The following is a 72,089-nucleotide window of genomic DNA, read 5'->3' as shown; positions in this document are numbered from 1 at the left end:
ACGATAGAAAAACAAACATTTATCCGGGGACACAGTAATATTATATTCTTTAAACATTTTCAAGACCTTCTCTACTGATTTCATATGCTCTTGAATGGAACGGGAAGATATAAGAACATCATCAAAAAAGTTTAACTCCTTCATCTACCATATCTCCTAATACCCTTTCCACTGCTCTCGACAAAATATTACTTCCAGTCTTGATTCCAACTGGTAAACGGGTATACTGATAACACCCCTTAGACGTTACAATAGTGGTAATGTCTCGGGACTCTTTATCTGTCTCGGGATTTTCGTATATACGCGCTTATCTGCTAACCCAGTAAGACATTCTTCAAAATTAGAAGACGGAAAAACATCATTAACTATAGGTTTATTGGCTTTAATATAATTTCCCACAATACGATAAGCATAATTTTTTCCTCACTAGGAAACAGCTACTAGCAAAGTTGGAATGATCGACCTCTTACAAAATACTCTGATCTAAGAGCTCTTGAATTTGTTCATTGAAAATCTTTTATTCTTCGGAATTCGAAATGGGGTATCTTTAAATGGTTTAATTTCCTTTAAGTATAATCTACCAATAAAATTTTTAATACATCCAACCCTATCCGTTATTACATCTTTGTATTTATCCTTAATATAATCAATGAAAGTAAGTATCTCTGGTTCACAGAATCTCCAAGATTCCCGATTTTCTTGGGGTTTTTCCAACTGTGTGCATTTTAAGTTTTTCACCTGTATTATTGTCTGATCAAAGATACTACCAGATATATGCACTTTATCTGTAATAAACATTTTATTGCTCTGAATCACTTTATGAAAGTTTTGCGCCTGATCCACATCAATATCTGATGCCTCAGATCCACTACTACCATGCATCGATGATACTCTATCTGGTTTGTTAACTGGATCCTCTTTAGGTTCGAAGTCCACCTTCCTTTCAACTGAGTCCACTTCCTCGGATTTCACTAATACTTTAGTTTTTGACCTCTTTCTATTACAGCCTCTCTTCCTATTTTTCTTAGCACCTTTCTTCATATCAAGATTTTCAATACTTCCATTGTTACTAACTGACAACTTCACATTGTTGTCTGAAAGTGAATGTGGTACCTGTTCAATCTTCCGTTCTCCAGAAGTTAATCCGAAAACCGAATGTTGATCCAAACTTTCCCTTGAAGGATATTTCCTTTTTTCCCAAATTTATTCTCTATTTCAGAGTTTACACTACTTTGCCCGGAATCTTCCAAGTTATTTATGGATATTTCACTCGCACCAGTCAACTTTTAAAAAACATGGTCCACCAATGGAGTACAATCAACTTCTAAGGGCAATACGTTGTCCTGAGTTTTCTTCTGAAGCTTAAAACTGACACTTCAATCGCACCATCTTCATTGTTCTAAAATTTATCTAGTTTATTATCTTTCAACAGGACCCCAAGGGAATCTTCAACTTTAAGTTCACCAGAAATTTCAGAATCAATAACGGCTCTAAGTTGATTCAGTTTCAGTTTGGATAGTACTAGGCGCATGAATTTCTAAAATGCTGGATTCAAGATCCAGATAATCTAAATCACACTGCACACTAACATCAGTCTTCCGCAAATTAAATCCATCCTCACAAATGAATATCGAAACCATAAAGTTCGTATTCAAAGTACCATCCGCTTTATTTGAAATGATAATTATTCGACATTTCAGATCTCGATCCAAGCTTATCACCAGATTTAAATCCTTTTAGATGCCCATCAGGTTGAATCATTTTCTTATAATTCACTTTTACACGTTTCAAACCACCACGGAGAATCAAACAGTTTTTCGAATAATCGATAACCGAATCCGTTGCTCTTAAGAAAGGAGTTCCAAGGAGACACATACATGCCAATAGTTCGACAATTTTAAAGAAAACCTTTTCAAATGACCAGACAGATTTAAATTTAAAACTCTCGATTCGTCGTAAAGTTTAATCCGGATGGAGCATTTACCACCTTTTCCTGAGTAATGTTAATAAACTTCTCTAAACCACAACGCTGCACTAAATCCAATCGAACAATATTAAAACTCGACCCACCATCCACACAAATATCGCTCAAGTAATTATGAACCTTACCAATAACAAAAGATGCAACGATATTATCCATCTCACTAGGAATGGTATTTTGTGAATTTTTATATTCACCCAAATAATAGACCTTGTATTCCGGACCTTGATTTTTCCGTGAACCTGAGATTCACCATTCAATTGATTCTTTACATATTTAGGGTTATAACTAACAAAGCTTTTCTTCAAAGAATTATTTGAATTATGCATTTGCATTTGAGAATTTTTGTTCCCTGACTATAATTTGACATGTCCAAACTAGCCTTTTTTCGAGAAATACCCATTTCCTTATTGTATTCCAATTGATTCGTAAAATTCAATTCATGCCTATCAGCGATATCCGACAACTCCGATCTAGTAGCGGGAATGTAATGATTTAACATTTTATACCTATGATTAGGATTCATACCACTAACAATAATATGAACAATATCCGACTCCCTATCCATAAATTTCAGAACATTCATGGCAACAATTACAGATCGTACATACTGATTAATGGGTTCAGACAAACGCTGACGTCGATAATTTCTTTATGATATTAACGAGTGTAAGACAACTGGTGTTATAAAATTTTGAACAAGCCTCGTTTTCAACTCACTCCACTGAATATGATGATTTATTGCAAATAATATTTCTTTTAATAATGAACCTTCACACTTCCCTATAAGGACAGAAAGAATCGTAGTTATTGAATAACTGGTATCCATCAAAGTTTCTTCAATTTTTGCTAAAATTTCAAAACAAGAAAACTATTACTACCATCCGTTATTTTAATTACCTTAAATTTCGATTCTAAAAATTCATTTGTTCTTTTAAACGTATACTTCATAAGAAGATTATGTTCAACATTTGACGGTTCATTAATAATTGCTAAAGCAGGCAATCCTGTTCCAACATTACACCCTTGAGTATCATCAGGAGGAGAAACATACCGTGGATGAAATATATTCTTAGGAGTTGAATTTCTAATTTCTGAAAATCTTTTTTAATAATCCCGAAGATTTAAATACCTTGAAGGTATCTCGTTTCTTTCTCGACCAGGATATCCAACATTTGGAGAATTGACATGATTGCTTACTCTTGAATCATTTATAGGCTCATTAAAAGTAACCTGCCTCTGGTCTCTAAAGGAATCCTTCACATTCCCAATATTTGCTAATCTGCTAAAATTGTAATCATCCATCGGTGACCGTAAACTACCCCCACACTCCAAACTACTATTTCTTAAAGAGAGCTGCCTAATCTGAAAACTGCCCTGAGTTGGCGGAGTTAGAGACATACATGTATTCACTTCACCAAAGTCAGATCTACTATTTATTTCCAAGTTTCCAGTTCTATCTAACGTTACAAATTCAATATATTGTTCAGGTATGTCTATGCTTACATATTCCATCGGATTACTCATACTTAATAATACAAAATAACAAATATACCAAAATAACATAACAATATAAATACAATACAAAACAATATAATAACAATCACTAACTACTGACACTACTGCGACCCAGATTGTTACCAAATAAAAAAACGACCCTGACTTACTATAAATCCTTACTTCACCTTATCCAAGTATTCAATATGCCATTAAATTTAACAATTAACATTTAATTTAAAAAATTGAATCCAAAATTATTCAGAAAAGAATATCTAATTTGAAAAGTACAACATTATCAAACTTTACTATTAAAAAAATACAACGGAAAAATAGTATCAAAAATCGGACTTGTGGTTGAACCAATTTGTAACGCCCCCATCCGCAGCGTATTGCAGTAATAAAAAAATAAAGAAATATCCAACAAAAGCCGCAGAAGGAGCTTACACCAGACACGTCAATTATGCGCTGCTGATTTCAGTTTTTCGAAAATCCAGAGAAATTTACACATAAATTTAGTTCAATATTTTTAATAAATAACACATGCTTTCAATTCAAAACTTTATTTCAATAATATTACAAATAACGAAGTTCTCTGCTCCACAAAATTCAGTACTAGATACCATCAGTCGATCATAACAATTCCAAGATTGAAATTAGTTAAAGATTTGGTCAATCCTCAGGCGAACATTAAGAAAATATTTTAAATTTTATTCCTAATAGGCAGTTGTAGTTTAACTTTCAAAGGCCAATCAAGGACCTTACCACTACACCAGTAATATTATAACTTTTTGTAAAATTTTTGTATATTTTAAGTCGAACATCAAATGCGATTTATACATGAACTCTTATAGCAAAATTCGATAAATTCCTTTGCTTTCTGACAAATAAGAGGTCTTACCTCTCAAAAAAATTCGAATAAACTAGCCAATAAGAAAGGCAAAAATTAATTTTATGAGAAAATTTAAATCCGTTACATAATATTATAAGTCAAAAAATAATCAATAATCCAAGAGTAAAAATTATCTTTCATAAAGCAAACTTATCAAACTTAAACAGCACAAACAAGGCCAAACAGTTCAAACAACTCTAACTTTTTTACTTTTTAGAAAAATTAATTTCATCAGACGCCCGGAATATTTATCTCGGAATTAACCTTATATAGAAATAAGAATAATAAACCGGAAAGTTTCAGGAACATTAGACCTGTAAGGAAACAAGTAACCAATTATATTGCTAAGGCTTTGGGTACAATCCCGCTGCCTTTTTCTCTCCACTGGATTTTCAAATATCAATCGCGTTAATTCTTGCAATTTAATTCTAATCGATTGTGGAAACAAAATCACAACCCACATTGACACTTATGAACAAGGACAATTCACGCTACAGTCAAAAATAAAATTCAACTCACCTTTAGTCTTTTTTATGTTTTACCTCGAGTTTCTCGACATTCCTGGCCGTAATTTCCTCCAGACTCAATATGAAGAAAATGAGAATAAACCAAGGTCTAGTGAGCTTGTTTCTTCCAAACTTACCGATCCCAATTCTCTCACTAACAAAAGTGAAAAATATTCGGACGTGAATCTTCAATTTCCCACATGCAAAAATTTAAAAGATCTTTTAATTACTGCCGTTTTATACATATAAGTTAACAAAAACAAGTGACTTTCTCCTATTCTCTTCAAAATTTAATAACCAAAAGGAAGGAAGGAATCAAAGCTCCCCTTCCGTCTTTTAACAAGACTTCACTTAACTCTGAATTCACACAAACTTGAAAAATCACGTATACGGAACAAAGCACTAAACTTATTTTCAGAAGCAACATAATTCTCACTACAGTTGATTATTCTCATTTCACTTTCCTGAGACACTAATTATGCCAACAAAAGGAAACCAACTCAAACATGATAGCAATCAAAAGACGCAAATCCAAACGGCCTCTATTCAAGCGCGCCCACTTAAATCCAGCCACACAATATCGATGTATCCAATACCAAGATTCAACAACAAGTCAGCTTGCCAAAGCAAGCTGCTCGCAGTCGTCGAACACCGAACATACGCAACGGCCTACCAGCGCAAACGCAAACGACCTTGTTGAGCTTGACAGAAAGCAAAGGAAATCTTCTCACATTCGATATCGCTATTTAATCTTTCTTTCTCTCGTTCAATTCTTTTTTTAAATATTTTTTTACAAGTTTTATCTTTCCTTCTTAATGACAAATAGATACATAATAGCTAATACATCTAAATACACAATACTTATTATTTTTCCTGTAACGAGTCCGTCACAGTTGATAGAAAATGCAATAGGTCATTCAAATCTATTCCTTCGTATATCTGAAAAGTACAAAAGGTATACAATTCTGTTATTTAAAAAAGCATTTCTTTGCTTTTTTCTGTTTGGTACAGAAGTAAGTAGGACTACCAAATTTGTTCATTATCCACTTTTTGGTGGCTTGGTAAAAAAATTAATTTTCTACCTAATTTTACTGCTTCGTTTATTTGAATAACACAAAAAGGTATAAAAATGCTGAGGCAGTTAAATGGACCATCACTTTTTTTCTGCTTGGTACAAAATTGAATAGGTCAATTGAATTTATTCCTTTGTTTGACTCAATAGAACAATAGCATAAGATTCTCAGTTAACATGGCATTTCTTCCCTCATTTAAATAATACATTTTTTCTGGTTGGTAAAAATAAATAATAGCTTACCCAAATTTTAAGATAATAATCCTCAATTTTTAAAATGGTAGAAAAGGCTACAGTGCTCTTAGCTAGTTAAATTTAAATTTAAAAACGTTGCACTACAAATAATTAAAGAGGCTTAATTTTTAAAATTGCTGTCCTTTGTTTCCTAAATATGGCGCAAGATGTATAAATATAATGAAAAATTCCAAACTAGCTATATTTGCACCATAAAATTGAACTTGTTCTGTTGGCACAAAAATATATAAATCAGAACAAATTTCTAAACAACTTCCAACTATGGGATGTTAGGGAACATAAGTCGCATTTCGGTACGTAGTCACTACTTTTTATAGCCTTTTATAGCTTTTTATAGCCACTACTTTTTATAGCCAAATACAGGAGGTCATCACTTTTCAAGACCTTTACACAAAATATAAAAACAGATTCATTATCTGTATTGTATCATTTACAAGAATATATTTTGTAGGATTTTAAAAAGAGGAAACATAGTCTTTCAAGTTGGTTATACGATTTTTGTATGGTATATAGGGGTCGTAGTCTTTCTTGTGTAACTTGTACTATAATAAAAATGAAAAAAAATTAAAGCCGCTGATGTGACTTCACTCGCCTTTTCTGCTATGTTAAAAAGGATTAGATAAAGATGCCATTCTCTTGTAAGTCATTTTCTTGCTTTCTTCACATAAACTATTTGGCGTTCTTATAGCAACATCTGAAAAGGGAATTTCAATACAGTTGTATTATCTGTCAGGAAAGTAAATGTACACCTATTTTTCGAGTCTGGCATTCCTGCTCTCCATCCGTGGAGAGTATGAGAATTAAATGAATCAAATGTTTACTGAGGGGCAAAAAGAAAAGTTTAATCTGAATAAGACTTGCAGACGGACACAAGCTGTGAATACGAATAGTGCATAGTGTAAATAAAGGACGACACCAAAAGAGAAAGCCAGAAACAGCTGTTAAACTTAGAAAAAAAAGTAAAAATTGTTGAAGTGGGAACATAAAACACAAATACAACAAATACGCCGACAAACTAAACCATATCTAAGCCATAATCTTGGTGTAGTGGTTAAGGTGCTGGCTTACAAATGCAAAGGTCGCCAGTTCGAATCTTCGGTGAAGACTTTTTTAAATTTTTTTGTTAATAATACATGCAGCTCATGAGAGATGATAAAAGAGGTCGTATTTAGTCTTTCGTAGCAATTATTATTGGTAATGTTTAGTACTGATAATATTTTTTGTCTTTGCGTATTGCTTTTATTCTTTTCTTCATTTCAAAAGAGAAGAATATCCGAACAAATGCCACCAAAATTCCTCATATTTTGAATGTAAACGCCATTTGCAATTAGTAAAGAATAAAAATTGAACGTTCCGATGTAGCTGCAAAAAGTAAAAAGAAAAACATGGAAGTGGAGTGTTCGAATCCATACTCATGGTAATTAAAAATACAATTTCTACATACCTTACACCTCCCGACCACGTTTCTACGTTAGCAAGTAGGAGGTTTGTGTTTAGGTTAGGCTGGTCAATACGTTTTGCAAAGGGGCCCGGTTTAGCTCTGACGCACCACAGGTGCGAGAAGAGAGCAAAACACTTTCTCTCTCCCTCTGTGTGTATATTTATCTATCTATCTATCTATATATATATATATAACGGTATTTGTGAATGCCATAACCACCCTAATTTTCAGCGGATTGAGACGAAAGTTGGCACAAACATTAATTCTTGAAATATCTTAAGGAGTTCGTTAACCAGAATAATCAGATGAAAATGTTCAAAATGGCGGCCCTTCAAACTCTCCAAAATTTCCAAGGGAACCAAATTTCGACCATAAATAGGTATTTAGAAAGTTTGAATAACTTTTCCTCTTTTACTGAAATATTTGTGTGCAGAGACTTATTGAAATATTGGACCCGATTAATCGCATAAAGAAGGTTCACGCCCTTTCGCTACGGTCAGGCTTTTTTTTTTTTTGCAGGAGGGGGTTATTTTCGTATCGGAACAAGATGATTGTTATTGATGATATGAAATTACACATTGAAAGTGAAGCAACTTGTGAAACGTGTTATTTGAAAGAATAATATAATAAATGTGCTTTCCCCTAACACAGAGAACTGTAAATCACGTATTTGGAGTTCGGGGGTGTGAATGGCGAGGAATGTTATTTGATTTGCTTTTTAGTAACACATTGCATTGCAAATAAAGGTAGACAACATTAGTGGTAAGTAAAATAATAATAATAATAATAATAATAATAATAATAATAATAATAATAATAATAATAATAATAATAATAATAATAATAATAATAATAATAATAATAATAATAATAATAATAGGTGTTGTTTGTGGCAAGGCAATATCTTCCTCAATTCTTCTTCAAACGTAATAATTGTAACGCAATATCTCCCTTACAAACAAAATATTAGCAATTTATATCGAGAGAACGGGAAATTGTAGAGTGATGGGAGGGACGTTGGACAGTATGCACTCATAGTAATCAGAAAAATAAGCGATTTCAATGCAAAATGAACGAATAGTCATTGTCATGGGTAGTCATGGAGCCACAGCAGAGCCCTCTTTAGGCAAAATGTCGATAACTTATATCGAGAGAACAGGAGGTGATAGAGAGATGGGACCAACGTTGGACACCGTGGACCCATAAGGCGCATCGAAAAAAATTTGGAAGAGGGTTGGCGCCAGCCAGCCTTACTTATCTCCACATAATAATATAAAATTATATTGTCGAAATACACACACGAGTTAGCTAGTAATATTTCATATTATTATTATTATTATTATTATTATTATTATTATTATTATTATTATTATTATTATTATTATTATTATTATTATTATCGACAGCGTCTTTTCATTACGTGTGCATGTTTGACATGAAGCCAAAGAGAAGATCCATCATTCGTAGAAAGAATAAGAGTAGTCAGTTACTTTAACTGTGAACGACAGCGGAAAATACGAAAAGAGTGATTACCTGTAGCCAGGGGCCGATCCAGAGGAGGGCGATCGGGGCGAACGCCCCCCAGAAGAGGGAACTTTTTTCATTTTATATATATAAATAAAACCCATCTCAAAGTTTGGAGCCCTTAAAAGTAAAAGTATGACAACCCACCCCACCCCCCCAGAAGACGGTCCTGGATCCGTCTCTGCCTGTAGCGAAAATAAACAATACTTTCTCTCAAATGGATAAAAAATCAAGCCGAGATAGATTAGAGCTCGCATGGATGGCGCGAAAAGTCAGAGCTTTGTCCATTTTTTTTCTTTAACTGACTCACCGAACGTGTATCAGTAACTTACTTATTGCTAATTTTACTTGCTTCACTCGTTTAACTTGCTTTTTCTAATAACTTATAACGACAGGGACAGGAACACAGAAACATAAGGAACAGTTAAAAATCATAGATGCTCTCCCGCCGGGAATCGAACCCGGGACACCATACACCAAGCGCACTTGCTAGTCACTAGACCAGCGGGAAGGGCACTGCTTACTTTCTGTGTCGTTAGGGATAACGACCACTGCATTGTCAGCTATCACTTCTGTGGGTTGTATACTATGATCACATGTTTCTTCTTTGCTGGAAGAGTTAAACCTACATTCTATGTAATACATGGGGTATTTAGACCTACATGCTCTTCATATAATGTAATAAAAGGGTCATGCTGGGAATAAGAAAAGAACATTCCTTGGACAAAACGGAAACTACTGGCATCAGAAATATTTATCTACGAGGCATGCGCAGTAGTATATTTCAGAATAGTTACTGTTTAGTTCAGTAAACGAAGATAGGGGTATAAAAAAGCAAATATGTTGCGTCAACGAGATCGGCCAGAGTTGACAGAGGCGGAAGCAGATGTGTAGTAATACAACTTGGTTAAATTGATAATTGGTTTATTCTGTAGTAGATCGTATCACAACTTTACGGGAGAGCAGAGAAAGACTTACTAACGCTGTCATATAGTAAGCTTTAATAACACGATCATACAGACACAAATGGATGTAACTGTGAGTACTACAACTTGGATTTAACGAAAGCCGTTTAGATATTCAGTGGTTTGCAGGGTTGTATAAAACACAAAAAGTTAAGACACAATACAATTCTTCATACCTCAGCTTCCAGTAACTAGATACATGCAATTTCTGGATAGATACTGAAACTGCTGTCGGATTTTAATACATGACGTATTGCAGGATACAAAATGCTTTGCATTACTTGTTTGTTTGTAGACAGCTACTAGCTTAGTGTTCTGAAAGGTTGTGTATAAACTAGGGATAGTCAATTCCGGAATTATTACTTTTCGGACTCCCGAAAGTAAAACCGGACAAATTCCGGAATTCGGAAAATTCCGATTTTGGAATAATTCCGGAATTCGGAAAAATCCGGAATCTAGAAATTTCTGATTTCGTTTACATTCCGGAATTCGAAACAATCCGATTTTTTTTCGAAATCCGGAGTTTTTCTCAATTCCGGAATTTTCTAAATTCCGAATTGTTTCCGAGTTTCGAAATTTTTCTGAATTCCGGAGTTTAACTGAATTCCATAATTTTCCGAAATCCGGAAAGTGAAAGTTCCGCTTCCGAAAAATGAATTTATTTTGGTTAATATGAATCGTGGTGGAAATAAGTCTTTGACCAGGTAATGGCGACTTCTTTGAAAGGCGAAATTATTATTATCTTGTAGAAGATTAAAAGCTAGGAGCTAATTATCGCTCAGGTCATACCATTACAAGCAGAAACGTGATATCTGGAAAGAATATTTCGGTTTGGTTTAATGTTGCTCTCGATAAGAGGAGTTTCTCATCTCTTTTCTAAAACAAATAAAATAACATGAGAATTAACATTTTACATTCGAGACGGGTCAAGGCTAACTCAAAATTTTTGTCTCTCTTTGGAGATGAGAATCGAGACGAGACGAAAAGTATGGTAAACATTTCCCGTCTTGCCTCGATTCTCGAAATAGTGTATGTCCATTCTTTAAGTAACAGTTGCTCTGTAGACTGAATCTTATAGGCTATTTCGTTACATTATATTTCAGAGCTCATTGAATTATGCTCTGTGTAAGTATTTTGTAGCAAAGCTTTTATATTTACCTCTGCATATCCTAAAAATTACTTTATTATATGCCTTACTGTTGCGGGATATTCAGTTATATTTATTACAGTTATTTTCCTTAAAACATACAGTAGAATACTTTCTACATGAAACTTCAATGGAACGTTGTATTTTAAAATGTTGGTAGTTGCAGAGGTGTGTCTTGAAGCAGTAGCGTAGCCAGGATGTGTTTGGGGGGGGAAGTGCTGTTATAGGCACATATAGAATAATTACAAACAAAAAATATGTAAACATAATATATATATAAAAATTACAAACATCAAAGTACCAAAGTACATTGTCGGACATCTTTGGGATGGCCCAGCCCCTCTGGGACCCCCTTCCCTACGCCACTGTCTTGAAGGTACGGAACCCTTTTTCCGAAATCTCTACTTTTAAGTAAGTTTTGCCAAATTTCAACGGCAAGCTTAAAACTTTATTATTATTATTATTATTATTATTATTATTATTATTATTATTATTATTATTATTATTATTATTATTATTATTATTATTATTATTATTATTATTATTATTATTATTATTATATCAACCCGTGTATAATCTTTAAAAGATATACGGTTTGTATCTGAATAGTAAAAGCTAATTGACTGTCGATCTCGGTCGTCGAGAAGTCTTCAGGAGGGAAGGACATCGGTCACGTTCTGGGTTTGAGTTCCGAAGGGGCAAGTTTTCGGGCTCGAGCCAAAAATTGTTAAAAGTTATAGGCTTCAGCCAAACATGTTCAAAACAGCTGGGACCGGGTTTAGGCTTATCAACGGCTCGAGCGGCTCGGCTTACAGCTCATTCACTATCGAACCGAACCAAGAAGTGATCCGAGCCAACAGCTCAACCAACCGACCCGATTTGAGCCATCGGCTTAGTTGAGCTGAATCGAAACGTGCCGATGGACTAATTTCAACTTAGCTGGCTTGAGCCGGTTCACATGAGCCGAGTAGGGGACCCATCCCAACGGAGAAAGCTCTCAGCCATCGGCTCAATTGAGCTGAGTCGATGGCTCGTTCCAACTGAGCCGGCTCGGGTCATCGACTCATCCCAACCGAGCCGACTCGAGCTGTTCGCTCAGCTGATACGAGCCGAGCCGGTTGATATCGCTACCCGAGTTGGTCTTCTGCTTGGGCTCAAAAATTCGACAGTGAAGGTCTCAGCCTTGATTTTAAGAACAACAGTATATACTTATATTGGTGATTACGACATTTGAGTAGCGTACGCGCCTTTGGCGCGGAAGACCCGGGTTCGATTCCCGGCGGGAGCTCATGTGGTTCGGATTCCACGTTAATCAGTAGGTCCACGTTTCACATAGCCTCGCTGCTGAAAGGGACGCTAAACTGAAATTCAACTCAACTCAACGACATTTGAGGCTGTCTCATAATAATAATAAAAAAACTTGTCTTTTCGTTACCTAGACGAGACGAGATACACAAAAATTGACCCACGAGATGCACTAAAATTACGAGACGAGACGCACCCCTGTCGTGAGCAACACTAAAAAGTATTCCACATTAGTGCTTACATTTCTCATGGCTTTCGCTTTCCAGTCTAATCAGGACATTATTACAATGTGCATTCGCACAAGCACCTTGACCACTGAACCGCGATCGCTACGCGGTAAAAGATTCGTCTTTAGTATGGTTACATTAGGTTTCTTTGTCTCCGCTTGCAAACTTGTATGTTATATTTCTTCGATTCAAAATGTCTTTCGTATTTCTTTTATGATGTCGGAAAAGTTTACATTAATAACTTGAGTTGTTCTTAAACCGTTGGTTCACAAGTTTGTTTTTTCTCCACATGAAACTACAAATATGACAGATTGAATTCTCATACTCTCTATTTCTTTCAAAGCAGTGGCCATTACCTGGTCAAAGACTTATTTCCACCACGATTCATATTAACCAAAATAAATTCATTTTTCGGAAGCGGAACTTTCACTTTCCGGATTTCGGAAAATTATGGAATTCAGTTAAACTCCATAATTCAGAAGAATTCCGGAACTCGGGAAGAATTCGGAATTTAGAAAATTCCGGAATTGAGAAAAACTCCGGATTTCGAAAAAATCCGGATTGTTTCGAATTCCGGAATGTAAACGAAATCAGAAATTTCTAAATTCCGGATTTTTCCGAATTCCGGAATTATTCCAAAATCGGAATTTTCCGAATTCCGGAATTTGTCCGGTTTTACTTTCGGGAGTCCGAAAAGTAATAATTCCGGAATTGACTATCCCTAGTTTATACACAACCTTTCAGAACACTAAACTAGTAGCTGTCTACAAACAAACAAGTAATGCAAAGCATTTTGTATCCTGCAATACGTCATGTATTAAAATCCGACAGCAGTTTCAGTATCTATCCAGAAATTGCATGTATCTAGTTACTGGAAGCTGAGGTATGAAGAATTGTATTGTGTCTTAACTTTTTGTGTTTTATGCAACCCTGCAAACCACTGAATATCTAAAGGCTTTCGTTAAATCCAAGTTGTAGTACTCACAGTTACATCCATTTGTGTCTGTATGATCGTGTTACTAAAGCTTACTATATGACAGCGTTAGTAAGTCTTTCTCTGCTCTCCCGTAAAGTTGTGATACGATCTACTACAGAATAAACCAATTATCAATTTAACCAAGTTGTTGTATTACTACACATCTGCTTCCGCCTCTGTCAACTCTGGCCGATCTCATTGACGCGACATATTTGCTTTTTTATACCCCTATCTTTGTTTACTGAACTAAACAGTAACTATTCTGAAATATACTACTGCGCATGCCTCGTAGATAAATATTTCTGATGGCAATAGTTTCCGTTTTGTCCAAGGAATGTTCTTTTTCTTATTCCCAGCATGACCCTTTTATTACATTATATGAAGAGCATGTAGGTCTAAATACCCCATGTATTACATAGAATGTAGGTTTAACTCTTCCAGCAAAGAAGAAACATGTGATCATAGTATACAACCCACAGAAGTGATAGCTGGCAATGCAGTGGTCGTTATCCCTAACGACACAGAAAGTAAGCAGTGCCCTTCCCGCTGGTCTAGTGACTAGCAAGTGCGCTTTTGGTGTATGGTGTCCCGGGTTCGATTCCCGGCGGGAGAGCATCTATGATTTTTTACTGTTCCTTATGTTTCTGTGTTCGTGTCCCTTTCGTTATAAGTTATTAGAAAAAGCAAGTTCGAGTTCGAGTGCGGGTTCTAATCTATCTCGGCTTGATTTTTTATCCATTTGAGAGAAAGTATTGTTTATTTTCGCTACAGGCAGAGACGGATCCAGGACCGACTTCTGGGGGGGGGCGGTGGGTTGTCATACTGTTACTTTTAAGGGCTCCAAAATTTGAGATCGGTTTTATTTATATATATATAAAATGAAAAAAGTTCCCTTTTCTGGGGGCAATCGCCCCGATCCCCCCCCCCCTGGATCGGCCCCTGGCTACAGGTAATCACTCTTTTCGTATTTTTCGCTGTCGTTCACAGTTAAAGTAACTGACTACTCTTATTCTTTCTACCAATGATGGATCTTCTCTTTGGCTTCATGTCAAACATGCACACGTAATGAAAAGACGCTGTCAATAATAATAATAAAAATAATAATAATAATAATAATAATAATAATAATAATAATAATAATAAAAATAATAATAATAATAATAATAATAATAATAATAATAATTATAATAATAATAATATGAAATATTACTAGCTAACTCGTGTGTGTATTTCGACAATATAATTTTATATTATTATGTGGAGATAAGTAAGGCTGGCTGGCGCCAACCCTCTTCCAAATTTTTTTCGATGCGCCTTATGGGTCCACGGTGTCCAACGTTCCCATCTCACTACCACCTCCTGTTCTCTTGATATAAGTTATCGACATTTTGCCTAAAGAGGGCTCTGCCGTGGCTCCATGACTACCCATGACAATGACTATTCGTTCATTTTGCATTGAAATCGCTTATTTTTCTGATTACTATGAGTGCATACTGTCCAACGTTCCTCCCATCACTCTACAATTTCCCGTTCTCTCGATATATATTGCTAATATTTTGTTTGTAAGGGAGATATGGCGTTACAATTATTACGTTTGAAGAAGAATTGAGGAAGATATTGCCTTGCCACAAACAACACCTATTATTATTATTATTATTATTATTATTATTATTATTATTATTATTATTATTATTATTATTATTATTATTATTATTATTATTATTATTATTATTATTGTTATTATTATTATTATTATTTTACTTACCACTAATGTTGTCTACCTTTATTTGCAATGCAATGTGTTACTAAAAAGCAAATCAAATAACATTCCTCGCCATTCACACCCCCGAACTCCAAATACGTGATTTACAGTTCTCTGTGCTAGGGGAAAGCACATTTATTATATTATTCTTTCAAATAACACGTTTCACAAGTTGCTTCACTTTCAATGTGTAATTTCATATCATCAATAACAATCATCTTGTTCCGATACGAAAATAACCCCCTCCTGCAAAAAAAAAAAAAAAAAAAAAAAAAAAAGCCTGACCGTAGCGAAAGGGCGTGAACCTTCTTTATGCGATTAATCGGGTCCAATATTTCAATAAGTCTCTGCACACAAATATTTCAGTAAAAGAGGAAAAGTTATTCAAACTTTCTAAATACCTATTTATGGTCGAAATTTGGTTCCCTTGGAAATTTTGGAGAGTTTGAAGGGCCGCCATTTTGAACATTTTCATCTGATTATTCTGGTTAACGAACTCCTCAAGATATTTCAACAATTAATGTTTGTGCCAAGTTTCGTCTCAATTCGCTGAAAATTAGGGTGTTTATAGCATTCACAAATACCGTTATATATATACAGATAGATAGATAAATAGATACACAGAGGGAGAGAGAAAGTGTTTTGCTCTCTTCTCGCACCTGTGGTGCGTCAGAGCTAAACCGGGCCCCTTTGCAAAACGTATTGACCAGCCTAACCTAAACACAAACCTCCTACTTGCTAACGTAGAAACGTGGTCGGGAGGTGCAAGGTATGTAGAAATTGTATTTTTAATTACCATGAGTATGGATTCGAACACTCCACTTCCATGTTTTTCTTTTTACTTTTTGCAGCTACATCGGAACGTTCAATTTTTATTCTTTACTAATTGCAAATGGCGTTTACATTCAAAATATGAGGAATTTTGGTGGCATTTGTTCGGATATTCTTCTCTTTTGAAATGAAGAAAAGAATAAAAGCAATACGCAAAGACAAAAAATATTATCAGTACTAAACATTACCAATAATAAAAAATGAAATCTTTGAGTTTTACGTCCCACGGTTATGCCGGTTAGGCTAAAGGAGACGGTGATTATGAGAAATGAATGAAATGGTGGAATGAAGAAAGTGGGAGGAAACGGGAGAACCCCGAGAAAACCCACGTACACGGTGTTTGTCCACCACAAAGTTCACTTGGCGGGGGCTGGGATCGAACCCGGGAGCCCAAGCACCAGAGGTGAACGATCTACCACTGAGCCACCGCGGCCCCTACCAGTAATAATTGCTACGAAAGACTAAATACGACCTCTTTTACCATCTCTCATGAGCTGCATGTATTATTAACAAAAAGTTTTAAAAAATCTTCACCGAAGATTCGAACTGGCGACCTTTGCATTTGTAAGCCAGCACCTTAACCACTACACCAAGATCATGGCATGGTGATTGTTTAGTTGTCGGCGTATTTGTTGTATTTGTGTTTTATGTTCCAACTTCAACAATTTTTACTCTTTTTTTCTAAGTTTAACAGCTGTTTCTGGCTTTCTCTTTTGGTGTCGTCCTTTATTTACACTATGCACTATTCGTATTCACAGCTTGTGTCCGTCTGCAATGTCTTATTCAGATTAAACTTTTCTTTTTGCCCCTTAGTAAACATTTGATTCATTTAATTCTCATACTCTCCACGGATGGAGAGCAGGAATGCCAGACTCGAAAAATAGGTGTACATTTACTTTCCTGACAGATAATACAGTTTTACGAGTTATGTATGGTTAAATATTTGAACTTTGACCTCGAGGTGACCGTTTTTTATCTCGTAGTGTTCAAAGCTCTATTGCTAAATGTGAAAACATTATTTTAATATCTTATTCCGTTCACTAGTTATACTCAGTTGATTCGACATTAAAATTGTACTCAATAAAAGGGAGTACCCCACATAAACTATAAGACGTAGGTGAAAATAAACATAATGTTCGTTATCAGAATGTTCAGAAACACCTAAATACCGAGATTTATTTAAATTGGCTAAAATTGTTATAAAAGGGCGTATCCCACATAAACTAATATAATATTTGTTATTAGCATGTTCGAAATATGTGTTGTAATAAAAAGGTTTCTGCTTCTGGGTTAAAAATCAGTGCTTGTAGCCTTTGGTAATAATAGTTGGAAAAAAGCTCCATTGTATTTTATAATCTCTGCAATGTAATTACGAGTTGAAAAAGGTACAATAAAGGAGAACGAGTACACCATAATGTGCTAAATAGGGGGTTTAAAAGTTAGTGTGTTGGAATATGTGTAACTCTTTACTCTCTGTTATTATATGCTATAATATTCTGTAACCCCTGGTATGTTAAATAGTGGTTTAGAAAGACAAAGAATGCACTACCATTAATCTCTGTTATGTAATTTTTGGTATCTTATATACTTTTCTTCAGCTCTGCTATGTTACATACAGGTGTTGCAAAAATAGGTGTTCGTAGTCTCTGCGTAATCTTTGGTATGTGAAGTAAGCTTTGAAAAACGTGTCCATAGTCTTCGGTATTGTGTGGTATGTTACATAGAGGTTGGTAAGAGGGACTCCTGCCATTGGTTCGTAGTCTTAAGTTTTCTCTGCTATGTTAAATAGGGGATGAAAAATAAGTCGTATTCTTTTATCAGCCCTGGTATTTACATGGGGGTTGCGAAACGTGGTCGTAAAAGAGAGCGGGTATATCCCCAAAAAAGGGGTCGTAAAAGAGAACGAGTTTTTAAGGTGTTCGATTTTCCCTAGCTGGGCGATACGAGTGGCATCACGTATCATGCGACACTGGATAATTGAGTCCTTGCTTTCAGGAGAACCTGAAAAAAGGCGATTTGTCAGCTACCTGGTGTCGGGTGCTGCACATCTACTGACACTCTTCATAATACTGGTTGAGGTTCCCAGTTTTCACATCCTTTCGCTAGCTCTTCTGTTTTAACTATTGACTATAACCAGAACGGTACAAGGAAAGAACACTCTCTGACACGTTACCTCTTTTGCAGTGCCACAGACAGAAGTTTTTCTTTATCAGTATGTAAAGTTTACTTTCGAATGAGCATCTCAACATGATATACACTACGTAATTCAGATTACAATATCAGTTAATGCATGGAGCGTTCAGAGCACAAAGAAATCAAGTTCAATTTCCAAACTTGTGATACAATTATACATAAAGTTTATTCAGAACGTTTAAATACATGGAAAAGTAATGGTGTATTTTATTATTTTATATATAAGTTATTTATATTATTGAGAATTATTTATAATATTTGGGTTGAGTTGAGTTGATTTTAGTTTAGCGTCCCTTTCAGCAGCGTGGGTATATGAGACGCGGACCTACTGATTAATGTGGAATCCAAACCACATGAGCTCCCACCGGGAATCGAACACGGGTTTCACTTTACCCGGGATGGAGACTTTAGGATTTCAAAATGAAGAAAAATGGATTTAATTTCCTTATGCACTGAACACACCATATTATATTTGTTATTTTCTTAAGCCATTTCATCTTTAAGCAGTACTTCAAATCATCCCAACTTTCGGTGGCGGTGGAAAATGCCGCTTAACTTAAAATTACGAATTATTTAGGGATTGTTTTCTTGCCTTAATATATGATCACGCACTGCATGAAGTGCAGAATATTCATGCAGTGCAAAAACGTCTAACTTTATATTTAAACATCAAATTCTTACTTTGCTTCCATTCGGCTAAGTATATAGATGTTTGCTAGATGTCGTCAACATTCACTTCACCAGTTTTAGCTAGTAATTTATGGTTCCGGTGATTAATTATTCACGTCATAACTACTAAAATAGTACATCTATAGTGTATCGAAAATTAACTTAGCTTCTTCCTTTTCTTTAAAATAGTAGTATTTTGTTGCTTAGTATTCCAAAGTTCTGCAATATGTATCAAACACAATGTTTACTTATACTGCACTTGATTTTAACGCTCTGTATAAACAGAAAGTGAATACAGGAAAAGAGTGTTTCAGTTTACTACATTTTTGAAGTGGTGGGTCATTTTCATTAATACGATCGCCATGGTCCGAGCCATTCTCTTCAAGTTAAATTCGAGATTTCAACATCATTTTTATCTGGTATATTTCACATTTATTTTTTCATTACTCATTTTCATTTTTAACTCGCCTATTTGAGGACTGAGTTCAAATTATTACTGATGAGTTCAAATCATCACGCGTACTAACACATACCTGATGCTTGCCTTGTAATAGGTTTGAGCTAACCCCAGGTAGAATTGATATTTTCATCACAACGACGCCTACTAACACATATCTGGTTTTCGTCTTGTACTAGACTTAAACTAATCCCAGATCGAACTATTGTCTGGATTTTCTCTACTCAGCACATTAATTCACTTATAGACAGGGATAAGTGGATCTAAAACGGTTGTGGGACGGTAGGTAGTGGCATGATTTCACGCCATTCCCCCTGCCTATTTTTGCCCATTGTATATTTTAAAGAAATGTAGGGACGCCTTACATATATTTTAGAGATGGGGGAACGGCGTCCTCCCGCGTTACCTTCAATTCTACCCTTGCTTATTGAGTCAATTCTGAGTATGACGTGTCTCTCCCCTCTTTAAAACGAGTACGCTATACCCCTTCTCAGCTCCTACGATGGCTGCGTCCAACCCAGTCATGTCGAAAAAGAAGTCAGAGATACCAACAGAAAAAAATCAGCAGATCTCATTACCGGCCTGACGACTTTCTTGTCCCAGTGAGGCCTTTCACCTCCGACGCTACTGCCTGGCCACTACCATCCGCTACTAACCCGCCAGCGACTGATGTCCCATCCCTTGCTCCACCGCAAGACGACAATGCCATGGAGTTTACCTTGGTTACTACACCAAAACGATGTCGCTCGTCCTTGGGGTCCATATTGCGTCAACAACTTTCATCTGACCTCCCTGATTTACCAATCAGCAACACATTTAAAACTTTCTCAACCCTAACAGCTGACGGCGCTCCTGCACTAGTGGCACCACCGAAATCAACCAAAGTATTAAACCACCACCTATTTACATTTACGGCACCCAAAACACTTACAACTTTACAAAAGTCTTTCCAAAACCCTCAGGGAACCGCCTCAGGATGGGCATAACAACGAACGTATCACGATTCAGGCATCCTCTAGGGATGAATTTGCAACCATAAAATTATACTGCATACAGACTAAAACTGAATATACTACTGGCATCGCAAAAAGTGGCCAACCTCTGTCGTTCACAAAGTAACCATCGATACGGACGTCGCTGATCTCTAGTCTGAATCAATCACCCTAATCTTTAAGCCACTCATGATTCATCAAATGTCTTATGGCACCACTAGTAGACATAAAGTTATAATTCCTCCTTTTCTCATCTCTCTCGAGAAAACTCCAGGAGATCTACAACATAACAGCATTGCTTCATTATAAAATCACATTTGATCCTTATCAGCCAACGAGTGTTCTGCAGTGTTACCGCAGCCTGCGTCTTGATCATTCACAAGACACATGCAAAGCTCAACCTAAGTGTGTCAAATGTGGGCAAAGTCATTTTATGAAAGCCTGTGCCTGTCTTCCGCTCCTACTAAGGTGCCCTCAAGAAATCTCCTCCTTCTGCCGTAGCTCTAGTCCTAATCTACCAATTTCACTAGCTGATATGGCTCCACCACCAAATCGGGATGTTCCTTCTACGCCCATCACAACAGGTCGCGCCTCTAATCCCTTCGATCTACAATGACTTCGATCTCCATTCACTTCTCACCTACATGAATACCTTCAAATTTGGTTGCATTATCTCTCATCTCAAGAAAGGATTTACTACACTTCGGGAAGCCACGGATCTTGCACCCAAGGCTGCTGTCATACAAACATTTGCTGACATATTTTTTATGTCTGTTTCTAAACAACCACTCATTCATCACACAATAACTATTGCAACCTACAATGGAGATGGTCTCTTCCGACCAGAAACATCTACTAATTCGTTTCCTAACTGAACATAGGTATAATGATTATACAGGAAACTCACTTTACTGCCCAAGTTACACATTAGAGTTCACCCAACTACCAACTATTTCGCCTCGATCGAGTTCAACGACGGAAAGGAAGATTATTGATTCCCCTGAAACGGAAAAAAATGAAATGAAACCTTTAAGTTTAACGTCCCACGTTTACCGGTTAGGCTAAAGGAGACGGTGATAATGAGAAACAAGTGTAATGGTGGAATGAAGAAAGTGGGACGATACGGGAGAACCCCGAGAAAAAACACGAGCACAGTGTTTGTCCACCACAAAGTCCACACGGTGCGAGCTGGGATTGAACCAGGGACCCCAAGCACCGGAGGTGAACGCTCTACCACTGAGCCACCGCCGCCCCCCCTGGAACGGAGTTTCACGTCTAAACAATTCATTTTACCGCCGTTACAAACACTGAAAGTTCTTGCTATTTAAGTCTTCACCCCCGGAATTCCTATCATATTGGTTACAAGCTACCATTCCCCAGCAACTGACTTAGATCCAATGATATCGATCCAAAGATCCTAATACGCAAATTATGATAGTCACTAGGAGACGAGTTTGTCACTCACATAAACAAAGTGTAGCTTGAAATACCTTTGTAGTCTCATATCTAGTAAATACCGACACTGATTCAAATATCCATAGTCGAAAATTATTTTGCACTATCTATAGAACATCAGTACTGTCAAATCTATTGTAAATTTTCTCTTAACATATTGTTTTGAAAATTATAATAACCCGCCGCTCTGCTTCTTGTGAAACTTTAAACTGTGTTGACAACACTGATCCTGTTATATTTTCTTTAAAGTCCCAAGATTATACTCTCAGGCAGGGGAAGACGGTGATGCTGATAATGAGCGTAATGGTGAAAGGAAGAAAATGGGTGAATATGTATATATTTTAAGGTTTTAAATTCACGGATGACGTAAGAGGTCAGTGGTTTAAGGTCAAAATGCAAATAACTTTCATCATATTAACAATATTCTAATTCTACACCATAGCAATAATACTTCTCGATAATTTCACGGCTTCTCTACAGACTCATTTCATTTGAGAGTCCTTATATTACAAATACTAAATAAGGGCATCAACGTCTAAACAGATCTAGTAGAAGTATTATAGTATGGTCTCTCTTCTAATCTGGGCTTTTATAATGTTAATGTCGATGCTTTTTGTGCTCATTTCTGTTCTCGCAATGACCTCGAGGTATTTATCGAATTTAAACATTGCTTGTATTGCACAAAATTGACTGCAGAATAGAACTTCAAAAAAACAAAAATCCCTGTTTTTCTAATTTAATTAAAAATACTCTAAAATTAACACAATACTACTAGTATAATACTATTTATGTACACGGATGTCTGAATAAAGTTTAAAATAAAGTATTTTACTTCCATTAGGTAAGAGTGTACATAACGTCTTGTTCCGTAAACTCTGCACCCCAATAACTCGGGAATGAAACATTTTATGTGCATAAATGTCAATTGTACACAGAGAAAGTGTTATCCTTTGATATACTGTATATTCACGAGTGTGAATTTAGCAGGACCAATTTTGAAAACTATAAATATTAGCATACCATACGTTTATACCGGTCTCAAATTCGATAAAGTCAAAAAATAAAGTAGTCCTGCTATGTTCACGTAAACTTAGCAGGACCAGAATACAAATTTCTACAAATCCGAAGACTTTTTCTGTACGAATCGTTTGTTCTCCGTTTGTACCGGATTGTATCGTAACAATTTTCGTTTGTACCTGTCTCAAATTCAAAAAAATCGAAAAGTAAAGAGGTCCTGCTAAGTTCCCGTGAAATAAGCAGGACCACTGATGAATATCTACAAATCTGAAGCTTTTTCTGCACGAATCGATTGTTCTGCTTTAGTACCGGATTGTATCGGATTGTTCGTTTGTACCGGTCTCAAATTCGAAAAATCAAAAAATAATGAGGTCCTGCTAAGTTAAAGATAAGAGATATTAGAGATAAGATTAGAGATTAGATATAAGATATATTCTAAAATTTCCACAACAATGCTTATAATTGTTGCATTACTGAACAATTATTGGCATTAAAACGTGCGATCTGAAAATTATCTCTGCCATACAAATGAGAGAACTGGAAGTTATTGTTTCTGTCCAGGATGGAAAGCAATAAAAGATTCGTTTTAATATATTCAAAACAGTACTTTTACAATTGATAAGGCAAATGCCGCTTTGTAAAATTTTCACATTAGTTTTATAATAGAAACCGAATTTTTATCTCAAGTTACACTGTCAACTTGTTCCCTGCACTTCTCACTGTCACAATAGTGAGCACTAAATGCATGCAATTGAGAATCAGTAGCACATATATTTTTGGTGCATATAGGACGATATCCCATACAGTTCCCTAAAGGACCTGCGTAAGTGTTTATTATCTTCCTACTTATATCGCGTATTAAATGTGAATTTATTTTTTCTATTTATTGTGTATAAATCCTTCAGTTTAGTTTATGAATATTGCTTGCACTTTAAGTAATACACCCTATTAAGCATATTCGATGTTAGAAAAAGTCTTACTTTTACAGTATAAATAAAGTTTGTTTTGTGTTCTGTATCCATTGACTTTTTGTTTAATTATTATTGGAATATTTATATTTTTAAAATTTGAGAAAATTAGTCAATAGTCCTGCTATCCTCAAGTGAACTTAGTACGACCACATTATTTTCCGATTTTCCCCAATTTGAAACCGCTACAAACGGAAATTCCTACGGTAGAATCCGGTACAAACGCAGTACAAACGATTCGTACAGAACAATCTTCAGATTTGTAAAAATTTATCAGTGGTCCTGCTCCGTTCATGTAAAATTAGCAGGGGCACTTTATTTTTCGATTTTTTCGAATTTGAGATCCGTACAAACAAAACTATTTACTGTACAATCCGGTACAAACGAAGTACAATCGATTCGTACAAAAAATTTTCAGATTTGTAGAATTATGTACTCTGGTCCTGCTACATTCACGAGAACCCTAGCAGGACCACTTTATTTTTCTATTTTTTCGAATTTGAGACCGGTACAAACGAAAATTTTTACGGTACAAACCGGTACAAACGTATGGTATGCAAATATTTATAATTTTCAAAAGTGGTCCTGCTAAATTCATACTCGTTGTATATTTCTGAGGAAGTGGAATACGCCACATAGGTAAGGACACACCTTATAAGGGTAAGAATGGCGTTAGGTGTAAAAACTAAAACGAGAATTTTTTCGTTGACCGTAGCACTTTTTCTGCAGTTGTAGATGTGGCACACCCTAAAATTTCGAAACGAATCGTTGTGTTTACATTGTATTGGTTGATAGATAAATAGAAGTTTAGTAAGTGAACTTTAAAACCTGGTTTTCAGAGAATTGATTAACTCCTAGAGTAACACTGTGAGCAACAAGCTACACCAGGTGATACGTGACCGATATCCGTATATTATAGGGAAAGAAATGAAAAGCTAGGAAGTTTATATTTTATTATCTATGACAAGAATATTTAATAAACATATTTGTATTGTGTGCTCGGTGACAATATTGACTGAAGTCAAAGCTGAAATATAGTGCTTTGTCCTTCCCCTAATCAAGCCTAAAGTACATTAAATTGCGACTCCTTTTTACTTTTGTGAAAAGTGCGTCTTTTAGCAATTGATGTCACAGTACAGCGCCTCATATTTTGATTTCTCTTATGCTTTCCGGAAAATTTTCTCGAGGACGCCTGATTGTGAGTACTCTCTTCTCTGTGTTAGCTGTTTACGTGCAGTGTTGTAGTTTATTTTTAATATTAAAATGTGCTACAGATTGCAACACTTTTATCATTAGTACCTTCTTGAGGATGTATAGTTTTGACTAGACGAGGCAACAATTTGGGCTACCTATACTACATAGAAAAACAGCATTGCGACTTTTCCGGTATCAAAACGTTTAGGATACTGAAAATGTGAGTGACAGACCCTGAAGTTTAAAGTGTTGTAACAACCAAAATTTTGAAAGATTTAAAATACTTCTACACACACTCAACCATTGGAGTACCTAGAGAAGACCAGTAGAGACCAGCAGCCTCTAAAGCACTGTTAGACTCCTAGAAAATAATTGCCACAGGAAAGAGAAGAACACCGTACATCAATATTTACATTACATAAGCTATTTCGTATGTTTTCAGTTCATGTTACTGCGTTTATCTCGTACAAGAACTGAAGGAACTCTATATGGAAGGAAAAAAGTACGATTTAGCTGCTGGTTCAGTGAGACATTCGCAACACAAAACAGACTTGACAAGATGTATTTTTCTGGTAAACGGTGATTGAATTGATATTGTTATGTAAGCTGCCAAAATTCCAGAATATGGGCAACTGAAAACCCTCATTCATTGTATAAGAGTCAGTAATAGTAGGTGTAGGTTACGAATGTTAAATCATCATCATCATCATCATAGGTATTCTGCCCTTATTGGCAGGTCACTTGCCGCAGCTGAGAAGCTTCCATGCTCCACGGTCCTCCGCTAACCTTTTCGTCTTCGCGTATGATCTTTCTGTTTTTATATCATCCATTAATTGTAGTCTCCTTCGCCCCCTCCCTCTCTTTCCCGCCACCATATCCTCTAGGACGTCCCTCATAATAAAATCTCTTCTTAGGCAATGTCCCAACCAGTTTCTCTTCATTTTCCTAATAATATCTAAAAGTGTTCTTTTCTCACCCACCATTTCTAACACTCTCTCATTCGTTTTCCGCTCGACCCAACTAACTCTTTCCATTCTTCTCCACACCCACATTTCGAAGGCTTCCAGTCGATTTTCTTCACCCTTACGCAATGTCCACGTTTCCGCCCCATACAGTACAACACTCCACACGAAGCATTTTATGAGTCTTTTTCTCAACTCTTTGTTCAAGGTCCCACAAAACAGACTTTTCTTTCTTTTAAAGGCTTCTTTCGCCATTCCTATCCTTGCTTTTATTTCACGTTCGCATTTCATGTCATTACTAAGAACACTACCCAGGTATCGAAAGCTATTCACTTGTTCTATTTGCTCCCCTCCTACTTTTATATTTGACACAGACCCTTCGTTCCAATCACCATGGCTTTTGTCTTTCTAACATTTATTTTCATCCCATAGTCTTCAAGGTTAAAGGTCAAGCATTAATGAATCATTTGTCTTCCATGAAATTGTGACCAGCGCTGCGCTGTTTTAATGGGCATTTCTCGTAGACGTGCACTTACAAATATTTGTTTGGGAGGTTCAAACCCGGTCTGTGTGAATTCTCATAACTGCATTTCCGGGCGTTACTGCTCTATCCCCGGACCAATTTGAAAATTGAAAAAATGCACGCATTCGGTTATATGTGGTTGGAGTACATTAAGTTTCCTTAGATTACGTAACATTACGCGTGCAGTTTAACTATACGGATCCATAGTATAAGTAGTATTAGGAGTAGTAGTAGTAGTAGGAGGAGGAGGAGGAGGAGGAGGAGGAACGGAATAAAAGCCCGGCACCGGTTGATAGGGTTCTCCTCCCAAATCGAAATGGACAAATTAAATACTTGCCTAAATTTTTCTGTACATTTTATAATTTAGGGATCCGCATAGCAAATCAAGTGTACCGCGAAATAGTGCATCCGCTACTTACATCAAAAACATGTAACAAATACAACCACTTTCTTAACTCTTACTATTACACTTACCTGACTTTCACTCATTCTTCCTTCCAAACTTAAATTCTCCAATTGACATGGTCAATTTCCTAAAATTGGTCCGGCGATACAGCAGTTAAGCCCGCTTCGGATGTAAACAAAACAAATATATTGCTTGAAAAAGAATTACAGAGTTTCGTGATATGGATCCAGTGGATCCCTTCTGCCGGTGTGGCGCTAATTGTGCAGGAATTCGTGTCCTTGTTGGAGAGTGATAAATAGGTAATAGCAAACTACTTTGGTCTATAGAAAATAGTTTCATCTCTAAAAAAATGACTGCTCCTCTCTTTGGGATCCCAGAAAGAAAGCTAGCTTCGTCACTGCTTGAGGATTCAGAATTTACGAGAAAATATAAACTTATATCTTACAGTAACTGTGTTTTCTGTAAGATTAGCATAGTGTTCAGAAGAGGGCAATGAATTTATTTATACAAAATAGTCCAATTTTGGGGATAAATGTTTCATTTAGATAGAAAACGAGAGTCGACAGAATTTACAAATTTTCTTAAGTATTTAACTGTTATAATTGACGTAGTATTGTTTACATTTTCTAATACACATACTTCGTATTCATTTTAGATGTTCAAGAAGATTAATTGAATGTAAGGAATATACATTCACTTCTAATTTGTTCGATTATAGTAATTATAATACAGTTAGTAATGTGAGGTAGAAAATTTTCCGCTATTTCGCTATACTTTTCCGGGAAATTTTCCGTTGTAAAGAAAAATATCACTAATCAAGTAACAATTCCTCAGCAATCATAAAATTGATTGAAATCATGTATAGAAATGTTAAAAATCTGAAACTTTTCATGGCTCAGACAATGTTCAGTACTATGTAGAACAAGTTAAACAAGTTTTCATGAATCGAATTATTTTCTGTCTTATATGAACAAATTCAAGAACTTTTTATGAGTCGCCAAGTTTTACTCATTTTGAAGCAAAAATTAAAACAACTTTTTGTGAACCGGAAAGTTTTATTGCCCTGTAGAAACAGGTAAAAGGAATTTTCATAGTTCGGAAAATTTTCATCACGATGTAGAAGCAAGTGGAAAAAACTTTTCATAAGCCGGACAATTTTGGATATTATGTATAGTGATGTTAGGTGGAATATTTTCCACTATAATTAACTGCACATAGAGCTACAAAATTGACTTTCTGTAGAGGAAAGTTAGTCAGCAACAAATTATAATTTTCCAATTAGCTTTCAGGAACCACAAATTTTTCTAATATTTCAAGTTGGGAAGTAAAATTTTACACAGTGTTTCTATTTCTCGCTTCCTCTGCGAGCTCCTTCGTTGCTAAGCGGTTAGCATACACGCTCTTGGCATGGAAAACCTGGCTTCGATTCCCTAGTGGGAGCTCATGTAGTTCTTATTCCACGTTAATCAGTTGGTCCCGTCTTATATAGTCTCGCTGCTGAAAGAGACGTTAAACTCAAAACCAACTCAGTTCAACTCCTCTCTCTCTCCCTCTCTCTCTCTGTGAGTGTGTGTGTGTGTGTGTGTATGTGTGCGTGTGTGTGTGTATGCAAAGTGCACAGAACATACATCGAGTTCGTAGAGTACAAATATCCCATTCTATTCTAGGGGTCTTGGGGGCTAACTTCAAAATTTCAAATAGTAACATGAGTCGAGTGGTACCTTGTTCGATAAATCTTGCAAAATCAAACATCTTGCAGGAGAAAACGATTGAGGTGAAATGACAGTGTTCTCAAAAGGCCGCTAATAGTTACTCAAAATGTAACTGTGGCCATCCGCATTAACTCAGTGCACCAATTCTCTATCCATGAAGTCTGCCTTCCAAACAGCATTGGGTAGGTCAAGCGTACGCCCGAACCGTTGTCCGGTCGGACATTGAAGACCCCTTCAGGGAGGCCACTGGGATCACAGGGATCACCCTATGATATTTACGTATTTCAATTTTGTTCCATTCACTTACCTTCCATGGTTTTCATACTACGGGTACTGGAGTTTCCGAACCATATCATGGCGTCCATTTTGAAACTGGTGTACAATATGAAACATCTTTTGATACAGCGTTACTTAGTTTTCCAAGACCTTTCGAACGAGATATTACTCGACCCATGTTCCCATTTGACATTTCAAAGTTACCCCCCGTTACCCCCATTTACGGGGGGCGGGGAGGGTTACTTTTGGCGGAGTTGGTTTTCCCCCTTAGCAATATATAACGTGTAGTTCAAACATTTCTTCTATGTTTTATCATTTTTCAGATATTTCCGTGGATTGATTAAAATGGCCCCCCTGTATATATATATATATATATATATATATGTACTTGTTCTATCGAATCGTCATTACTTCTAATACACTTTTATACATAATAATCGTAGTTTTACAATACAAATATCTGCTAAATTCAGAAAGATTGCTGGATGCTTATCCCAACACTATTCACGAACTGACAAGTCGCAACTCTTAAAAAATGGAATAAATTTAGGAAACAAGAACCATGGCAACAATTGCAGAGTGTCAGTTGGAATCTTAAAACATGCGGTGAAAATTAGAAGTGTTGCCTATTTGAAAGATCGAATAATGGACGTTTGTTGCACATTAGAAGCAGTCCTAAATTCATATTGGTTAACTATAGAATAAAGATAAGCATACCATTGGCTTTTTGAGAAAATTTGCTATTAAAATGAGGTGTCACATTCTATGGTTTTCATTTTTCAAATTACTTTAATTCAAAATGGCGGATTTCAAGATGGCTGCCGTCAAGGATACCCTTACCGTATCACTTCCCCCTAGGCATAATATGTATTACCGAAGCTTTTATCCACTTATTATCATTAATACGCGGGTTAGAAGCGGAGGTAAGGGACTTTCGCACGTAGTAAGTGAACAATTAAATGTCTGCAACTTTTCCCCAAATAAGTGTATCTCAAAACTAGCTTCACCATTCGCATTGTCTTCCTGGTTAAATTCTGGCCCGAAATCATGTATCATATTACCCTATTTCTATTTTAAAAACTTGACCTTAATTCAAAATGGCGGATTTCAAGATGGCTCCCATCAAGGTCATACCTACCATACAACTTTCCCCTAGGCCTTATATGTATCTACATGGTTGTTCTTTCATTATCTCTATTTTTACAAAGGTTAGTAAGGGACTTCTGCAGTAATCTCTAATAACCAAATCACAAATCTTTAAAAATTATAAAAAAATAGAAAACATGCACCATGGCAAAAATTTCGGTCATCACAAATAATACATAAATGTTCTCTATGAGCTAGAAAAATTTCATTGAAATCGGAGCCGGACAATTGGGTGATGTCCCTTGTAAGCTTGATGTTCTCATATACCAAGCCGGAAGAAATCCATAAATATTTCTCTGTAATTGTGATACACATCTGCAAGTAATAACTCATCACTTTTTAAATATTGTCCAAGTTTTTGGCCTTAAATTTATCTCAATAGTTATTGCATGTACATAGTCTTTCTGACTGATTTGTGTTTTATTAAACTTGTTGAAGAATGCTTCTTTTGGTGATTAATATTTTTTAGATAAGCACCTTTTCTTATTTCAATTCAAGTTGTTCTTCATCAGGATAGAAGTGTTGCGAATTAGCCATTTGTCCTGTTCTTACATTTGATTATGATTTGTCTAGGTTACAAGCCATCCAAGAATCTAGGTGCATCCATGAATTTAAATTTGCTATTTCCTACATTCATTATGGGTAATATATATCGTTCTTCTTTATTACATATTAGATCTATTTCTTCTTTGTTACATCCAAATTTTTTTATGAATAACTGTGAATCATATACAGTTAAGTAATGTATTATGACTAAAACAAATTTTGGAAGTTTGATTTTTAAACTACAATATTTCAACTATTATCCTGTTATATGATCGTAAAAATTAGCTTAGTAAACAGTAGACGGCAAAGGATTTATTAATAGAAAATTCTCCAATTCTGGTGGTTATCCTGTTCATTAAAGAAATGAGAGTCGACAAAATTTATAAGCTTGTTCGGTATTAAAGTATTATAATTGAGGTACCATTGTTTATATATATATATATATATATATATATATATATGTGTGTGTGTGTGTGTGTGTATGTGTGTGTGTGTGTGTGTGTGTGTGGTTCAAGCTCATTTTAGCTGTCAAAGAAGCTGTGTGTAATAAATAAATTCAGCAATATTTTTTTTTTTTTGCAATAGTATTTAAATGTTATGTAGACACTTTACCGCAATTGACTGGTAACATTTTATTTATTATAAAATATGTTTGTAACTGAGTTAGAACTAAATGAATTTCCGTTCTTTAAAGTTCTATTCTGCAGTCATTTTACTGGAATAGGAATTATGTTTAAGTTAGACAACAGGAAATCATAGTGACATCAGAAATAACCACAAGAAGGCGAACGTAGACATTTAAGAAAAAAACTACATTAAGACATACGTGAAAAGAGTAAGACTGTCGTTACTTGTAAAATAATAATTAAATGAGATGAAAACCATTTTCTTAATTGAAATATATAAAAATTTCAATGTCACGATAATTTATTTTCTAGTTGTACATGCGTCTCGTGTCAAAATATCGAAACAAATCGATATATGTGTTTATATTGTATGGGATGATCGCTAAATAACATTTCATGACAGCTTAAAAAACTGATTTTCTGAAATTTTCTTAACTACTAGCAACCCTGTGAGCACCAACCTGCTCCAGATGATACATGACGTGTGTTGGTATATGAACCGAAGAAAATAAAACACTAGTAAACTTAAATTTTAACATCTGAAGCAAGAATACTTCATAAAGTTATTTGTAGTGCGTGTTGGCTGGCAACATTGCTTCAAGTCAAAGCTGAATATGACAAGTAAAGGTTCTCTCCCAAGAATCGGGGATCCGGAAACTGCGCATATATTTAGATAGAGGAGGGATACAAAGGAATACAGGTGAAATATGCCAGGCCGACAGCAAAGGATAAATCCAATATGGCTGCCCGAATTTCATGCCAAGTTCAGTACGAGATATTTGGTTCAGGATTTTGTTTGGCCATATTGATTTTCAGATGTAGATATTTTGAACCGTTTAATGCTTTTCGTACACGTCTAGTGATACTGTATTTCCATAGTACAATTCGCTTTCCAGGCACGAGTCGTCGACACATTGAGATTTTGATCGGCCATATTGGGTTCAATACGTCAACGTCCGCAAAATTTCAAACCAATAGATGTCTATTGTTCAAACATATATCAATCTGCAAAACATTAAGTCAATCTGTCCATGGGAAGTGGATGAGACCTTGCTTGCAAAAGTCGATTGGCATGACCTTCGGGCGGCCATATTGGATTTATCCTTTGCTGTCGGCCCGGCATATTTCACCAGTATTCCCTCGTGGCCCTACTCTATCTAAATATTTGCGCAGTTTCCGGATCCCCGATTGTTGGGAGAGAACCTTTACTTGTGAGCTAATTCAAGACGAGACAGTAGAAATCAATGTTGGAGAAAAGTGATACAGGCATGGTTATTGCCAGTGTTCCTACCAGACATTCTTCCGAAGAGCTTAGCCCTACTCTCTCCCTGGAGTTAACTCTTCCCGCTGATCAATGGCATGCATCTGTTGTAGTGTGTTCTTTTGTAGCCGCAGTAAAGTTTCAATGATAGTTCAGGCACAAAATATATTTATTAAATACTTATGTTAAAATTAAACAATAGGCAGTTAAATTTTCATGTTTAGCAACTCACAATTTTAAAATTTGGTATACTGAAAAATATACGATTGTTAAATTACCAAAGACCGGTTAAGAATAAAAGGTAATTTGAAATCAGCAAACTCTGCAACACATATCTAGCCCAAGATATTTTATAGATAATTCTTTAAGAGTAAGACAAACAATGGAGTGTGCTTAAAACAATAGCGATATTGAGATTTTTGTGGAAGGAATAAGATTCTGCATCGATATGAAATGAGTTTCAAGTTGTCAATAGTATTCTTCTTTACTATAAGTTAATACACAGTGTATTTATATAAGGTCTTATTAGAGAAAAATGGTGGAATTTCATGTGACAGCTGTGGTTGTCTGATTCATCGTTTTCGTTGTTAATTCAAGTAGTTTATTCCTGTTGTGGCTTAGGCTATAGAGATTTACAAGAGGGGAGTCACATCAGCAAGGCGAAAGAAACTTGCCTTGCGCTACACTCGAAAGCAAAATTAACCTTCGTCGTTGAGGGCTTAAGTATTTGAGGGCAATATGTATACTTTTTCGGCATTCTTTAAATTCATATGTGAATTATAAATTTTACAAAGAAAGATTACGACGAATTTGCCATCTCATAATCATAATTATATACGCATATGTCTTACACACAGAATTATTAAATTTAATTTTACATACTTTATTCGCACTGGCGCAAATTCCGGGCGGATGAGGGGAACATGTCAACTCCAATCTTGAAACTGGGGGGACTGGCCCCCAATAATCCGATTTGAAATATGTTTTTTTGGGGGAAAATGTGATGATTTGTGTCGGATTGCCATAAAGGAAAGTGAGATGAAATTGATATCCTCTCCCCCGAAGAATAAGCCTCAAATTTGCCCCACTCCCAATGTTGAACAAAACTGCTCCCTGATCCTCCATAGGATGTTTTTTCAACTTCAAAAATATTTGGGGCATCGCTTAACAAAAAAAGGAACGATCTTACTTGTTTCCCTCCCACCCAATGTTGTAGGCAGATTTGTGTCGCTGTTCATTCGGTATAAAAAATTCAAGCTACTGAAGAAGTGGAAAGTATTTCATGTTGCGTACATTAGTGAACTTATTTCTTCATTTTAAATTTCTCAATGTGTTCTGTAAAAATTAAACTATTACGTACCCATTAACTACCTACGTATGCAAAACTAAGTAATGGTGTAAGTAATAGTGTAAAATTAACAAACTTCTTTTCTAGTATATTCGTTTATTTTTCAATTTCTAAAATAGTAACAAATTATATTTTCCTGTTGCATTGAAATCCAAATATGCATTCGATTTCAATCGTATCTAAAGCAAATTATACATTTATTAGATCATTCATTTCTAGCATAAAGTGATAGACTTACAGCTTACCATAGAATGATATGTGAACCTACTTCGAGTCAATCTATGGTATTTCATAAGAAGAAGTGTTTCGTCTTTGACGGAAGACGTAAATAAGCTAAAAATACATTAATTTGAGTAAGTATAGAGGGATCGGATTCACTTAACCCCTGTGAATATTCTCTAACTTAAACCTATCCTATATGACCTGACAGTTAAATATTTGAAAGGAATAGTTTCAGCTGCCAGAAAAAAAAATTACGATACCAGAAAAACATTTCTAGCAACAGTAGAAGAGAGGTTGAAATAGAGACAATACTAATGGAGATTGAGTGGGACATTTGATACGGTGGCATTGTACGGCCAAACTCACCTGCGATTCAGACGGTTTTAAATGTTGGTCAGATAGTTTAAAAACTGCTATTTTCGAAACAAAAAAAAAATAGCCTATCCCCTAGAAATGGCTCTGGTTTTCGGCTTGTTCTCCAAGGAATTAAAACCAGTGTCATCTCTGTAAAACCAGAAAGAATTCACTAAAGTTGTGTTACAATATATTGTTTATTTTAACAGTTAGTTTAATGTTCAGTAGAGGGTAATAAATTTGTTAATGCAAATTTCTCAATTTTTCCGGCGAATGCGGCATTCCTCTAACAAATTAAAGTAATAAAATTTACAAACTTTATTTGCTATTTAAACTGTTACAATTGGTGTACTATTGCTTTCACATCTTAAAATATTTATTTCAAGTTGATTTTAAAATATCAAAGGAAGATTAGTGATTATAATAAAGATTATTTCACATATGTTTAATGAATTAAAATAACTAGAATCTCAAATATACCCCATGGCCGTAATTGTCTGGTAAAGAATGTCTTAATAAAATAGGATACAAGGAGGTGGGTCTCTATTTTTTGAAGTTCACTTGTTCAGTCAGTTTAGTGAAAAAGCAGGGGTGTTTAAGTTAGATAAATAGCGCGAAACCATTGTGATACCAGAAATTACTCCGAAATGGTTGGCATTGAAATTATAAAAATTTAGAATATCAAGAAAGTACCATACCATAATAGGTCTACATGGAGATAAGGGCGCCCATTAGGGGGACAAGGTGGGGCGCTTGCCCCCTAGAGGAAATTGTACTTCACAATATCGAAAACCCAAGAGAATTTTTACATTAATTATAACAAAATTTGAACTTATTTTTGAAACGTCGCTTATACTTACCCCCCTTGGAAACCACAATATGGTCGCCCTTGCATGGAGATATGTTTAAGGAAAGTTTAAAATAACGTAACTTTCGTCCGTTTGGTCAGAGTGAATACAAAATCATGTTTCGTAAGCTTTGAACTGTTATAACTCGGGAATAAAACGTGTTTGTGGAACGAATTCCTATTGCACACGAAGAAAATAAATTTCTTTGACATATTTTTCTAAGGAAGGGAAATACTCCTCATAAGTAAGGACACACGTGAGAAGGGAAAGAATGCCGATACGTGTAAAAATAAAAATTATGAAAACTCTTTGATTGGAAATGTTTTCAAATTCCAATGCCATGAAACCTTTTCCTGTAGTATTAGATGTGATACGTGCTAAAATATCCAAATAAATCGATGTCTTTACACTGAATAGACAGTTAAGTAGCATTTTATAATGTCAGCGTAAAAACCTGGTTTTCTGAGAATTTGTTGACTACTAGCAACAGTGTAAGCACCAAACTGCGCCAGATGACATGTGACGGATGTCTCATTATTATACCAAAAAAAAAAAAAAAAAAATGAAAATGTAGCATATTTAAATTTTAACGTCTTAAACAAGAATACTTTATAAAATTATTTTTATCGTGTGCTAGTAGCAAAATTGCTCGAAATCAAAGCTGAATCTGAGCTGATTCAAATTAGGACAGTACAAATTAGTCTTGGAAGAAAGTGATAGATGCACGGTTATTGCCAGTATTTCTCTCAGGAATAGTTCCGAAAATGCTTTGCCCTCCCCCTCTCTACAATTGCCCTTCTCCCTGATCGAAGCTAAAGTTAATTGAATTGTGATTATTTGTTACTTTTGTAAAAAAGTACATCTTTTAACAAATAATGTCACCCCTCACAGTTTGACTCCTCTCCCCTCCCACGATAAAATTTTTTGAAAGCAAGCCTGGTTGTTGGTGCTGTCTTTTCTGTGTTAGTTGTTTACGTGTAGTTTTTTACTGTTTATTTTTATTATTAAAATATGCTACACGTTGCAACGACTCTTTATCATTAAAGAATTCTTGAAAACGAATAGTTTTGAAAAAGTAAGGGAACAATTTGTGCTAGCACACTATAACGTTACCACATAGAAAAACACTAGTGTGATATCATCAACAATTTTAGGATACTTTAACTCTGAGTGCCAGGCCCTGAAGTGAAAGCTGTTCTGACAAACGATATTTTCAAAGATTTACAATAACACTACTTACGATCACCCATTTAAGTGACTAGAGGAGACCAGGAAAAGCCAGGTCTTCTGGCTAAAAACACCTAGAACACTATTAATCTCCTAGAATATCATACAGCATAGGTAAGATTCTTTCAATTCTCGGAAACAATGGACTATGCTTCGCGCTAGAAAATATACTTTAAAAGTAACAAAGTTACGTTACTCTTTTTGAGGTCTACATTCAATTGGCCCCACACCGTGAGTTGAACGCGGATGAAGATAAGGGGAAGGTCAGTTGTTGGTATGGGTATACCCAACATACTACCTGGTTGTGGCAGTTCAGTTACACCGTGAACTTGCGTAAGGACAAAGTGAACATGGGACCTCCACAGAGTGTCATAAGGGCGTGTTATGCTGTACGAGTTCAAAAAGGTGTCAAACACCTCTGCAGCGGAGCAGAAGATATCGTGACTACCTGGAGAGTACGGTGGAGATTAAACAAGTTTAAGGACGAAACACTCGAAGACGCACCACATTCCGTTAGACCAACACACGTACAAAATGAAGATCTTCAGACAGCAATTGAAGCGAACAGTAGCCAGACATGTGAGAACTGGGAGTACAATTCAGTGTGAATGGAGAAACGACTTTGCACCACCTCCATCAAATTAAGAAGCTCTACAAGTTTTGTCGATGGGTCCCACATGATTCGACTTCGGGCCAGAATATAACGCGAGGAGACACCTGTGTTTCTGTGTTGTCTCGTCTGAGGAAGGAGCCATTTCTAGACAGGGTGTTGGCATGTGATGAGAAGTGGGTCCTGTGACAAAAGCTCCAATGAACCATCATCATTGGTTAGCATCACATGAACAGGTTCCAAAAGAGCTAAAACCAGCACTGCAACAGAAGAAGATCCTCCTGTGCGTTTGGTGGACTGCTTGTGGTATCATGCATCGAGACCTGTTAACAGCGGGTCAGAACCTCCATACAACTGTGTACTGTTAGCAGTTGACCCGTGTTCAAAACATTCAAAACTCTTGAGCCAGCACTTCTGAACAGAAAGGAGTCTACTGCTATACGACAACGCTAAGCCCAACGTGTCTAGGATGAACGGGACACCAACGGGACACCATTCTACACCTTGGTTAGGAAACACTTTTGCCTCCGACATTTTCCCCTTACATTGCACCGTCCCTTTATCACCTGTGCCATTTCTTGGACAATCACCTTCGAGGACACCAGTTCAAATCTTTAGTAGAGGTGATATCTTCTTCGCTCCAAGGCCCACCAAGTTCTACGACGATGGAATCCATGACCTTCCAGAACGTTAGCAGGAGATCATCGATGCTGATGGGGACTATTTTTGATCTTCCAGGTACGTCGTAGGTGACATATTGATGTTTGAAGGCGTGGGCAAAATACCTACAGGACTTTCTTCTTTTATGTTTATAGTTACGCCAATGGATTCACCTAGAGAATCATTCCGTCTTCTATAGACAGAACACCATAAGTCATTAAAATTTACATTACTGAAGCCAATTCGTACATTAAATTCACACTTACTGTGTCCATGTCATACAAGATCGGAAACGTATCTATAGGAAAGGAAAAAGTATGATTTTCCTAAATGTTCTATGAGACATTTGAAGCACAAAATACATTTCACAATGTGTATTTTTCATGACGTGATTGAATTTATATCATTATGTGAGCATCCAGAATTGCAGAGTATGGGCAACTGAAAACGCTCATCTTGAACGAGAGTCAATGAAAATATGTGTATGTTAAAGGTGGCGCATTAATGAATTTGATTACCATGAAATTGTATCTAGTGCTGCGTTGTTTTCATGTGCATTGCTCATAGACGGACACACACATAAATTTTTTTGGGAGATTGATACCGAAGAATTGAAAGTCCAGACAGTGGGAATTCTCGTGATTGCGTTTCTGGTGCAAACATAACACAGCTATGTTTAAAAAGAGTTAAGGAGTTTTGGGGTTATAGATATAGTGGTGCCCATCTAATTGTGCTGGAATTCGTGTCCATGTTGGTGGATGATGAATTGGTAATACCAAACTCCTTTTTCCGGTATATCAAAAGTAGCTTCAGCCTAAAAGTGGCTTGAGGAGAAAGAATTTACGAGAAAATATAAATTTATTATCATACAATATCTATTTCTCGTAATATTTAACTTAGTGCTCAGAAGATTGAAATAAATTTATTTATTAAAATTAGCCTCGTTTGTGGGACGATTTAATTTATTTATATAGCAAATGATAGTCAAATGAATTTTAGAAAGTTATTTAGCATTTGAATTGGTATAAGTGACATACTATTGTTTACATTTTCTACTAGACATATTTCATTCTTAGTCTAGGTTTGCAAGAGAGTTACCTGAATTTAATATATAATAATTCAACAATGTTTTTTTTAAGTGTGAAGTAAAAAGACCATCGCTATAATTGAGTTTTGAACAGTATCTTGAACAGTATTGTTGGATTCTAGAGTACCTAATATATATTGGTACAAAGCGCCCATCAGGGAGAGCAACGTGGGGCGCTTGCCCCTCTAAGAGGAAATTATACTTGGGAATATCGAAAACCCAATAGAATTTTTGCATTAGTTACAGCAAAATTTGAAACTATATTTGAAATGTTGCTTATATTTGCCCCCCCCCCTTTGGAAACCACAACATGTGCGCCCTTGTATTGGTACGAGGACAAATTCCGTAAAAAACGTATTTAAGTATATATATGAAAACTCCATCAACACATTTTAAGAAAATAAGTATTACAGCACTAAATGATCTGTGATTAAAATAGATTGAGCATACTATCTATTATGTAGAATTTTAATAAAAGCAATGAGTATTAAAACAAGAGTCAGAAATTCTGGATCTTACAGAGTTCAAGACCATCGTTTAAGTGAATTTATAAACATATTTTGCCAAGAAATATTGCGTCAAATTATCTATTAATTTACTAATGAGCATATTGATCTATAAATACAACTTCATGACATGTATTCATAAAGAAATGATATTTTTTTCTATATAAAGCTATTAAAACTATAACTTCAGACATATTACATTTACTTTCCTTAAATCTTATAACGAGACCAAGGCAAGATGTTTATCCCATCTTCAAATATATATGTTTTATCATCTACATAACTGAGACCGATTTTATTCACTTCTATACGAACCATATAACTTGTGATTATAACTTCTAATAAATTTATTTTTTTATAATATTTCTTTTGACTAAAGAAACAGTCTTTATATTAATTATATGTGAGTTCCTTATATATTACTTTTTCTTTAATACTTTTCGCGTTTAACCTTTTTCTTTACCGAATTTACTTTTAAAATCTTTGCAGTGATTTATTTGAGTACATTTTTATCTTAACATAACAAATTCTCCAATAATAGCTCCTCCTGTTACTTCATCTTTCATTCCATCAATAAATTTTCTTAGATATTATATAAGAGTTCGTATCGAAGTTACTATATTATATATTATATAAGAGTTCGTATCCATTATTCTAAGAATAATCATTCATTTCGAAGTAGTTGATAAACCTTTCATGTTTTCGTACATATCTTTCGTGTGAATATGATAAATATAACTGTCCGTGCCTGTATTGCGTATTTCCATTTTGTCTTGCTGTTTTGATTTCATCACATTATAATGGAAGTCATACATTAAATATTTTAAGAAATCTAAAATCAACATACGCTCATGGATTGGTTTATTAGACTTCCAAACTATGATATGCGTATGTGTCGGAAGTCTTATGGAACGATTTTATCCGTCGATCTGTCCGTTCGCTCGTTCGGCTGTCAATAAGTATGTGATCAAAAGCGGTAAGAGATACCCAGATGCAGTTTGCTGCAAATCGATTTTAGGTGGAAAAAATATTTTCCATCTCCCCTATTAACTTTGTATCAAAATCGGAATGTTGTTCAAATGAGACACTTCCCGTTTAAATGTTTTTCGACAGAGAACCACAACGATAACTGATAGAGAGAAGCAGTCTTAAGCACTCGATTCAACTTCTCTAGATAACGTATCGTTACTATTCATAATGCTTTACCACCACTGGAAGTGGTTCACATTTGTTGTTACTTTTGGTTATAATAACAACTTCAGTATTTATCATCATAGAACGAAAATAGTAACAGATAACGAGAAGTGTGTTTATGCAAACGATTCTGCGTCCCAGGGAAGTGGTTCAAATTAACTATCACTTCCTTTTCCAATACTGATTTCCCTCGAGTAGAAACGGTAAATATTACACAGATGCGTTTCCTTGCAATCCATCCACTGTCCCAAAAGTTAGTCCTATCAGCTCCGTAAACTCTGTATTTAAGTAACATTTAGCAAAAAGTGGGTTTTTGTAAACGATGCATCGTTTCAAGGCAAGATAGGTCTATTATGACTATCAACTATACTACCGTAGAAGGAAGTGCTGTAAATTTAGTACTATTCCGATTTCAATACTGATTTCCGTAGAGCAAACCGGTAAAAGCTATCAAGTTGCGTATTTTTGTAATCAATTTAACATCACAGGAATATATTTTATTTTCTTCATTAACACTCTATTCACAGTGGAAGTTGTTAAAATTAGCCATTTCCGGTTTCATGGTCTATTACTCTAGAACAAAAACGGTATCAGATAGCAATACGCTTCTCTTTTTTCTTTCCTTATTCTTTCTTTTGTTTCTTTTTTGAACCTATTCGGCGTTTCAAGGCAACATATCATGACTATCCAACAACATTCTAGAAAACGGAAGTGGTTGATATTTTACTCAAACTATGTTGTTTAATTTCAATCCAATATTTTGTTTCCTTGTTTTTCTTCTAGATTGTTTCTTTAGGCTATCAACTTCATCTTATATTTTTTCTTATTATCTTTAAACACCACCATCTTGACAAAGCTGTGTAGCGTTCTTAGATGAATAATTGCGAAAATCATTGACTTAGCGTGTAATTTGGTTTTAATTATTTTATGAACAAAAGGGAATTCCACGAGCTTCGTTCTGATTCTTGCTAACAAGCATTCGTTATACCTTATCTGGTGTTGGTTGCTATTCTCCATATTGATAGCAGTCCAAAAAAAGTTCAGAATACTTGGTTTCAACTTGCATTTCATATAGTGGTTTTTAACTGTCAGCCGGTAAAATTTAAATACACATGTTAATTTCTTCCCATATTTTAGCAAGTACCACACCTAAAATTAGAGAAGAATTTATGATATTGGATTTTCGAAACATTTCCGGGTAAAGGAAGTTTTCGTTATTCTTTTGTTGCTTTGTTTTGATTTTACACATAATGCTACTCATACTTTTCTCAAATATGTTCTTACTTATGTTGCGTATTCACTTTCTGAGAAAAATGTTCCAAATAATCTACTCTCTCTGCTTCGACTTGGAGTGCCAATGAAAAATCGCGCTATGCCAGGATATCGTGATCAAAAAACTGGTAGGACAATCAATGGTGTCAATCATTCTCGAGCCTTGGAATTTCCAATGCAAATATCTGCGTTGGTATTTCGGTTCCTTATTGTGGGTTCGGCTCGAAAGTGCTCAGTTTCGTTTAATTGATAATATTTGGAGCTCTGAATAAAAGAATCAACGTTACTATTAGCATATAACAGGGCAACATGTTCAGAGAATATACAGTATTTGAGAGGATAGGTGTCGTTCTGAACGAAATGGCGTTGTTGAAGACGGTAATCTTCAAGGATAGTTTTCGCAAAAACAGACGGAATCTTTTAGCTTTATCTTCATTATTATTATTATTATTATTATTATTATTATTATTATTATTATTATTATTATTATTATTATTATTATTATTTTGTTAGCTCAAAAACAAATGCCATAGGAGACCCACGCCGCCTATTATATTAAAAGTGATACTAAAATTCTTATTACGCTCTTCATTATGTGTACTACGTGAGTCTTGATAAACACAAGAAAGTAAGATGGAATAGTAAGCAATTGGTAACGACATGTAATCAACCATAGTTTTAAAACTTTTAAAGTTAAAATCTACTATTAGTCTTTTTCGAAAGGATAGTCAATAGGTGGCTGATATTTGAAGTAGCGAAAAGTCGATACATGCATTCCTCTTTTCAAGGTAGATCTCTGGTATCACTAATCCGACAATTATATATATATATTTCAGTTTCAAGTATTTCAATGGTTCTGTCAAATACGGTTAAAATATATTCCTTAAAAATTTTTCGTGTTCAATTTATTATTATTGTTATTATTTGTACTAATAATTTATTACATAGTTTATAAGGTTTACCCAACATCGTTAGGGTCGTCAAGTCTAGGAGGCTTAGGTGGGCGGGTCACGAAGCTAGGATGGAAGAAAGTAGAAACGCTTTCATAGTCTTGATTCGAAGACCAATCGTAAAACCACCATTAGGAAGACCTAGGCGCAGATAGGAGGACAATATTAAGATGGATCTCGCAGAGATTGGAATACAAAGAAGAAACTGGATGCAGTTAGCTAAGGATAGAAGTCAGTGGTGAGCTTTTGTGAACGCGGCATTGAACCTCCGGGTTCCATATGCCATAGAGTTAGATTTAGTTGGTTAGAGTTTATTATTATTATTTGTAGTAGTAGTAGCAGTAGTAGCAGTAGTAGTAGCACAAGCACTAGTAATATTAGAATTAGTACCATGAAGAAGATTTAAATGAAAATCAAGTATGTAAATATTTCAATGAGAAATATGGTCAGGGTCTTTGTTCAGTTCTTTATTGTCCCCAAAACTTATGAACGACTTGGCAGAGTTGAGGAAAGATGTTGTAGTCTTCTTTTATGCTTATGATATGAAAATGTATCAAATTATCAGAAATTATAATGGCGCAGATAACTTCCAAACTTTCTTAGAGGTAACAGTCAACCGGAGTAATACAAATAAAATGTTCTTATTATAACAAAATAAAAAAAATGCCACACACTAAAAATCGAACTAATGTGGTGACTAGATGTAGAAAATGTTAAATATATGGAGACTTAGGAATAACAGTAGAATTTAGAAGCAGTAATTTTGTTTAAATAGCAATTAATATTAATTTTTGGAGATGCTACGAAACTTTAGAATGTCTGTTTTGAAAAAATACAAGAATTTTAAGAACGTTTTTTGTGAATATTTCGTTGTATAATATAACACGTAGACCAGTATTAGGCAAAAGTCTGTAGTGTGGAATTTTGTAGCCGAAGCGCACCTTCAATGATAGATCTGATGCAACTAAGATTAAATAAATACTTGTTTTACAATTAAGTTAACAATATACAGCTATTTTTCTATCTTTTTTAAACAATACATGTGCGAACATTGGTCCATGTATTGTATTTCCTGCTTTTAAATTTCTCAATTGATTCTCTAAAAATCACACGATTACGTTCTCATTAATATGTATACTTATTGAAAACTAAGTAATAATATATAGACCCTAATAGTATGGCTAACTTCAATCCTAATATATTTGTATATTTATCAACTTTTAAAATAGGAACACAATAATATTCTTATGGTGCATTGAAGTTCAAATATGAATTCAATTTGTATCGATTTTAAAGTAAATTACACTAGTTAACAAATTTAAACTTTTTGTTTGTTACATGAGAAAAATCACCTGATCTTAAAGGAACTTTTTGCGCTGAATTCGAATATGCACTCGGTTTCTCTCCATCACGTACAGTTTTCCCGTAACAGAGGGATTTTCGGGAAATTACCTCAAAAATTTCCCTTTTTCAGATATTTTATTCCCCTAGCTCCTGTCCCCTTACATATAGTAACATAGAAATTATACCTAAGTATACCTTGATTTATATTTAATAAACCCTAAAAGTTTCGTAAAAATCGCTTTGTTCTTTCTAGAGAAATAAATATATTTGTACGTATACTGTGTGTATACTGTTTATTGCACCTGATAGTAATGCTTTCAGATCTGAGTTGGGGTAAAAACGATTTGCTTTATTACTACAAACACAGACATAAAAATTAATATTTACAATAGTCAACAACACACTTGTATTGCTCTCTGTAAATTAGAAACGTGTATAAAAATAGAATGTACTTCCAACGTATATTTTTTTAAACGTACAGTATATGTATATCTTAATACATATATATACAATTCTCCAAGTTTTTTCGTTATGTTCATGAAATGGTTATCAATATTTGTTATCAAATGTAACAGAATGCAAAAGAAAGAAAGAATGGAATACAGACTCATTGTTGACAACAATGAACTAATGCAGTCTGAATTTTCCACTACGGTATCGCTTCCCCCCTCCACCCGCGCATTTCTTTCTTTCTTGTGTTCTTGACACCTGGTGAGGGAGTTTTGTACATTTTTATATTGACGTGTGGTTTAACACTACTTCACTTTCAAAGTTGTCTTTGCTGCTAAGAGTACTTTCATGTTTGATCTTAACGGCGTTATACCCAACTAAGACCAGAAGTTTAGTTTGTGATCAGTACAATGGCGTCAAGAGGACGGCGTTCGTGTGTTAACTCACCAAATAGTTTTTGTTATGTGTGTGGCCAGTTTGTAGTTAAATGACAGTGTAGATCCATTACGCCATCGGTGAAACTAGCATATTATATATATTTCGGATGTCGTGTGGGAGATCAGGACAAAACTTGGGCACCCAACATAATTTGTGCGTCGTGCTACGTCACTTTACTTGCATGGGCCAAAGGGAAACGGAGGTTCATGAAATTTGCTGTACCAATGGTGTGGAGAGAACCCACCAACCATCTGGATGATTGTTATTTATGTCTCACAGTAGTTAAGGGACATTCTAAAAAAAGCAAATACACAATAAGTTATCCCAACGTTAAATCCGCAATTAGACCTATTCCGCACGTGGATGAACTTCCACTTCCCGAGCCCCCTACCAACTGGGAAGAGATATGGCCAAAAGACTCTGATGATGATCATGACCTTGATGAACCATCGACATCAACATGTACATCCAAGGATCCAACGCTCATCCCTGACTGTGTTCGCTAGCCACATTTCATCCGGCAATGTGAACTTAATGACCTAGTCCGTGATTTGCACCTGACAAAACAAGAGGCGGAACTTCTGGGATCAAGGCTCCAGCAGTGGAACTTATTGGATGCAGAAACGAACATATCAGTGTACAGGAAAAGGCATGTTCAATTTTCAAGCTATTTCTCAATGCAAGATAATGTGTGCGTATGTACGGATATAAATGGGTTGATGGCGGAGCTAGGAATTCATTACGTTCCAGAAGAATAGAGGTTATTTATCGACGGGTCAAAGGTCAGCCTTAAAGCTGTCCTTTTACATAATGGAAATAAAAAAATCTTCTATACCACTTGCGCACTCAGGGAAGATTATGGAATCCTATGACACCATGTCAAGTTTGCTAAATCTTATAAATTACAAGGACCATTGTTGGCAAATATGTTGTGATCTCAAGGTAGTTGGTATTTTATTAGGACTGCAGTGCGGTTACACGAAGTACCAATGTTTTTTATGTTTATGGGATAGCCGAGCTGATGACAAACATTATGAAGTGAAGGAATGGGAACCTAGAGTGAATTACGTACCTGGAGAATGCAACGTCAAATACGCTCCTTTGGTAGATCCTAATAAGATATTACTACCGCCACTTCATATCAAGTTAGGACTTATGAAAAACTTTGTCAAAGTCATGCACACATCTGGTGAAGGTTTCAAGCATTTGCGAGATAAGTTCCCTAACCTGAGTGATGCTAAGATTTCAGCGGGAGTGTTTATTGGTCCCCAAGTTAGGAAATTAATGCTTGATGATAGCTTTGACAGCAAGTTAAACAGTGCTGAGCTAGCTGCCTGGACAGCATTTAAGTGTGTTGTGCTCAACTTTCTGGGCAATAACAAAGCTGAGAGTTACACAGAAATCGTACAGGACATGATACAGAAATACAAAGAGTTGGGTTGTAGGATGTCTTTAAAAATCCACTTTTTGCACTCTCTCCTCAGCTTCTTTCCTGCTAACCTAGGTGCTCTCAGCGACGAACAGGGGGAAAGATTCCACTAAGATATAATGGCAATGGAGAAAAGGTACCAGGGACGATGGGATCCTTCAATGATGGGGGACTATTGTTGGGGTCTTGTTAGAGAATGCAACATTTCTTACAAAAGAAGGAAGTAGTGTACGTTTTTGTAACCAAATGGAAGTTTCATATATTGTGATAGTTTTGATTGTCTTTTCATGACCTTTTGGTACATTTGTATTATTGTTTATTGTAAATTGTCACACTTGTCAATTATATTGTATTATATTTTATATATGTGTTTGTGGTAATAAAGCAAAACGTTTTACCTCAACTTAAGAGATCTGAAAGCATTACTATAAGATGCAATAAACAGTACACACAGTATACATACAAACATATTTATTTCTCTAGAAAGAATAAAGCGATTATTACGAAACTTGGAGGGTTTCTTAAATATGAATCGAAGTATACTTAGGTATAATTTCTATGTTAGTATATGCAAGGGGACAAGATCTTGGGGTGTAAAATAAACGAAAAGGGAAGTTTTTGAGGGATTTTCCCGAAAATCCGTCTGTTACGGGAAAATCGTACGTGATGGAGAAAAACCGAGTGCATATGCGAATTCAGCGCAAAAAGTTCCTTTAAGAACAGGTATTTCCTTTTATGTAACAAAACCTTTGTTAACTAGTGTTATTAATTCAAAGAACTATTCATTTTTAGTTCACTTAGATTTACTACCTAACGTAGAATCTCATTCATACGTGCTCCTAGGAGAAGTCGATTTCTGGTATCTCATACGCAGTGGCGTGTTTAGAATTTTATTTCGCGAGAGGCTATGCACAACACGTGAATTAGCGCTTATATTTTTCCTTTTGTGTGTCGACAAATTTTAATGAAGTTTTGCATAAAACAAATTTATTTGGGGGTGTTCTTGAGCCCGAGAGCCACCCCCTAAATACGCCACTGCTCATGCGGAAGACGTGTTTGCTAATCATATACTCACGATTAAGGTCCAAAATACACATGCATTTTGCTAAGTATAGTGGGAACCGAATTTACTGAACTGCCTGTGAGTGTTCTCCAACTTACTGTAAACTTACCTTATGGGACCTAATACTTGAGTATTTGACATGAAATATGTTGTGACTGCCGAATTCAAATTTTAGAGTTAAAAAACATTTCCACTACTTCTGTGAGAGATTGGAACTTGGAACAGTGACAACGATAGTGAAGGTAAAGTGGGGTGTGTGCCCCGTGGATATAGCAAGCCTTTCTTCTCCTCGCCTGCCCCCTAGGCATGTTTTATTGTAATGTAGGGCAAATAATATAAAGTACTTTTTTCGTGAAATATTAAATAGCATGCAACTAAAAATGTCTTTCCTTCTCTGGTTCGTCAAGAAAAAATTATACCTTGTATCGTCTGTGCTTGAACAGAAAGAGATTACAGTAACTTATATTGTCATGAAAAGAACTATTTGTCGTAAAACTTACTTTAATGTTCTGTAGATGGTAACAAAATTATTGATACAAAACTGTCCATTTTTATGATGACTGCAGTATTTATGTAATAAATGATAGTCACAAGAATTTACAAACCTTATTTGTTATTTAAATTGTGATAAATAGTGTACTATTTTTTACATTTTCTAAAACATATGTTTCAAGTTCATGTTAGTTATCAAAGAAAGTTAACTAATTCTAATGAATATCAATTTAACTATATTTTCTTCAATTATAGTTGTGAGATGTGTCCTCTTCTGAGAGAGTAGATAGGTATACATTTTGTTGATTATGAGTTTCTCTGTTGTAAGTGAATTAAGTATAAAAGAGATGTTTAAATTAGATAAAAGAAATCATGATAACTGTGATAACAGAATTGGCCTGAAAAGAAGCATTTTCCTTTACCTTTTAAAGAAGCGAAATATATCCCATTTAAAGGATTTCGCAACAACGGATTAGTTAAAAATGTATTTATCTTGATATAAAAAAATACTAATAATTAATAATTATTATTAATAACCGTGGTACTTCATTTGCCTACGTCACTCTAGCATTTTTTTTGACATCATGAAGACCGTAGATATGAACACACTGTTTCGTAATCTACGGTATCGTATGATATACTGCATGGAAGCGACAGAGGACAATTCCAGCATCTACTGAAAAAAAGTAAAACAACATTCCCAGACACTTACTAACTTTCCGAACAAAAGTGTATTCCACGAGTTTCGTTCTATTTCTTGCTATAACGTACAGACGCCCGTCAAGCATTGTCTGAAGCAATTCATAAAGCTGGTGTTCACAACGTTGCTAGCAGTCAAGGAATTATAAGAAATATTGGATTTAAGCTGACGTTATAAAACGTTAAACTGTCAACCTGTAAAATGTAAATACCCATGTCACTTTGTTCCGATATTTAAGCACGTGTCATATCTAAAACTATACAAGAAGTTCTCGTGACATTGGATTCTAGAAATTCTTCCGGGCAAACAAAGAGAAACATTTTCTGCTTTTGTATGTAACGCCATTCTTACTTTTCTCAAGTGTGTCCTCACTTATGTGGCATACTTCATCTTCTCAGAAACATAGTTAAAACCAATCTATTTTCTTCGCTTCTTTTTGAGGCGCCAATGAATTATTGTGCTACGCTTAGGGTAGGTAATCAGAAAAGGTGTAGAACTAGCACACTGTAAAAAATTCTCGAGCCTTGAATTTTACACTGCAACCATTATAACGACTCACCAAGGGTAGTCGTCAACCTGGTTCGATCGATGATATAAAGAACTTGAGTGGTAGTAACTGTTTTCATGTAAAAATATTTTTTTACAATTATGTATATAATACTATTCTCACCTTCTCTATCAGAATTATAAAGTAGATGAACGGTTTTAAATGGTTTATTAGTTGATACACTTTTAATGTATTTGTCATTCACACTGTCGTGCACATACACGAGAATTAGGTATCCATAAACAATTACATAGCAACGAACTATCTATTACTCTCTAATATCTTACAGATATTAAAAACCTTCTTCTTTTGTTATTATTAAATTAACATTCTATAAGGTATAGTGCTTATGTATGAGCACTTTCTACCCAAGGTACAGGTAATTATTAACCTATCCAATATTTCGTTATATAAAAATGTCGCCCGACGATGGGACTGAATATAAAAGTCATAAACGAACTTGGCTTTTATCTTCAAGAATCACTGATCCGTTTACAATAGAAATCTTACATTACATATGTCCTTTACATTTTGATCGCCCATCGTATATCTTCATTACATTTCATATATATATATATATATATATATTTATAACAAATCTTTCATTTCATTACTACTTATATTTTATTACATTAATTATATTCATTTATTAAACGTCGTCGCTTAATATATAATTTTTGAAGGGTACGAAGTCAAAATCGTAAGAATCAATTACGTTTTAATACATGAGTCACCATGATGCAGGGCGCATTATATATTAATTATTTCAGATGATATTTCAAAATAAACATTGGATCTATAAGGCATCAGAATAATGAAGAATCTTATCCAAGATAGTCGTTGAATAATTAGCTTAAAAGAATGAATCTTATACTTAACATAATCTCTGACAATTAAGTTTTCAACACAAGTCAATCTAATATAAATAATCTTTGCTTTTAATCAATTATGAACCGAATTATAATTCCTCATATTGTCTGTATACCGAAGTTATAAGAATTGTTTTCATTATTGATATTAACACATAAACTTAAAAAAATAAAAATTCACAAGAATATATAACTGATGGGTTTAACCCTAACTTCATTAACTAGAATCAATTTAAATTTGTACTAAAATATGATTCTAATAAGGTACATTGTATGGCACAATCTTGATTAGGTTCCACTATATGTTGTACATGTATTGCATCGTGATTCTGATTTTGATACGAAGTGCCATCTCTTGAACAGCGATTATGTCTATCCACGTAATTTGTCGTATTCCTGGAATTTCGCCATATCTTTCGATTGTTTTTATGTCTACTTCGATCGGGTGATCTGACATAATTATTGTTGTGATTGATTAGGTTAGGTTGATTTCCTACATAGCTTTGCCTATTTTGCTCGTTTGAATTACTAGAATTTACTCGGCTTCGGTTGTATTCCGTATCGTTCATACTACGGATATCTAGATTCCTAACAGGTACAAAATGATCTGAATTATTCTTACTTTTACTCACACTTGCTTGTTGATTCAAAGCATGGTATTGAGTTTCATAACATTGAACGAGCATTAACAAATGGTTGAAACTCATACACTGTGTAGAAAACAAGATCTGTTGTAACTTAAATGGAAGCAAATTTCGAATGGATGCTATTATTCCAGATTCCGACTGCAATGGATTAACAACCTTTAATTCGTTGTAGGTATTTACAACAAACTCGACAACAGATTTGTGTAAACGAGGATTGAAATGTTGATTTCTAATCGTGGCGTCTCTATTTGCAAGCAAAAAATCATTTTCATAATTGGCGATCAGCGCTGCCTTGAATTCCTCATATGTATTGATGTGATCACGTATTGCCTTAAACCATAAGGAACATGGTGTGAGTAATAAATGAGGGATTAGCTTCATATATTGTGATCTATCTATACACATTATATTGCATTCGTCCTGAAATTTTTCCAGGAACGAAGTAGCATTCTCATTACATTTACCACTGAATTTACTCATGGCACGTATTTCACTCATCTTAACGCTTAACTTTACCTTCCTTTTATCGTTCCGAGTACTTATTGGGTGACAATTCCTATCCATGACGTGATGTGTTGTTGTACCGTCTCTTATCCGTCCATCAGTACTCTTCGGATGAATTTCCTCCAAAATAAGGTCCTCATCAGATGTGGGTGGAGGCGAGGTCATCTCTTGTGAATGGGGAAACTCCAAATGATCACTGACCGTATTATTGTGGTGTGCGTTGTCCTTGACCTGTAGCTTCCTCATTTCCTCCTGTAGAGTAGCTATCAGTTGTGTATTTGCACGTATGTTGTTTGAATTATTGGTGACCTGAACCTTTTGCTGACGAACAGAAGATTCCATTACTTCTAAATCCTTTTTTACACCACTGATTTCTTGTATAATGTGGTCGTGATTATCCTGACAATCCTCAGATATTCTATTTAACTTTTCCTCGAACTGTGAGGTGATGTCATCCATCGCCTGGATAATTGATTGTTTCGTTTCATCTGACTTCTGTTCCATTCGTTTACTTAATTCCTCATATCGCTTGTTGGATTCTTCAGACTTCTGTTCTATCGTCTGTTTCAATTCCTCGTATTGCTTGTTGTTTTCTTCGGACTTCTGTTCTATCGTCTGTTTCAATTCTTCGTATTGTTTGTTGGATATATGAACCAAATTTTGTTCCAGTCGCTTCATGGCTTCCGAATCGTCTTTACGATATTGCTCTCGCCGCTGTAAGGCTAACAAGATTCGGTCTTCTAGTGTCATTCCTGGTGTTACACTGTGTTCACCGTTGTCACTATCATTGGGTTCATTCTCCATAGCGTTACCGTTCATTTTTCTTATTATTATTCTACCACTTCTCAGTCTTGTGAAATTTGTATTCATTAACTTTATTACAAAAGTAAATTCACCCTTACTTTGCTTCGGGTAGCGAATTTACAAGAAATCCCGGGTGAGGTAAGCCAAAATTTTTATAACGACTCACCAAGGGTAGTCGTCAACCTGGTTCGATCGATGATATAAAGAACTTGAGTGGTAGTAACTGTTTTCATGTAAAAATATTTTTTTATAATTATGTATATAATACTATTCTCACCTTCTCTATCAGAATTATAAAGTAGATGAACGGTTTTAAATGGTTTATTAGTTGATACACTTTTAATGTATTTGTCATTCACACTGTCGTGCACATACACGAGAATTAGGTATCCATATACAATTACATAGCAACGAACTATCTATTACTCTCTAATATCTTACAGATATTAAAAACCTTCTTCTTTTGTTATTATTAAATTAACATTCTATAAGGTATAGTGCTTATGTATGAGCACTTTCTACCCAAGGTACAGGTAACTATTAACCTATCCAATATTTCGTTATACCATCTTCGTTAATATTTCGATTGCATATTATTGTTTCGGGTTGTAATTTCTTAGTTTCGTTTAATTGATATTCTTCCCTTGCAGATCTGAAGAAAATAAAATTACGTTACTATAAATATTAGCATATAATGGGGGAAATGTTTAGCGAATGAGATATATTTCAAAGCTGTTATCATTTTGAACAAAAGGGCGTCGTTGAAGGTAGCCTTCAGCCGTCAAGCGTAGTTTTCGTAAAATCAACTGTTTTTTTTTTTAATGGAAAATAAAGTATACTAGATTACAGAGGCGGATCCAGGACGGACTTCTGGGAGGGGGGTCGGTTTCCTCTTCTGGGAGGGCGATTGCCCCGATCGCCACCCCTGCATCCGTCACTGCTAGATTAGAGTAAAACGGCCGCTTATTAGAGTAAGCCTAACACTAAATGTACTCCTATTGAGCCTTTCATTATGAAGACTACGTGAGTTTTAATAAACAATTGAAAATACAATGGAATAGTGAGCAATTTGTAGCAATATGCAGTCAACCATACAGCTTTTAGTTACAATCTAATATCACACTTTTGAAAAAAAAAATACTCAAGGGATGGCTGATAGTACAACTAGGCAAGAGTCGACACTTTCATTAGTCCTTTGAAGGGAGATCTCTGGTATTAGTGATCCGTCAATATCGAAAATATAATTTATTCGTTTTGAATTTAAACTATCTCAGCGTTACTGACTGTTAGTAGCAGATGAAGAATATTATGTAAATATGTTTAATTACAAATTTTTGTTATATCATTATTGTCAATAGTACTAGTAGTAGCAGCAAGAAGGACATTTAAATTGATAACTGATACTAAAACAATTTAAAGAGGAATATGGCAAGGATTTTTCTTGAGTTCTCTATTGGTCGAGACACTTGTGGAAAACTTGCCAGAATTGAAGAATAATGTCTGTATTCTAATTGATGCTAATGATTTAAAATTTAATGAAATTATAACAAATTTTAATGACGCATATTAGCTTCAAATTTCCTTAAATGAAGAAGTTTGCTGAGCTATTAGAAACAATATGTTATTATAAACAAAACAATGTCATATAATAACTAAACAAACATATATGGTGACTCGATATAAAAATTATGTAATTTAAAAATGTTAAAAAATGTAAGAGACTTAGGAATAAAAGTTGATTTTTAAAAAATACTTTTGTTTAATGAATTTACAATTAATAAGTAGAAATACTACAAAAGTCTCTGATATAACCTTAACCAATACACGAATTTTAAGAATGTTCTTGTGCATATTTGTTTGTATAATGTATTAGTTAGACAAACATTATGACATGTACCTGTAGTGTGGAGTGTTGTAGACGAAGCCCACTTTCAAAGATAGAACGGACACAAAAGAGATTCATTTAACACTTGTCTTAAAACTGAACACAATTTTACCTGTCTTAAACAATAGACCACAAATTTAAGATTTGACCTACTGTAAAATCGTTTTGGTTAGGAGGTTAAATTAGCAAAGACTGGTAAAAGGAACAACTTCGGAACCAGACAGCTCTTCAGTACATACCTAACCAAAACGATTTTAATTAAAATTCTCAGTTTAAGAATAAGACAGAATGACATGCGCTGAGAAGTGTAAGGATGTTGAGGTTTTCCGTCTGAGGAGCAGGATTCTGCATCTACTGAAGTCACATCGGTAAAGCTGCAAAACCTGCTTTCCGCCCAGTGTTTGTTTCAAAACAATGTTCCGAAGGGCGTACTAAGTATGCCGGGGGTACACTGGTGGTACTATTCTATTTATTATTGCATTATAGACGTATTATTTTGCCTCCCAGTCTTTCAGTTCTGGGACTCAGTGCCCCCCGCAAAAAAAAAAAAAAAAAAAAAAAGTCTGTAAGAAACACTGCTTGCGCCACACTCTAAAGTAAACCATCGTCCGTCCTTGAGGGCTGCAATTTATTTTTTTACTTTTACGGCATACTTAAAATTCCGATCTGAAGTGGAAATATTACAGAAAACTAACAAATAATTTTCCATTTTGTAATCATAATTACATACGTATATGCTTTATATACAGAATTATTAAACTTAATATTACACACGTTACTCAGTACAGTGAATTCTAGCATTAATTTATGCTGTGTTCATTGTTCAACCTATTTCTTCCATTTAAATATCTCAATCTATTCTGTAAAAATTATTCGATTACATACCCATCAATGTACATATTTATACAAAAGTAAGTAATAGGTAAAGTTAACTAACTTCATTTCTCCTACATTTTTTTTATATTTATCAACTTTTAAAATAGAAACACAATATTTTCATGTTGCATTGAAATTCACATACATTCGATTTCACATTCAATACATACATTCATATACATTCGATTTCAATCATTTCTAAAGCAAATTATTAATTCATTGGATCATCCATTTCCAGCACAAAACGAAGCCCTAGTGCTTAACAGAGAATGACACGTGCTCCTACCGGTAGTCGATCCCTGGTATCTCATGCGGAAGACGTGCTTGTTCATATATTCACGATGAAGCTCGCCAATATACGTAAATTTTTATAACTATACTCGGATCGAATTTACTGAACCCTCAATGAGTGTTGTCCTGTCCAATTTGAACCTACCCTAATAGTTGAATGTTTGACACGAAATAGTTGTAACTTTAAAAATATTACACAAGGCCACAGAAACGTTTTCAATAACTGTGTCAGAAAATATGCAACAGTGACAACGCTAAAGTAGGTTAAGTGGGGTCAAGTGGGTTGAAGTGCATGGGAAAGGCTTACTGGTTCGAAGATGATGAGAAAGTGCACTAAAAGTCTCAATAGTGGGGGGAGACTCGTATTTCAGAGGTAGAGCTTGTACTGGAAATCGAAACCCAGGTAACATATGAAGACTGTGAACTGAATCCAGATAGGGAGTGATAGCTTGACTAAATTAAAGAGACCATTTTTAATGTACGGTTTATTTATAAGAAAAAAAAATAAAAATGAAAATACAAAGAATCTCACAAATCGGATACTTGACATGACAACTTGAAACTATTACTACATAGTAGGTATGGGCACAACCCCTTCATTACCAAACGGGTGCTAGAAGGTTATTATGCTAAGCCGCGATTAATTGAAAATAGTAAGTTTGATGATTCGTACTTGCAACTTGCATTGGCCCAAAGGGGGAGTGATAATTCTTGAAGAGGAAACTTGGTCTCATGTTGGAATTAAGCTTTATATTAATACCTCACAAATCTCAAGGTGCTCATCCCGAATCGAGGGGGGGGACTTAGAAAAATAATCACATACCTGTTTTTTTTACAACGAGCGTCCGGGACGACGAGCGAAGCACACTGGATGAATGCTGGAAGAAAAATCAACCGAGCTGGGCGACGGGCCTCGGTTGTAAAGTGACTTCGTCCCACGCATTTCTGCCAGTTCTGACGTCGCTCGAGAGCTACGTCACGAGCCTTGACGAGCTTGGAGAAGCTTCTTCACGCGCATGCTCAATAGTGGCCAAGACTTCTAGTTTTTCTGTGATTTTTCCCCATCACGCCGGGGCTGAAGTATCTATTTTACATTTACTAATATATTTTTATTTCACGCACATTTCCAAATACATAATATTTTATGTACTTATCGCTTGCGTGGTGTTAACTAAATTTACATCCGCGACCCGGCGCTGTGATTTGAGTAAATCAAAGCCAGGGTCATACCACTATTACATGCATGTGGGTTGGTGTCAATGAGGCATCAGATTGCTAATCCAATCAAAGCCTCACCTGACTCCGTTCTTCCTTTCTCTCTTTTCTTTGCAACACACACAATTAGAAAAGCGCGGGCGTCTCGCCCCATAATTTGAGTCCGGCTCAGGACTTCGAGGCTTAACTCTGTAACAATATATATATATATATATATATATATATATATATATATATATATATATATATATATACACGTATATCTTAGGAAACTTTAAAATTACGTAACTTAAGTCGATTAAGTCAGAGTGTTCACTAAGTCTTGTCCCGTAAACTCTGTACTGTTATAACTCGGGAATGAAACATTTTTGTGGCATGAATGCCAATTCCACACAAAGAAAGTGTGTTCCCTTGGCATGTTTTTTTTTTTTTTTTTTTTTTTTTTTTTTGAGGAAGTGAAATATGCCACGCAGGTAAGAACCATTAAAAGGCTAAGAATGGCGTTTAAAAACTAAAATAATAACCTTTTCTTTGACCGTGAAATTTTCACATTCTAATGCAACAAGAAAACTTCATCTGGAGTTGTACATGTGACAGCTGCTAAAATATCTAAACGAATCGATATACGTGTTAACATTATTATTTTTTGGTAATTAAATAGAATTTTATGAAGTCAACTAAAAAATCTGGTTTTCTAAGAATATCTTAACTTCTACTAACGCTGTGACACCTGGTGATATGAGACGGATGTTTGTATATTGTAGAGAAAGAACTGAAAAGTTAGCAAATTTAATTTTTAACAGCTGAAGCAACAGTATTGAATAAACTGATTTGCATCGTAATTCATTCTAATCAAGAAAGTACAAATCAGTGTTGGGAGGAAAGTGATATAGGCACGATTGTTGCCAGTGTTTCTATCAAACATGATTTCCAAAGTGCTTTACCTTCCCCTTCCCACAGTTGCCCCAGCCTCCTAATCGAAGTTAAGGTAAATTAAATCGCAATTACTTTTTATTTTTGTGAACAGTATGTCTTTTACCAAATACCTAGGTAAGGCTAAGAGCAATCCCTTACATTTTGATTCCTCTCCCCCTAGTGACAAAGTTTTCTAAAAAGAACCCTCATTGTTAGTGATATCTTCTTTCTGTGAGTTTATACGTGCAGAGTTGTTATTGTTTATTTTTATTATTGAAATGTGTACACATTGCAAGAAATTATTTTTCGTTACTTCCTTCTTGAGAAGGAATAGTTTTGACTAGATGAGTTAACAATTTGTGCTAGCACGCCTATACTACGCAGAAAAACATTATTGCGACATCATCCAAAATTTTGAGAAATTGAAATGTAATTGACGGGTCTTGAAGTGAAAGCAGTGATTTAACCAGCTGGGGCAAACGGGGCTTGTGCCCTGGGCGCCGAATTGAGAGGCCGCCAAATGGGTCGAAAATTTTGCAAATATTTGCGGGAACGTTTTGATTTGGTTAGTCAGGGGTGCGCTAAGATGAGTGCTTGCCCTGGGGGACAACTAGCGTATTTACGTCGCTCAGTGAAAGATGTGACAACCGACAATTTTGAAAGATTTACAATACGTCCAATAATCTTCATCCATTGAAGTACCTAGAGGAGAGCAGGAGGGCCCAGCAACATCTAGAACACTGATAGCCTCCTAGAATATCATTGATCACAGGTAGTGCTCTTTCAATTCTCTGAAGTAACGGAACATGCTTTCTTCTGGGAAAATACATTATTGACGTCAGTGGGTTCACCTAGGAAATCATTACGTCATTTATCGAATAAATGTTCTCTTTATTCAACGATAATCTCTCTTGTTATCATTGCTAGCAGCGAACACCAATTATGCTAGATTGTGTTCTTATATCTACGAAAATGTGATCAATTTGATTGTGTGTTCTTCCATCTGGCGAGGATCATGTGCATTTATGAATGTCGCGATGTGGAAATTTTGTGCTCTTCACAATAAGATTTTTGGAAGTTTCAAAGTTCACAAAACTAACAACGTTGTTTCCTTATGCAGACTTTCTTTCCCTATAACCGATTTGAAAACATCCTATCGCCCTGCCTTCGCATTGAAATCCTCTAATAGAATTTTCATATGGTATCGTGAGACTTGGTCGAATACCCATAATACTTCTTTAAAAAAGTGTCTTTTATATCATCATCCTTATCTTATATTGGGGCATATACATCTAAAACAATAGTATCACAACACCGACCCCTAAAAGTAATAAACGGAAGTCTATTATTAACAAATTCAACCCGTTTAATTGCATATATTAAAATAATCGAAATTAAAATGTTATTTGTGTAGTTACATACAGAATAAAATTACAAACGTTTACAAATATTATTAGTGGAAATTTTTGCTGTCACCCACATTGAACACTTTAAAAGCACATAATTTCTAATGCTTCTTATGTTATCGATAGTATTGAACGTTACAAATAAGCGTATTTAAATTTCCGTTATTGTTCATTAAGTGGATTTCTGTACAACCAAAGGTAGTTTTGTCAAGTTTAACAAAAAGTCCAAATACGCCTCTTGAAAACAGCTCTTATTTGCAAAAGAATACATAATGATCGCTTTTGGCTGTTGCAATGGTCTGCCAAAGCAGCTTAACAAAAATTCAATGTAGTATAACAGTAGCTGCTGCTTTTCTTGTAAGTAAGAAGAGAGAAGGAAAAGCTTAGTGTGGTGAGTGTAGGGGGCGCCAAAATCTCTAGCTACGGCTCTGATTGAAGCCGAAAAATTGAAGAGATCCGGACCGTGTGAAGTATTGTCTGGAAGTATTCCACAAGTATATTGTCTGGAAAATAGTTATGGAGTGTTGGTAGGTTACGGATCCAGTGGATCCCTTCGATAGGTGCGCCTCTAATTGTGCAGGGATTCGTGTCCATATTCGACGATGATTAATGGGTAATACAAAATCACTAATTTCGGTATACAAAAGATAGTTGCACCCAGACCCGCATCCACGGGATGTCTAGGAGTCCACCCCCCAAATTCTTGCTGCCCGCGTAAATTTTCACGGTAGGCTTGCAAATGAACTATAATATGGTTGGATCGGGCCCTCCCTAACTTCTACCGTGCCCCTACACTTTTGGGTTGGCTACCGGCCTGGTTTAACCCCCCAAAATGACTCTGCTCTTCTGATTATGCTCTCTGAAAAGAAAGCTACCTTCGTTACTGCTTTTGGAGAAATAATTTACGAGAAAACATAAACTTATAAAATAACTGTTCGTTGTATGATTTAGCTTAGTGCCCATTAGAAGGAAGTAAATTTATTAATAAAAATAGTCGGAGTTTGAGATAACTGTGATATTTAGGTTCAAACGAGAGTTAACATAATTTACAAACATTATTTAGGATTTAAAATATTATAGCTGACGTACTATTCTTTATATTTTCTAATACATATCTTTCATATTCATTTTATGTGTTGAAAAAAGTTAACTAAATGCAATGAATATCAACTCACCTAGAATTTGTTCTATTATAGCACTTAAGTGTGAAATATACTCCGTTGCCATAATTGGCTGTTAATATTGTGTTGATTATACAGTATTGTTAAGTTCGGTAGTATAGATTATACCTAGGTATATAGTAGTAATACGATACATTCTCTGAACCACATGCGAGGGTGGTTCTATAATTATTGTCCCTGACCTATAAGCAGTATTAATTTTCCTAAAAGTCCTCTTTCATAGTAATGTACTTCCACCTATGCTGTAAAGCCACTATGCCAGCTTTAAAGAAAGCCTCTGGCTGAGCCGTGAGCCATTCCTCCACAGCTTCAATAACAGCTGCATTTGAGTGAAACTTCTTCCCTTTGAGATGCTCCTTCAACTTTGGGAACAAATGAAAGTTACTAGGTGTGAGGTCGGTTGAGTAGGGAGGATGTTTCAACACATCAAACCCAGCAGCATGGATTGCGGCACCAGTAAGCTGGCTTTTGTGCGCCGGAGCATTATCTTAGTGGAACAGCACTGTTCGCTGCAACATCCTGCGACGCTTTTCCTTGATTCCTTCGCGTAACTTAGGGTTTAGGGCTGCACAATATACCCCCGTGATAGTGTGTCCAACCTCCAAGTAGTCAATAAGGAGCACATCCTTCGCATCCCAAAACATTGTGACCAGAACCTTGCGTACTGATGCTTGCACCTTGAACTTGCGTGGGGGAGACGAACTGCTGTGCTGCCACTCCATGCTCTGTTGTTTGGACTCGGGATCATAGTGATGGAGCTACGTCTTATCCACTGTCACAAATCTATCACAGAACTGTTTCAGGTCTGCCCCTATAACCTCCAAACCAGCCCTTGAACATCGAACTCTGTGTTTCTGATGTTCACGAGATAACATTTTGACACCTTTCTGAATCCCAAGTGTTCATGCACAATGGTTTCCGGTGAGCCTACAGAGATGTGCATGATGTCTGCTAACTGTTGCACTGTGATTCGTCTGTCTGCTATAATCGTACCATGCACAGCATCAATATTTTCTGAGGTGCATACTGTTGTTGGAGGACCAGCAGCAGTGGCCTGTTGACAGCTTTCCCTGCCGCAACGAAAGTCGGGCACCAGTTCTTTACGACCTGGTAGGAAGGAGTTCCATCACCCAACACACTGATCATGTCTTCATGAATCTCCTTTGGGCTTAACCTCTTTTTCTGGAGGTACTTGATGACAGCTCATTGTTCGGTTTTCTCCATTTTGCAAGCTAGATGCCAACTCTCACACCTGAAACGACAAAAAAGAATATTAATATAGAGTTATGGTTCTGAAATTTAGCATATAGGCATCTAAGACATTAGTCTACAATATCCCCCATTATCCATCCCAGTTCAAGTATTTTAAACATACCGGGGACAATAATTACTAAACCTCCCTTGTATTATAAGTGAATTTATATGAAAATTCCATAAAACAATATTCGAAATAGTACTGCACTACATTATATATGAGTAGATTAAACATATTAAAAATTGTATAGCATTTTAATAAAAACGGAGAGTATTAAAAGTAGAACTACAAATTCTGGATCTTATCGAGTCGAGAATCATCGTTTAAGTAAATTTATATACAAACTTTCATAAACACATTTAACCAAAAACAACACTTCAAAGTTCATATTATTAATTTAGCAATGAGTGTGTTGAACTATATATAGAACTTCATATCATTTAATCACAAAAAACATATCTAAAACTGGTAGTCTATAAAATTATATTTGCTTTTCTGTTATAAGGACACCATGTTTATCCCATCTTCTAATACACATCTGGTACCAAATACAAAACTTGTAAAGTTTATTCACTTCTACACTATATAAATCGTGCTTGTAACTTCTTATTTAGTTTATCTTCTTATAATATTTCTTTTGATTGAACAGTCTTTACATTCATTAAATGTGACCCTATTATGTACACCCTTGTCCAAAATTAATGTCGCATGTCTGTAAAAATGTTGTTTTAGGAATATAATTTGATAATGAATTCGCCCGGTATTTCTTATAATGTTAGCATGAGTATAATCGGCGGAGACATGTATTTGGAAACTTTCATGTCAAAAGAGCATTAAATAAGGACAATAAAACGAAAATAAAGAGTTCTTGTCTATTTAGCAACATTTTGTTTTACTCATTCTCATGTTCGTATTAATAGTTCCTTTCCTATGAAATTTACCATAAATATACATTTCCTGATTATACGCATAATATCAGTGTTAAAAGTACCTTCCAAAAGCATTATCAAATTATATTCTTACAAGAAAACACTTACAGATATGCTATAATCATTTTGGACATGAGTGTACAACATTTTTCTTTAATGTTTTTTTTTTTTTTTTTTTTTTTTTTACATTTTCTCTATCGAATTTACTTTTAAAGATTTTATTTCTTAGGTCGTTCTGCAATAATTTAATTGAGTACATTCTTATCTTAGTTTTTTTTCAGTTGAAACAATAATGAATAACAATGAAAAATAATTAGTATATAACAATATGGACACTTACTCTTCCTTTTACAGTAAGAAAATCTCCTCCAGTGCTTTACCGCCATGCTTATTCTTTGGATTAGGAAGCTGGTTGCTCTTTCATCTCCGGATAAGTGTGTGATGCGTTTTCCTACTTCCTTCATGAAGTTTAGGCCTTCCTTTCCCCACGAGCCACCGGATTCAACTGCAACTGGTACTAATTGATATTTTTCCATAAAGTTGTTGTATTTTCTTCTTTTCTCTATCTCTTTCCAACCTGCTGCATTGCCCACCTGGATTGAAGAGAAAGGAAGGTTGGAAGGTGCAAAAGTGTCTGTGCATGTGAAGTCCCAAATTAAGGCTTTACCTTTCTTCCAAGGAATTAAGTACATCCCATCTGGTCTTTTTCCATCTGTTCTACTACAGCCATTTGGCTTCCTTATTGCCGGTACACCTGCGGAGATGAGTGCTCTCACAACGATGTCGTTGTAGCTCGAGTGTCGAGGATGTCTACCTGTGCTTTTTATGCAGGAGAGACCATGTAGTCCTATTTTGTCAAGAGGTTTTTTGCAGGCTTAGCATTTATGGGGTTCGCAAATATCTGCTCCCAGTCTTAACGCAATTGCTATTCTAAAAGATTTATCATTCAGGTGAAGGCCTAGAGGACGTGAGGGCAAAGCTTTGAGCCAACCACCTGCCTCAATGGACGATGCAGCGATCAGTCTGGCCTTGTCTTCTGTTTTGTCGGAAGACTGTAGTAAAAATGAAAAAAATGATTCTATGATAGGTTCTTCCCATGTGGATTGTTTAGCCCTGTAACTGAAGTCGGGTAAATCGGAGCCCACCAACAATGGCCATGTGGACGAGCAATCTTGAACTTCAGAATCCCAGTGGAGATTATTGTTCTGTTAAAGAAGTGATTTTATTTGACATTGATCTTAATTTAACAAATTCTTCTCTATTTTTTCCTTTAACTTCATCTTTCATTTCACCAAGAAATTTTCTTAGGTATTTGAGGTAGTTCGTATCTATTATTTTGAGAATTCTCATCCGTATCGAAGCATTTAATAAAACCTTTGGAATTTTCGAACAAATCTTTCGTTTAAAAATGATATAATATAACTACCCGGGTCTGAATAAAACATTTATATTTTGTCTTGATGTTTTTGATTCTATAACTTTATAATGGAACTCATATATTAAACATTCTAAGAAATCTGGATTGACACCACCACATGGATTGGTTTATTAGAATTACAAACTATATTATGCTAAATATCAGAAGTCTTACAAATTGGCTTTATCCTTCCTTCCATTCGTTCGTCCGTCTCTCGACATGTATCAGAGTAAAAACGGTAAGAGATGTCGAGATACGTTTTAATGCAAGCGATCTAAAGACCCAAAAATAGATTTCATCTTCTTCTTTAACTATCTATCAAAACCGAAAGTGGTTCAAATTAGACACTTCCGCTATCACCGTTTTCGACATAGAACAAAAATGGCTCATGTGATAATCAAATAAGCCTAATTAAAGAAACATAATCGTTAACACAAAATTGTATTTTTATTTATAGCAATTACAAGTTTAATTTTGTAGTTGTGTTTTAAAAGTTCTCCACAAAGAACGGTCCAATAAATAGCGTTGTACATTATATTGACAGAGTTAGACCCAAGAAATATGGTTGTATAATTAAAAATGTATTGCCCTAGCCCGCCCCGAGCTGCAAGTGATATATGCTTTGTAGGCCTGAGTCCAGACCAAGCCCGTGTAGACCTCTAATGCCTACGTGCCATTTTAGAGAGAATGTCTACAATAAAATGTACCTCTTGACGCCAGTGACCTCAGTGGCACATAGCAATAGGTATGAATGACGCCATATAGCGTCAAGTGGCAGTGAACGAGTCAAACGTATTCCAATCATAATAATAATCGTATAAATAAACGCCTTTTCTTATTACAAGTTTAAATTGTTCTTCCTCAGGGCTGATGTGCTGTGTATGAGGCACTTAAATGAATCTATAAATTTAAATCTTGTAGTTCTTTCATTCGTACTGAATGATATATATCGTTCTTCGTTATTAGATATGTCCAAACTCGTTATTAGATATATTCTTATTATGTCCAAACTATTTTATAAATAAGTGAGAACCATATCTTTTATAAATAAGTTAGTAATGTATTATAACCGGATTAAATGTAGAAACTAACTTTTGAATTACAATTATTAAAAAGATGAGCTACAAATTCTCCTATTATATGATTGTAGTCCATCTTTTTTCATTGTTTCTTAGTATATTTTTCTTTGCAGTATGAAAGAAACATATAGATTAAAGACTACAGAAAAGAGGAAAGAATGTAAGTCAGCTTTTTATATGTTTACATAATAGCCTTGTTTTCCTTACCTACTTATTGCCCTGTATGCAAAGTATTTAGTATTAAATTTTTTAATGACTAACTTTCTTCTTACTGTGGGATTTAGTCCATGCAGAAAACAGCTTTCAAACTACATTATTCTGCTGTCAATCTTATGTTCGACTTATTAAACTTACTTTCGTGATTTACCTCCTTTTTCCCCTGTGGTCTTCATTTATTAAACTCTTTTCTTTGTTTATATGTTTAAGATAATTAATTGTTTTCATAGTTGTTTTGACTTATTTCCTTAATTTGCTTATCAGCTTCATAGCTGTATGTCATCGATACCAGATTCTTCTATTTTCTTAACTTTTTACAATTTAATAGCAAAATCCAATTTTTTTTGATAAGGCTTCTTATATATCTCTTTTTCTGGATATTTTATACAACTCACACTCTTTTGTAATAAACTTTCATCATAAGCATAAATCACAAATTGTATTTTCATCAATTGGATATATATATAATATTACACTTGACATATGTATTTTATTTACTGACTCTTCCGAAGAACAATCTTACTCATTTTTATCTAGAGTCAAAATCATCAATATCAACAGAATTTCTTAAATCTTTACTGGTTCTAAATTGAATAAATAAATGCAAGAAATAGGTGTGATAGATTTACTTAAAACAGATTTAAAATGTTAGATTTTGTTTCCTTATTTTTCTTCCAAATTGTTTTCTTAGACTATAAAATTTATCTTAATTTTTTTTCTTATCATCTTTAAGTACCACAATCTTGACAAACCTTGCATCGTTTATGTAAATATTACGATAATGATTTACTTAGTGTGTAACTAGATTTTAGTTATTTCGCGATCAAGAGGGAATTCCAGACGTTTCGTTCTGTTTCTTGGAACATACATCCATAATGCATTATCTGGTGCAATTTGTGTTCACAATGTTAACAGTCAAGAAATTTTCAGAAAACTTGTTTTCTAAGCTAACATCATAATATGCTGTTTAACTGTGAAACCGAATAAAATTTAAACACTCATGTCAATTTATTCCTATATTTAAGCACGTGCCATATCTAAAACTACAAAAGGAGTTCTCCTGACATTGGATTATCTAAAACTACAAAAGGAGTTCTCCTGACATTGGATTTTGGAAATATCCGCCCAAAGAAAGAGTTTTCATTTTTTCTTTTTCCTTTTTCTTTTTCTTTTTTTTTTTTACACGTGACGTTATTCTTTTCTTTCTCACGTATGTTTTTACTTATATGTCGTATTTCACTTCTTCAGAAAAAATGTGGCAGAGAATCTCCTTTCTCTATTGCGACTCTGGTCACCAAAGAAAATCGTGCTACTTTAGGGTGTCGTGATCAGGGGAAAATATAAGACAAGCAATAGTGCAAACCATTCTCGAGCCTTGGATTTTCCAATGCAAACACCTTCGTTGTTATTTCGTTTGCTTATTATGGGTTCACTTTAGAGGAGCTCAGTTTCGTTTATTTCATATTATATTTTTGGACCTCTGAAAAAAGAAATATCTGCGTTACTACTAATATATAATGGGGGGAAATGTTTAACGGATGAAATATATTTCAATAGATATCACCAAGCTCGTGCTGGCCCACCGGGACACCGGGACATGTCCCGGTGTGCCCTCCGAAACATCACAATATAAATCAAGATACAAGTTTTTTAGTAATACAATCTTACGGTTTTATTGGTAAAGAACCTGTGAAAGGTGTAGTGCGCCCTTTACATTAGGTTCCGTTGCGAAAACACATCAAAGATAAACGATTTTGTCACTCTTCTGTATACCACAGTTCTGTACAATAAATACATACAATTACTGTTGGTAAAAAACTTGTGAAAGATACAGTGCGCCCCTTACATAAGGCGCCCTACGAAACGTCGCATTATAGATAAGTGGTTTTAGTTATTCTGTATACCAGCTTTGTATAGCAAATTAAAATAGTGACTGTTAATAAAGAGTCTGTGAAGGATACAAGTCGCCCTTTACATAAGATGCCTTGAGAAATATCACATTATATATATTTTTAAAATTTTATTCTTCTATAATATATTTCAGTTTTATATTATAAATTCATATAGTTGCTATTAGCAGAGAACTAGTAAAGAGTATAATCAATTACAAAAATATAAAGTTATGTAGCTATAAAACGAAATTATGTGGTACATCAATAATAGCTCGGATAGTCAAAAGTACGGTGCATTCATGAAATACTACATTGACAATAGTCTGTAATTTACGATTTTTACGGCATCGGAGCTTTCACAGTCTCATTATGCATTCATATATCCGAGCATATTGATTGGTTCTGTGTGTTTTAAAGTTGTATTTGGGTAATCAGTACCTATTGCATTTCTAAAATATAGCTATATTAATTTCCGTGAAATGTGGTCTTCCTGTCACCACGGCATGGCACGTCCTCCGGTTGTGGATCGAGGAGAAGGCCTCTAGATCTTAACTGCGAATATACTGAATTAGCAGTCGCGTACAGACGACACGGAGTGATCCTCCAGCCTGTAGATTTGGTGGGGGGCTAACAACTTCATCCAGTGAAAAGAGGCTTGTTCAGATATATTCCCAGAATTCACGGATCAGAAGTGCTAATTTGGCACGAACTCAGCAAAGTAAAATCGACATGAGATTTGAAACATGGAATATAAGAAGTCTGTATAGGGCAGGCGCGTTAAAATTTGAAACGAATTAGTTTAGAAATAGAAAATGGACCTAGTGGGATATCAGGAAGTTGGATGAGAAGGAAATAGAGGAATCAAGTCGAGAAATTTTACGTTCTTTTACGGGGAATGAATTAAAAATTACCAACTAGGAAATGGGGTTTTTCGTTCACAAACGAATAATATCAGCAATTACATGAGTTGAATTTCTTAATGATAGATTTGCTTTTACTTCTCTTAAGGGCCGGTGGTGTAATATTATTGTTTTAAATGATCATACCCCAAAAGAAAATAAGAATGACGATAAAAAAGACAGTTTTTACGAAAGAATAGAACGGGTATTTGATCATCAGAATACTATATGAAAATTCTGTTAGGCTATTTCAATGCGAAGGTAGGACGAGAGGTCATTTTCAAACCAATTACAGGGAATAAATGTCTGCGTAATAAAGTTGTGACAATGGCGTTAGACTCGTGAACTTAGCAACATCCAGAAACCTGACCGTGAGGATTATAAAATTTCCACATAGCGACATTGATAAATATACTTCGACTTCATCAGATGGAAAAACACATAATCAAACTAATCACGTTTTAGTAGGCAGAAGAAAACAGTCTAGTACAACTGATATTCGGTCGTTCAGAGGAGGTGATTGTGATACTGATTACCATATGGTAGCAACGATAATAAGATAGCAACTGTCGTTGAATAAAGAAAATATTCAATATCTAAAACGGAGCGGTTTAATTTAAAGAAATTAGAGCAGAGTCAGGTGAGAGGGAACCAGAGTGAAATGTCGAATAGATTCTCGGTTTCAGAAGGCTCGGAGTGCACTAGTGTTCAGGATACTTGATTTAAATTAGAGATAACATTAAAATTTCAGCAAAAGAAATATTGCGGCACTCAGAAATACGTAGGAAAAAACCATGGTTAAACCAGGAATGCACTAAAGTAGCAGAGAAGAGAAAACAGGAGGAACAATGTTGGCTACAAAATCCTAACGAAATAAGTACAAATTATTTCATCGTCATCTGGCGGAAAGCTTCCAAAACATTTAGAACAAAGAAACGCGATTTTTGAGAGCTACAAGTAATTAACTTGAAGGTAATAGTAAAAATAAAAACATTCGGGACATGTATAAATGCATCAACGAACTTAAGAACGGCTAATCAACCTCATGCTTATATATTAAAGAAATCAACGGAACAGTTCTCACTGATCAGGATAGCATCTTAATTAGATGAAAAGATTTCTTTGACGATTTGCTTAATACATAGCCAGAAACTAATGTTCGTGGAGAAAGTGAAATGCATATAGCATAACAGTATATTCCAGAACCTAACCAGACAGAAATAGAAACCGCTACTAAAATATTAAAGAAACACACATCTCCGAGTGTAGACAACATTCTGACTGATTTAATTTTAGCTGGAAGGGAAAAATTGTAAAGCAAGATGCACAAACTCATTCTCCTTAACTGGAACAATGAGGAATTGCCACAAGATTGAAAAAAATCAATCATTGTTCCAGTTCAAAAGAAAAGCAACAAAACCGATTGTAATAATTATGGAGGCATTTCTCCTCTGTCGATATCCAATAAATCCTCTTAAACATTCTATTAGCAAGATTGACTCCATACGTAGATGTGAATTATTTGAGATTATCAGAACAGATTTAGGTAAAATTGATCAATTATCGACCAGATATTTACCATTTACCATTCGACTAATACTTGAGAAGAAATGGGAATACAATATCCTGGCACATCAATTATTGACTTTTAGATTCGAATAGGAGGGAAACATTGTACAAAATGCTTACAGAATTTGGAATACCGAAAAAGTAGATTAATTAAGATATGTTTAAATGAATCCCAAAGTAAAGTTCGACTTGAGAAATTTTTGTTCACGAGCTTTCACGTTCAGAATGACCTGAAACAAGTAGAAGCGTTGTCGCTATTTTTATTTAACTTTGTTCTGGGGAACACAATAGGGAAAATCAAAGACAGCAATCAGATACTAGAGCTGAATTGTATTTACCTGGTTATGGTGTATGCTGATGATATAAATCTGATAGAAGATGATAGAACAATAGAAAGGAATGCAGAAATCATAATTAACGCTTGCAGGGATGTGAACGTAGAAGTAAATGCAGAGAAAACTAAATACATGGAAGTTCGTTGGAATCGGAATACTGCATTTTATGGATATATTAAAATATCAAATAATATTTACTTTCGACAAAGTGGATACTTTCAAATATCTATGACCATTATTAACAGACCAAAAGCATAATCACTAAGAAATTTGATGTCAGCTGAAAGCAGGGATTTCGTGTTATTATTCAGTAAAATTCTTTGATGTTGCGAATTCTTTTGAGGAATTTGTAGCTTAAAATATAAAACGATAATCATGCCTGTTGTGCTGTATGGTTGCGAAACATGGTCACTGACTGAGGGAAAATCGCAGACTGAAAATATTTGAAAACAAAATTCTTAAACCGATACACGGTCTCCAAGAGGAACAGGAATGTGAAATGGTGTAAACTTCATAACGAGGAAGTGCATAATTTATACGTTCACCAAACATTGTTAGGATCATCAAGTCCAGAAAGCTCAAATGGGCAGGTCATGTAGCCAGAATGGAAGAAATTAGAAACGCTTTCGAAGTTCTAACTGGAAATCCAAATAGGAAAACGACCATTACGACAACCGAGACGCAGATCGAAGGACAATATTAAGATGGTTCTAGCAGAGATTAGAATATAAAGCACAAACTGGGTCCAGTTGGCTAAGGACAGAAATCAATGGAGAGCTTTTGTAAACGCGGCCCTGTATCCATAGGTCATAGAGATACTGTATATTAAGTTGTTGATATATTTAGCTTATTTTTAATTGACAGAAATGTTATTACAGGTACTAAAAAAAGTTTTTCTCTAGTAAAGAGGATTTCGATTCGAGGTTTCCACAAATTAACTATTTACGTTAACACTAAAACAAATTTGGTAGTGAGTTTGATATAAAATGATACCCATACTTTATTTCTGTGTATATATATATTCCTGTCTGTATGGGCGCCCTTTTAGTAGACCTGTCCACAGCCCTCATTAGTATCATAGTACGGACCTGGATATCACTCATTATTCTAGACCAAAGCGTGTTGTTCAATTCAATTCTCAAGCATAGTTTTCGAAAAACCACATTATTTTCTTGTATCATGGTAACTAATGCTATACGAAAACCACACCGCCTATTAAAGTAAACCTGATACTAAATATACTACTATTAAGTGTTTCATTATGGGGAGTACGTGAGGTTTGATAAACAAAAGAAAATACAATGTGGCAGTAAACAAATTGGTAAAGACACATAAACGACAATAATTTTACATCCTTTACAATTACAGTTTAATACCAATCTTTTGAATAATTACACTGAGCAGGTGACTGATATTTAAACTAGCAAGAAGTAGATGTCTAGATTCACTAATCCGCCTTCAATTTCAACTATCCAATGGTTCCGAAAATACAATAAATGTATATATTTTGTAAATAATTGTCATGTACCACTTATTCTTACTATCATTGTTATTACTATTACTACTATTACCATTGTTTTTATTATTATTATTATTAGTAGTGGTAGTAGTGGTAGTAGTAATATCAGGAATAACATTTAAACTGAAACAGGTAGGAATACGGCAATAAACTTTTTTGGCTGATTTATAGTATTCAGGTAGATTTGGGGGGAGGGCACCGTACCATGTGGTATACACTTTTGACTTTGCTTTTTATTATAAATTAGAATGTCCTTTTGCAGATTACAATTGATGCCACCTTGGCATCCTTGGGCAATTTTCAATATTACGTCATATATGACATCACTGTTTCACACCTCTAATTTACGTATGAAGCGGTAATGGATAAGTGAAAATCCCAGTAACACAACAACCGCACACAGTAAAAACACACTGCACACGGTAGAAAGACACCGCACACAGTAAGATTTGCTGCGAACGCCCTCCAGGGACCTACCAAGACCTTATTGCTTCCATGCCAAGACGTGTCGCCACTGTTATCCGGGCGAAAGATGGACATATCGACTATTAGGTAGGTGGTCATAATCTTCTGGCTGATTAGTGTATTTATCAAACACAACAATGGCAACATGACGGTACTATGCAGCTACCTCGTAAAAAAAGAAAACAATAAAAAAAATACAAGAGAAGAAAAAAGTTCGAAACACTTGGAGATTAGTTAAAAATCAGCAACTTTTTTTGATGGAGAAGTAAATTTGTTATCGTAATTGACTTATTCATTACAAAAGTTGCTGACTTTCAACTAATCTCCAACTTTTTTACTTATTTCTTCTTCTGTAAGTTTGTGTCTTGTTTTTGAGATACGAGGTAGCTTCAAAGT

This window comes from Thermobia domestica, chromosome 2 (assembly GCF_964235325.1).
Source record: "Thermobia domestica chromosome 2, izTheDome1.hap1.1, whole genome shotgun sequence".
NCBI lineage: Eukaryota > Metazoa > Arthropoda > Insecta > Zygentoma > Lepismatidae > Thermobia > Thermobia domestica.
Note: the sequence above shows the minus strand (reverse complement) of the source record.